General features: G+C 41.7%; 2 protein-coding genes across 2 annotated transcripts; both read left to right on the top strand.

Annotated features, from left to right (window-relative positions):
* The first annotated feature begins 10,970 nt into the window (after positions 1-10,970).
* Positions 10,971-29,946, top strand: LOC138945466 (monocarboxylate transporter 9-like). Its single transcript, XM_070316896.1, has 7 exons — positions 10,971-11,139; positions 13,022-13,165; positions 16,196-16,463; positions 17,052-17,979; positions 23,466-23,625; positions 26,493-26,543; positions 28,370-29,946. Exons 1-7 carry the CDS (start codon positions 11,016-11,018, stop codon positions 28,564-28,566), a joined length of 1,872 nt encoding a protein of 623 aa, XP_070172997.1. The 5' UTR covers positions 10,971-11,015; the 3' UTR covers positions 28,567-29,946.
* A 5,701-nt stretch (positions 29,947-35,647) lies between these two features.
* On the top strand, positions 35,648-45,099 carry LOC138945465 (monocarboxylate transporter 9-like). The gene is made up of 8 exons (XM_070316895.1): positions 35,648-35,902; positions 36,308-36,451; positions 36,644-36,911; positions 38,472-39,296; positions 40,498-40,624; positions 41,286-41,445; positions 43,364-43,414; positions 43,910-45,099. The coding sequence occupies exons 1-8, from the start codon at positions 35,707-35,709 to the stop codon at positions 44,062-44,064; spliced, it is 1,926 nt and encodes a 641-aa protein (XP_070172996.1). The 5' UTR covers positions 35,648-35,706; the 3' UTR covers positions 44,065-45,099.
* The last annotated feature ends 26,188 nt before the right edge of the window (positions 45,100-71,287 follow it).

Genomic DNA, 71,287 nt, shown 5'->3' with positions numbered 1-71,287 from the left:
GTCAAATCAAGTTTACTCTCAAAACCTATCAATTGTTACCTTTGTTACTTATTGGAATGGCAAACGGAACATCCATTGCCTATGGTTTTTGTAGTGTCATAGCTGTTCCTATATTTTCCCTGAAACTTTTGCAAATTATTTGTAGGCCAGTTGGTTAGGACACTCTTGCTTCATCATGTTCTAATCACGTACGTTCGAATCCACGCGGTGCTGTTCATTGTTATTTTATTTTACTGATACGTTTTTTATAATTTAATTCGTCATCCAGCGGGAACGTTTGCGATTGTTCCATTCCGTAAGTATGCATGTATGTATGTATGTCACAATATAGGAACTGCGATAAATCCTGAACCGCTAAGTATTTTTCAACCAAACTTTGTTGGTAGATGTAGACACACGATAGCCTATTGTGTGCAACAATTATATTGGATATGTCAAAGGTCAAGGTCATTACGGGGCCCGATGGTCAAAATACATAATCAGCCATATCTCCAAAGTTCTGGGAATATTTCAATGAAACGTTTTTCATTACATACTCGGAGGAAGGGTCTACAAAATAGCAGTACAAAATACCAAGTCACAGCGAGAAATGTTTCACAAATTCGAGTTAATTTTTTTAAGTTGAAGGGACTAATGTGCTGCGTCTTCATGTTCAATTTCATAAAACATGGTTGGCTGGTTTCAAAGTTATAAGGGTTTTAGTGTTTGATTCTCCAATGCATAAACATCCATATCTCCCAAAGTTCTGGGAATATTTCAATGAAACCTTTTTTTATTACATACTCCGAGGAAGGGTCTACAAAATAGCAGTTACAAATTACAAAATCACAGCGAAATGTTTTTCGCAGAAAATCGAGTTGATTTTTTTCTTCTTTTTTTCCCACTTAAGTTGAAGGGACTAATGGCCTGCGTCTTCATGTTTAATTTCATTAAAAAAAAATGGTTGGCTGGTTCCAAAGTTATAAGGGTTTTTACCATCATATGTGTGGTTATCATATGACTGATAGTTAATTAAGGCATCGCTGATCAGGGGAGCTAATCTACTCCAATCACCATCGCTTTGAAGCTATGAAACAATAATAAATCAGTCATGATTCAGACAAGATAAGTCGACCATTGCAACAATAATAGCAATTGATCATGGGATGGATTCGCATAGACACTTTAATATCCACACCATCAGTGATTAATGAAAATCATAAAACATTTGTTACATCCCGTGAGGAGCACGAGTATTGCTAGTGATAATAATAATAAACATTTAGAATCCGAATACTTCCTAATGCAAGGAGCCCTAGTCGTTTACATAAACCGAAGATGGGGAGGTAGAACTTTTCTCTCCCTTCTTCAATGCTAGCGTTCTTGGCCAGGGCACGGTAACTTGGATCCCAACACGAAAAGGAACGCTGAAAACATGGTCCTGTGGCGCCGCGAACCGGTGGTCAGCATCTGACCACTGCTCGGCGAAGCCACGGCGAAAGGGCTACGGCTGTAACCCGATAACGGCACCGGCTGATAACAAGTTCACGCTGATATCAATGGCCTTGCTGCATCGCCAACTATCCTTCTGAGGCTCGGGCACCCCGCTGCACCAGCCTCTCCTTTCACCTCTACTTCTGGTGGCCCAATCGGAGGGAGGTTCCTCTGCCAGCCACCGATGCTCTGGTTGCTTCGCCTTTTCGTGATATTTGACCTCCTTGACCTCTAATAACATCTAGCCTTGTGTAGAGCACTTGCAAATTGGCGATTTATCACAAAATCAGGACTATCATAATGTAGACAAGTAGTTAGTACTATACACATAACTTTTTTCACATTTTTTTGGTGCTGTTTAATTTTATTATTATCATAAAACTATTAATATTATAATTAAGTTCTCATGACCCACAATCTTGACAATAACTGAAGTAATGACATCAGTGACTATGCCTTGAAGCTCTTGGACAACATTCAAGTGTGTGATATTTATTCTGATATTACTGACAACCTTGAAAAATAACTGTGAAGTAAAACAGCACCCGAGACTATTAGCCCTGACGTATATTTGACAATGTTCAAAAAATGTTTCTGCTACTATGGGAATAACTGAGGTAATGGCGTGAAGTAATTAATATGTGTTGTTCATAAATGTGTAATATTGTGTTTCACTATGGCTCTCACTGATTGTACACGAGGGTCCATAACTCTACAGTCTCGTGCCCTGTTCCCCACTGACGCTGCTGCTCCATTTAGCGAAACAGTCGTGCCAAGTGAGTTAGATAACCTGCAGCACCCCCCCCACCCCCACCCCCACTCCTCCGAAAATAAACAAAGGGACCATAAGGATCATTAAACCGCCCGCTTATTACCCCACCCCTGGAATGAAGTAAAAGAAGACCCCAAAAATAAATACAAAATTAAAAAATAAAACACCTGCCAAATTAAAGAAGTTTGTAACATGAACTATAAAAGATGATTAACCAACAATCATAAAACAAGAGGAATGGGTTCAAAGGGATCCCTGCGTCACATTTCACACACACAAAAATAACATGAGATTTTAACCCACAGCAACCTTGGAGACCACAGGCGAACGACATACCACAACTACGCCATAACGGGTTACAATTATAGATTGCGCTCACAACTGTTTTTGTCTGCCTTTACGACCTCGCGGACTTTTACGGGCTATGTAAGGATCATTTTGTTTAACTTCAACTAAGAACTTGATTTACAGACACATTTTTAGCGGAAACACCCTGAATTGTTTGAACAGAGTTGAAGGGTCGTCTTCTGAGTATGTACTACAAACATTTTGATTAAAATATTCAAAGAAGTTTGGGAGATCTTTTGATGTTCACGTGTATGTGGGGTTATGGAGTCGTCGAGTCGAAGACTGTGCGGAAAACGGTACGCCGATTACACCATGTTTACATATACAAAACCTATATACTATGGCTGTGTAGCCTAATCACAATTAAATTGGACGTGCACTAACCATACATTTTAATATTTTGAACCGAGTGACACCAAATGGCTTTGATGTTCGAGTCTGTACTTTCAAGCAACACAGCATGATTCATACCATGTGTTTTACACCATAAGTGTAGCAGAAGTCCCTATACAATCTTCATGTATCATACCATTATATAATCTATGATATATATTTAATTCATATATGTATAGATAAGGCTATACACTTATCATTGCTTGCATTAAACCAGACAAATAGAGACAGACAGAGATAGGGACAGACGGAGAGACCGACGCGGAAACAGATAAATAAAGACTGACAGGAGGAGAAAGAGAGAGAGAGACAATGACAATGACAATGACAAATCTTTATTTTTCGAGGGTGACAAGAATAAGCATAGATATGCTTTTTTGCATCTGGCCCTCGCCCTAAAGAGGGACTAAGCTATTTTACTATAACTATGACTAGGGAGAAAAAAAAGGTTACATAAAAACATTAATGGTAGAACATATAAGTTTATGTACATGAAGCGCATTATGTAGAAGCATTGTAGATCATAAGGTAGTGTTCAAAATTGTGTGTAAAGCAATGAAGGTAAACGGAAAGTAACCCAACAATACATTAGCTCAGCAAAACAATGTATTACAGAGCCAAATCTTCGTGATTTTGTCACAATAAACCATAATTCCGATAATGAACAACTGTATACAAAGAAAACATACCAATCAAGTTTATTTGTTCATAGAGTTCATTAAATGGAAAGAATATTTGGTTCTAAAAGAATCTGTGTTGGTGGATTGCCGCAGGGCGTCCGGAAGAGCGTTCCAGAGGCTGCTTCCTGAATAAACAAGACTTGATTTAAATAGGTCTATCCTAGGAAGAGGAGTGTTTAGTTTTATAAAGTGGTGCGAATTCTTCAAAGAGAACTTTGAGCAAATGGTTTCGGGTGCATTTTCTGTCATAATTTTATGCATCATTATTCCTTTGTTGTAATTCATTCTTGACTTCAGAGGTAGGACCCCTATGTTGATGTAGTCTGAGTCGGTGAGATAGTAGTCTGTTTGAGTAATACTACTTTTAGCGCTCTTTTGTGTAATCTGCTGAGTAGCTTTAGGGAATTATCACTTGCAGAGTCCCATAGAGTGGATGCGTAATCAATAAGAGACTGAATATGAGCAGTGAAAAATAACTTCCTGGCTTGACAATTAAGGAAGTGTTTAATTCTAGATAAGAGGTACACTTTCTTTGACACTAATTTACTAAGTTGTTCAATGTGAGTTGACCAAGACAGGTTGTTATCGATGTGGACACCTAGAACTTTGTGATGGTCGACTTTTTCCACTATATTGCCGTCAATCATTAAATCGGGACCAGTTGAGGTAAAATTCTGTCGTTTTTGTCTAGTTGTAATTATCATATATTTGGTTTTCTTTGGGTTAAGAGACATGTGATTTAGGTCAGTCCATTCTGTCAGCTGGTTTAGACTTCCTTGGAGGGATTCTGATAAGCGAGTTAAATTTTTGTTACTGGAGTGAATTGTGGTATCATCTGCAAAAAGTTCACATAAATGTTGAATATAAAGGGGGAGGTCATTAACATATATTGAGAAGAGCAGAGGTCCTAATACCGATCCTTGTGGTACACCGTAATCTACAGCTTGCATGCTCGATGCTCTAGTGTTTGTAAGAACTGTCTGTTGTCTGTCAGAGAGGAATGAACTAACAAGATTGATAGTATCATATCCGACGCCATACAAACCGAATTTTCTAAGCAATAATGTGTGATCAATTACGTCAAAGGCTTTTGCAAAGTCTACGAAAATGGCACCACAGAATTCATTATCGTTTATTTTGTCCAACCACTGATCAACAAGAGAGATTAAGGCAGTGTGGCAGGAATGCTTAGCTCTAAATCCTGATTGTTTAGGATGGAATAAGTTGTTTTGGTTGAAATGTGTTAGGATGTGTTTGTTGATATGCTTTTCCAGTGGTTTTGATAACACAGACAAAATGGAAATTGGCCTATAATTTGAGGGGTCTCTTTTGTCACCTGATTTAAACAGAGGAATGACTTTAGCCTGTTTCAGGGCGACTGGAAAATATTTTTTGTCTAAACAGAGATTGTAAATGTAGGTAAGTGTTTCAGAAATTACGGGGGCTGACCAATTTAAGAATCCTACCATCAAGCCCATCGAGCCCCCGGGTGCCTGTTTGCTTGAGGTGTGTAAGTGCGTGAAAAACTTCAGGTACTGTAAGAAGGGGAATTTTTGCTGGACATGAAATTTGTTTGATTTGCAAAATTCTTCTAAAACTTTCAAAGAGAGAGAGAGGGAGAGATCTAAAGACAGAGACAGACAGCGGTAACAGCATCAAAATACATCATTTAACAACGATATCTAAAAGCATAATACTATTGGTGGTATATGAAGAAAAGTATTGAAAGGAGTGCCTGGCGGGATAATAGTAGGACAACGAATATAAGTTTTAGTTACAATCGTGTGAAGCCATCTTTGAAGGCATACGCACAGATTCAGCTCATTTGACTCTAAAACATCCGTTATCTGAGTACGGACAGTAAAACAGAAGGACTGCGTGACTGTATAGCATTCTGTATACATAATATTATGCTTATATTGTCATATACTGTTTAAAACGTTCGCCAGAGACGTTTCTGTTTAATTTTGGTAGCACTTATTTGAGCCTCGTGCTTTTGTGTTTCTTCATCTTGCCCTTTCTATTGTAATTCGGACTGTTGGATATGTATTTAAACCAAAAGAAGGCGTACTTCTCTTTTTAACTGTCAATAGACACTATACAGTGTTCGATGAAACAACGCATCAGTTCAGGCGCAGTCAAGTCCAGACTAGCCCCTGTCAGTCACTCCAGTACACGCGTTCGGAATGCAGGACATAGCGTGCTTGATACGGTTAATTAAACACTTCCCCTCTGCCTTTAGGTAACTTGACACTAGATAGCGCGGCGGGGAGGTAGCTCAGTTTGTAGCGCGCTGGCTTTGTAGCCCGTTGGTCGCTATCTGTTCAGCGTGGGTTCGGTCCCCACGTTCGGCGAGAGATTTATTTCTCGGAGTCAACTTTGTGCAGACTCTCTTCGGTGTCCGAACACCCCCGTGTGAACACTTGCGCACGAAACAATCCCACGTTCACAGCGAAAGACTCAGGGCTTGGAAAAACACGATTATCTCTCGTCTCCGATTATAATGATCGTATTTCGATACTTTGACGAGACAAAACCCAATGCTGGTGTGTCGAAGAAGACAGCCACAGCGGGCTTGTTCGAATCAAAGTATCACACCATAACTTCAACGTATTACCAATACCTGTCCCAATATAGACCAGTTGGTCTAAGAGGACGTTAAACCCTAAAAGTCAGTCACACTGATAGCCGAAGGCGCAGCTCCTTTGCCCAGTCCATAAAACAAGAGGCACATACAAAACACGCACAGGGGTAGAGGAGACGAAATAGGTGAATAAGAATAATCAGATATGTAATCATTTTACTGCATTATAACAAACATTTAGGTGTTAATGCTGCTATTTTAAATTAAAGCCATGCTTTTGTTGTTTAAACTGTGGCGTCATTTTCTGGTTTTGTTTTTGTATCCGGGGTTGTAAGAATTTACATGACAAATACAGGCATGTGATCATGCAACCGAGTTGCAATGAGAAAGGCAACACAGATTCAGGCAGTTCGAGTTCATCATTCTAGGCGTCCCGGACTTGGCTGCCATTCGACAAAGGTGTTTTTCAAACTGTTTGACGCACGGATCGCCCCTATGCTCTTGTATGGTTCAGAGCTATGGGGATATGGAAAGTATGACTCTGTGGAAAGGGTCCACCTGTTTGCGTGTAAAAAGTTTCTGAAAGTGACAATTCGAACTCCAAACAACATTGTGTATGGTGAATTGGAAAGACATCCGCTGTATATTAACTCTGCAGTCAGATGTGTGAAATACTGGTTTACACTGCTGAAGCAACCTGATTCAAGATATTCAAAGATTGCATATAAAGCTTTATGTAATTTGGCATCGAAGGGCCACACAAATTGGGTCTCACATGTGCAGAGTCTTTTATGTTGTAATGGTTTTGCTGCTGTGTGGATGTACGGAATGGTTGGGAATGAGAAGTGTTTCTTACAAGAGTTTAAAAGACGTTTACAAGATTGTTTTTGTCAAGAATGGTTCTCCTTTTTAGAATGCAGTGAACGTTTCGACATTTATAATTGTTACAAAACATGTTTGGAAAAAGAGAAATACATTGAATTAATCGAAGATATTAAGTACAGAGTTGCTCTTACTCGTTTCCGCGCAGGAGTATCCGAAATCAACGCTCACAAGTTTCGGTACGCACCAAACCAAACGACAAGAAACTGTCCTCTCTGTACAGCTGATAAAGAAGATGAACACCATGTTGTATTTTTATGTCCTTTTTATCAAGACCTTCGAGCAAAGTATTTAAAAATCTCGAACTCTAAGACGCTGCAACAACAACTTGTGTATTTCTGTGGCAGTAATGAGGATAATGTGATGAACAGCTTCAGCAGATTTGTGTTCTTCATGTTACAGAAGAGACGAACCCTTAGAAATCAGGTTCAGTGACATGTCATCAGGGTTTTAATGTATTTGTTGAATTTTATGCGTGACTATAATGTATAACTGTGCAGATACTATTGCTGTTATTTTAACCACTATTGTAAGGGGCTGTGGCCTTAGACAATTAAAGATTTGTTCTTGTTCTTGTTCTTGTTCTCTCTCTCTCTCTGTCTGTCTCACTCTCTCCGTCTCTCTCTCTCTCTCTCTCTCCTCCCTCCCTCTCTCTCTCTCCAACTCCCTCTCTCTCTCTCCCTCTGCCTCCCTCTCCCTCCCTCTCTCTCTCTCTCTCTCTCTCTCTCTCTCTCTCTCTGTCTCTCTCTCTCTGTCTCTCTCTCTCTCTCTCTCTCTCTCTCTCTCTCTCTCTCTCTCTCTCTCTCTCCTGTTTAGAATGCAGTGAACGTTTCGACATTTATAATTGTTACAAAACATGTTTGGAAAAAGAGAAATACATTGAATTAATCGAAGATATTAAGTACAGAGTTGCTCTTACTCGTTTCCGCGCAGGAGTATCCGAAATCAACGCTCACAAGTTTCGGTACGCACCAAACCAAACGACAAGAAACTGTCCTCTCTGTACAGCTGATAAAGAAGATGAACACCATGTTGTATTTTTATGTCCCTTTTATCAAGACCTTCGAGCAAAGTATTTGACAATCTCGAACTCTAAGACGCTGCAACAACAACTTGTGTATTTCTGTGGCAGTAATGAGGATAATTTGATGAACAGCTTCAGCAGATTTGTGTTCTTCATGTTACAGAAGAGACGAACCCTTAGAAATCAGGTTCAGTGACATGTCATCAGGGTCTTAATGTATTTGTTGAATTTTATGCGTGACTATAATGTATAACTGTGCAGATACTATTGCTGTTATTTTAACCACTATTGTAAGGGGCTGTGGCCTTAGACAATTAAAGATTTGTTCTTGTTCTTGTTCTTGTTCTCTCTCTCTCGCTTCCTCTCTCTCTCTCTCTCTCTCTCTCTCTCTCTCTCTCCCTCTCTATCTCTATCTCTCTCTCTCTCTCTCTCTCTCTCTCATAATTTATTGATAGTGATACTAATAGTATTCCTTCTCCCCTCACGCTCTCTGTATCTCTCTTTCTCCCCCCCCCCCCCTCCTACCTCTCTCTCTTATCTTATAATACATTTCTCTCCTCTATCAATAAATTTAGAATACGATATTATCTCTCTGTGCCTCTCTCTCTCTTACTGTCGTTGCGCGCGCACGCTTATTATGAGATAAGGGAGGTAGAGGTAGGGGGGGGGGGGGGGAGAGGGAACGTGAGCTAGAGACGGAAAAAGTGAGGAGAGAATACTATAAATATATATTATGTAATAGAGAGAGAGAGAGAGAGCGAGAGAGATATAAAAGAAAGAGAGAGAGGGAGAGATAGAGAGAAAAAAAGAGAGAGAGAGAGAGAGAGAGAGAGAGAGAGAGAGAGAGAGAGAGAGAGAGAGAGAGAGAGAGAGAATATGTAAAGCGCTTAGAGAACGTCAAGCGCTATATAAATCTCCCATATAAATATATAAAGGAGTGAGAGAATACTATAAATATATTATGGAAAAAAGAGAGAGAGATAGATAGAGAGAGAGAGAGAGAGAGAGAGAGAGAGAGAGAGAGAGAGAGAGAGAGAGAGAGAGACTGACACAGTTTAATTGAATATGGGCCTACAGCCCCTTTTTAGGGTACACATAAATCACAGGAAAAAAGTAGAAAACATGATATTTAAACGTATGCAAAATACACAGTGGTTTGTTCCAAGCTTTCCTCTATCAATAATCTTGTACATCAATGCTGCCTAATATATACATACAACCGAGAGAGAGAGAGAGAGAGAGAGAGGAGAGAGAGAGAGAGAGAGAGAGAGAGAGAGAGAGAGAGAGAGAGAGAGAGAGAGAGAGAGATGTCTAATAAAGTTTGTTTTTAGGCCTGTATAATGTTTACTATTCACTTCACTATTGGTCATTCTTTGTAAAAGATTGTTTCTACTCAGTTATTTACTGTCAATGATGCTTGAGACACAAGAGAACGATTGCTGTTATTTTTAAATCTGCAGTGAGAATTTTCAGGTTGTGTGTAAAAAGTTGGTTCTGTACGTATATTCCATACGTTAAGTACCTTTGAATCTCAAACCGCTACTACTTGACAAAATGATGAGCCTTATTTACAAAAATAAAGGATCGTAGTTCAAACTGTCTGTCTATGGATGTCTGAATTGAATGTGCTGTCCCGATATATACAGGTCGAAATAATATGGCTACCAACATCTCTAATTCTGTGTAATAAAACCTTGGAACCGCAGGCGACGTTAAGTACCGCTATGTCCGTACGGAAAGCACTAAGTACCGCTATGTCCGTACAGAAAGCACTAAGTACCGTTGGTCAAAACACCCGACTACTCCCAATTAGGGCTATGTTTCTACTCAGTTATTTGCTGTCAATGATGCTTGAGATACAAGAGAACGATTGCTGTTATTTTTAAATCTGCAGTGAGAACTTTTAGGTTGTGTGTAAAAAGTTGGTTCTGTACGTATATTTCATACGTTAAGTACCTTTGAAATTCAAACCGCTACTACTTGACAAAATGATGAGCCTTATTTACGAAAATAAAGGATCGTAGTTCAAACTAACATGCCTACATATAAACAGCATAAACAACACACAAAAGTATTATGTACATGGGTTTTAACATCGCAGGTACTTAGCGCGGTACCTAGTGCAGCCAAGGTCTATGCACGGTACCTAAGGCCCTCTCATACGGACATGCCGGTACTTAGCGTCAGCCTCGCACACACACACACACACACACACACACACACACACACACACACACACACACACACACACACCACGACCCTCGTCTCGATTCCCCCTCTATGTTAAAACATTTAGTCAAAACTTGACTAAATGTAAAAAGTAAAATTAAAAAAAAGTAACGACGAATTGTGTTTGTCTGTGAGTAATTCAACGAGCTATCGTGTTATTTTTATCAGTTCATTGAGAGAAAAACAGCTGCCAGACACAAACTCTTAATAAGGTCTGCAGTTTTACCCCCAATTTTAGGTACCCTCCCTGTTCAGACATGAACCTAGAAATTCATTATATTAAGGTAAGTCACACTGGAACTAGCCTTGCAATGTAAAGCAGAGGCTGACTGCATATTCTGATGAAAAAAACCCTACCAAACATTTTACCCGAACGTTTTAGAAAGGGGCAGAAATGGTTATGCCAAACTGGTGTTATTTTTGAAACATGAATTTATAATCAATGCCACTTAATTTTTTTGTAGAAAGTGCACGACTTTCTGAATATCAACTGTTCCCCTCGTTCTTCTTTTTATTTTCAGGTGAGCGAGATTTATTGAGTGCGTAGGAGGGGATGTGATGTCACATCAACGTGACAAAGATGGCGGCTGGGCGTGGGTGGTGCTATGCGCATGCTCCGTGTGCGTGCTGATGACGTCAGGACTTGCTATGCTGGCCGGAATGTACCAGAAAGTGTTCTTAGATGAATTCGGTGGGGATGTCGTCATGACGTCATGGATTACCTCCCTCTTTGCCTCACTTATGCAGCTTGCTGGTAAGTCTGGTCATACAGTGGAACCCCCTGTATAAGACCTCAACATATCTTAGATAATCAGGTCTTAAAAAAGGGGGAGTCTTAAAATGGGGGGGGGGGGGGTACATTTACTAAGGCTATGAAGAGAAAGTCTGAGAAAAGAGGCTCTTAAAAAAGGGGTAGTCTTAAAATGGGGGGGGGGGGGGGTACATTTACTAAGGCTTTGAACAGAAAGTCTGAGAAAAGAGGCTCTTAAAAAAGGGGTAGTCTTAAAATGGGGGGGGGGGTACATTTACTAAGGCTTTGAACAGAAAGTCTGAGAAAAGAGGCTCTTAAAAAAGGGGGAGTCTTAAAATGGGGGGGGGGGGGGTACATTTACTAAGGCTTTGAACAGAAAGTCTGAGAAAAGAGGCTCTTAAAAAAGGGGGAGTCTTAAAATGGGGGGGGGGGGGGGTACATTTACTAAGGCTTTGAACAGAAAGTCTGAGAAAAGAGGCTCTTAAAAAAGGGGGAATCTTAAAATGGGGGGGGGGGGGGGTACATTTACTAAGGCTTTGAACAGAAAGTCTGAGAAAAGAGGCTCTTAAAGAAGGGGTAGTCTTAAATTAATTGGGGGGGGGGGGGGGTCTTAAAAGGAAGGGTCCACAGTATAGACATTCTAGTCATCTCAGCTGCTGTTGTCAACCATTAGGCCTAAAAAAACAAGAGGCGAAGCCTTCAAGGCTCACGTAAGAAATCGACAAACAGTAACACAAACTCAATCACTCCGTCACACATACACACACACACACACACACACACAGTAAGCATAGGTGAAACTGTGCAAGAAAGCGAGACCCTGGATCTGCCAAGTAGTCTCGGCCCGCTCACAATAACAATGACCGAGACTTTCAGTAATTCCTTTGCGTGACGTCTAACCCTCTTACGTCATAATGTGACGTCTTCAAATAGTTTCTATCACACACGTCGAACACTTTTGACCGAGACTGACGTAATCCATAGACTCGGAAATGTTAAAGTTTCTATCACACACACACGCACGCACAGACAGACAAAGTTTATCATCGCATAGGCTACACTTACGTGAGCCAAAAATAGGTGTGGTTACGGTAACCCGACCTACCCTATTTTTAGGGGCCGACCCTATAACTTTTTATTACATTTGTCAAAACAAAACAAAAAACGAGTGCAGAAAACGCAATGAAAGCAAAAGCGCTCGAGTCGCACACTTATTTCCCTGTCAAGTAGGTTTAATTTGTACACATTAGAAAAAAAAAGTTTAAAAAAAAAGTGATTGTCTAACTTCCTACCCTATTTTTTGGGGGCTATGTTACCGTAACCACACCTATTTTTTTTTTTTTTGGCCTTAGCAGATGTTTTAGGGATGAACGCCGGACGAATCAACCTTATTAATTGCACGGTTAATTATGCGCAGCACGTAACAGTGGAACCCGGACTGTCTGTTTCAATACTTCACCGATGAAAGTCGTGTTTTGCTAATAGAACATGAAGGTTACGGCCCCACCGATTGGTCACATAGGATTTAATCCATGTCTCACCAAACCACGATTGACAACGTTCATCGTATGACTACTGAAAAAGACTCCAACCACGATCTCTATTATGCATGTATTTGTCTCGAGGGAAGACAGTTTTGCACTCTAGAATTTCAGTGACAAAGACACACCTCGTCAAAAACCGGAATACACACACACACACAAATATTTTATTGAAAACATTGTTTCAAGAAACAGTTTTTCATAACAATTGTTTGAAGAACGTCGTCCTGTCTGGCTAACTCGGTGTGTGTGTGTGTATGTGTGTGTGTATGTGTGTGTGTGTGTGTGTGTGTGTGTGTGTGTGTGTGTGTGTGTGTGTGTGTGTGTGTGTGTGTGTGTGACAGGCCCAGTTACAGGCGTGGTGTGCAGTGTGTTCAGCTGCAGGCTGTCCGTGATGGTGGGGGCAGTGCTGCTGACCGTTGGTCTCGTCGTGTCGTCCTTCTGTGAAAACACCACCACGCTCCTCCTCTCCTTCGGCATCAGCAGCGGTCAGTATTTCTGGCATGTTCTTTTATAGGTCCAATTCATTCTTCTTACTCGGCGTGACGTTATCAAATGGATCGGCTAGCTTTAGCCCTAAGGGGCACAACTCCGCTCATACTCTCTTCGCGCCGCCATATTGGATGCCGTCTTTGTTAGTTTTCTTCATTGCACTCTTGTTCTTTTTGCGTATTTCACTGTGTATGCAGACAAAATGAAGAAAACTGTGCATGCATGAGTCCAAAGGGGATCTGCCTTTTTAACACAACAGCACAACATAAAAAGTAAAGCAAGAATACATTATTATATTCATTTATTTATTCTTTATCTCAAATTACCATGCAGACAGTGCACCAAAATTCACAAGATAAAGCTCTCAAGACAGGCAAATGAGGTACAATGCAGCTCAGGTAACTACTGCAAAGTATAATTTTCAAAGCATCCTATCACAGTGTTCACTCTGAAGGCACAACCGATGGACAATTGTTGATTAGCGCACTGCACACAGCAAAAAATAACCAGTTATAATCGTCTTCTCCGCTCAGTAACTTCCTTCCAGTTGTCACCCTGATGGTAAACAACTTTAGGGATCCTAAAGTGTGCCTGCTGACTGCAGTTTTTGGCCACACAACGTGTCATTTTCATTTTTGTCGAGTCGCCACCCAACGCTCAAGCACTGTCAGAGATCGTGCAAGGCATCCAACATGGCGGCGGATGACCAATTCCAGAGAGTTACGACCCGTGATTCTCATACCGCGCGCGCCGAGTAGAAATGCTGTTGTTAACTTGAGTTTCTGCAATGGGCCTATAGGATGTGTCCAAGTCCACAGTGTTGTTCTCAGGCCTCGGTCTTTCACGCATGCTCTTTTTGATCTGACGCATTAAAAACAAGAAAGGTATGTTATTGGAACTTATCTGACAAATTGTCCAGAAACTCGCTCAGAAGACACAAGCGAGACAATTAAACGGTCCAATAACATACCTTTCTTGATTTTTCATTCAGAATTTTGGAACGTTGGCAGCAGTCTAATTGTTTTTGATCTGACGCCTTGTGTTGACCCCAGGCCGGTCGAATGTCGGATAGCTTCGACGGGTAGGATGCCTTCTGACACAACATTTTTATATTTAGTCAAGTTTTGACTAAATATTTTAACATCGAGGGGGAATCGAAACGAGGGTCGTGGTGTATGTGCGTGTGTGCGTGTGTGTGTGCGTGTGTGTGTGTGTCTGTGTGTGTGTGTGTGTAGAGCGATTCAGACTAAACTACTGGACCGATCTTTATGAAATTTGACATGAGAGTTCCTGGGTATGAAATCCCCGAACGTTTTTTTCATTTTTTTGATAAATGTCTTTGATGACGTCATATCCGGCTTTTCGTGAAAGTTGAGGCGGCACTGTCACGCCCTCATTTTTCAACCAAATTGGTTGAAATTTTGGTCAAGTACTCTTCGACGAAGCCCGGGGTTCGGTATTGCATTTCAGCTTGGTGGCTTAAAAATTAATTAATGACTTTGGTCATTAAAAATCGGAAAATTGTAAAAAAAAATAAAAATTTATAAAACGATCCAAATTTACGTTTACCGTATTCTCCACCATTTGCTGATTCCAAAAACATATAAATATGTTATATTCGGATTAAAAACAAGCTCTGAAAATTAAATATATAAAAATTATTATCAAAATTTTTTTTTCGAAATCAATTTAAAAACACTTTCATCTTATTCCTTGTCGGTTCCTGATTCCAAAAACATATAGATATGATATGTTTGGATTAAAAACACGCTCAGAAAGTTAAAACAAAGAGAGGTACAGAAAAGCGTGCTATCCTTCTTAGCGCAACTACTACCCCGCTCTTCTTGTCAATTTCACTGCCTTTGCCATGAGCGGTGGACTGACGATGCTACGAGTATACGGTCTTGCTGAAAAATGGCAGCTACTTGACTAAATATTGTATTTTCGCCTTACGCGACTTGTTTTCTTTTCCAGCCAGGACATTTTGACCGATATATATTTTGAATCCAAGTCCAACTGACCTATTCAGGCCTGAAAGTGGCGAATATGTTACTCGCCATGGCGAGTGGAAACATGTAACTGGAGAGTAGAAATGTTCATTTACTCCCCAAATGCGAGTAAAGTTGCTGAACCAAATTGTTGGTTTGGCTAGTAAAGTTTGCTCTCTGGCTAGTGAATTTTCAGAATCACTAGCCAAAGGCGAGTACACCATTTTGTTGGACTTTCAGGGCTGCTATTGTCGTCTGTGTCTTGGAACATTGACTGCAAGTAGTCTTCTTCTTATTATTATTCTCGTTCGTTTCATGGTCTCTGAGTCTCTATGGTGAAGTAGGCAGTGCGCTGGAGGTCCTGCAGACCGTAGACCCTCCGGGCCTCAGGGGTGGGGTACAGGACTGCAGCAGATGTTTTGTTGTCTGGTTGCCCGGGCCGCAGAAGCACTGCTCCATACGGGCGATGTGGAGTTTAGGTACAGGTGAAGTTTGTTGAGGTTGTATCCTGTCCTGAGCCTGAATATCAAGACCGACTCTCCTCCCGTCGTGTCAGCGGGTTAGGGTTGTGTCGTGTTGTAGTGTGGATGTATCCAAGTAGTCTAAAAATAGAGTCATCCTTGCCGTCCTTTAGTGCTTTACTATTTTCGTCGTCGTAGTTGACTTCTTACTCCTCATCACCATCATCGTCATCGTAAATGGCCTTTCCAACATCATAATTGAAGGTCATAACCAACTGCAAGCAATATTGATTAGATTTAAAAAAAACAAAGGGGCGTAAGCGCTCTAAATATAGACAAGAGTGAGAGTTATGCAGAACCAGTCTCCCGGCACTTGAAAGAATATCAAGATAGGAAATGAACCATTGACTTTCAGTAAATGAGCACAATGGAGTTTTAATACAAACGGCTTCACAGCGAAGTTCTACACACAAACGCACCTGTCAGTAGTTTCCTTGGAGATGTAGTTTTCTTGTTCTTCTCTCTTTGCTTGCCATGGCTTTGGCTGTACTAAAGATTTGTTGTATCGTATGCACAGGACTGGGCCTTGGACTGATCTACTCAGCGGCAATCGTGATGGTCAACCTGTCGTTCGTACACTACAGGCCAGTAGCCACAGGCAGTGTTCTAGCTGCGGGGGGAGTGGGCATCATGGTGCTGCCTGCACTCTGTCAATACCTTCTGGACGCCTACAGCTTCTGGGAGAATCTCTGTATCTTCTCAGCAATGTCAGCACAACTGGTGGTTGCTGGAGCACTTCTCTTCCCAACGTCAGAATCTTCAAGTTCTGATGGTGGTTTCTGTAGGTAATTATCATGACACATTTTCAAAAAAAATCAGACATCAATTGCAAGTTCTTTTGAATTTCTGATCATTTACACTCGCAGTCTTCAAACTGTCCTGTTCAAGATGCACGATAGTCTGCTTGTCTGTTTTAATTATTTTGAGGCTATTAACCCTGTCATAAAAAGAGTGAGTGAAGGAATTGATTGACTCAAGACTGCTCAGCATAATTATAAAGTCACGGATTAAATAGTAAGTAATCAAGCGTTATCTGTGTGGAACACAATTTTCTCATTTGTGTAGAAAATCCAAAAAACAAAGAGACTGCAAACGTTCCAAAATTCAGAATACAAAAACAAGAAATGTAGGTTGTTGGAACGAACGTTTGTTATTGTAACGTATTCTTTTGTCATTCGTGTAGACTTGAATCTGCAGGTGTGTTTTTTCTTCTTTTGATTAACTATCAAATCAAAGATAACAGCGAGTTTTCAGTGAAATAGAAGTTGCAGGTGAATACTATGAATAACAATAATCTCTCATCTGATTTTGTAAGGACTTTGGAGATTTAAGAAGTTAAAGAAAATAAACATTTTAAGTTTACTTTTTTGTAGGAGTCGCTTCGGTCGCTGCTTCAAGTCTCAGCATCCAGACACAAAAGATCTCCAAGACAAGGACATGGCCTCCAGGAAATCACTTTCTCTGGCTGAATCGTGTTATCTGAAAGACATTGACAACAGTGGCTGCCAGGACAACCATTTCAGACGAAAACGTTCAGATCAAGAACAAGATATTCAAACTGAACGCAATCCATACCCACCTGATGAATGTGGTCTAGATAGTTCTAAAAATGACGGGAAAACAGAGTACCAGACATCAAAAGACCTCAATCTTAGAGAGAGTGTAGTGCAAGAGGAGACAGAGGCAGATGCTTTATTGAAAGATGGTGATGCCGAAGTTGGTTACAAAAGAACCAAAGAGTTTGAACAGAAAGCAGAGTGCAAGAAAGACAACAAAGTTAAATCTGCACAACAAGAAAATGTGGCTTTATTGGCAAGCTCTGTTAACAGCTTAAACGGTACACCTGTCAAAAATATACACGGGTCACCAGAGATTACCATGCTGTCGAATTCTATCAGAAGTATAGACTTGGCCTTTTTAGTCAGCTCTGCAGAAAGCATACAGAGAAAAGAGGACTCTGTCACAAAACTGTCCAGCACAAGCACCCGCCAGAAGCTGTGCACGGTCTTCAGAAGACCCTCCCTTCTCCTCTTGTGTCTTCAGATGTTTCTCACCAACGCTGCCATTGGCATCGTGCTCGTGCACTTCCCCGAGTTCTGCCTACAAAGTGGGTCACACTTCGAGACGGTGTCGCTGAGTTTCTCTATGAACGGACTGACGCTGACCATGTCCAGGTTCCTCATGGGATTCCTGGCTCAGGACAGGAACATTGACCCGCTGGCCGTGTACGTCGGTCTCCTAGTGATGACGTCATTTTTCATGGTGGTTACCGCTCTTGTGGCCGTGACGCCTAATACTCAGGTAAGTAGAATTGGTACCGTTGAACCCAGCTTTTAAATTTGAGAAACTTGGGTCTTGACAGGGAGGGAACCTTAAATTTGGGTAAATGCACAGACCGTATAAAGAGAAAAACTGAAAAACTGGGGTGTTAAAATTGGGGATGTTTTATGGGGGGGGGGGGGGCACTGAAGGGAGGATTCTGGGTTTTTTTCTACAGCGAGAGGTTGCGAGTTCGACCCTGGGTCAGGGCGTTAGCAATTTTCTCCCCTCTTTCCTAACCTAGGTGGTGGGTTCAAGTGCTAGTCTTTCGGATGAGACGAAAACCCGAGGTCCCTTCGTGTACACTACATTGGGGTGTGCACGTTAAAGATCCCACGATTGACAAAAGGGTCTGTCCTGGCAAAATTGTATAGGCATAGATAAAAATGTCCACCAAAATACCCGTGTGACTTGGAATAATAGGCCGTGAAAAGTAGGATATGCGCCGAAATGGCTGCGATCTCAGTGCTGGCCGATGTGAATGCGTGATGAATTGTGTAAAAAAAATTCCATCTCACACGGCATAACTAAATCCCTGCGCCTTGAATATGTGCGCGATATAAATTGCATAAAAAAATTAAAAAAATTAAAAATTAAAAAAAATAAATCCCTGCGCTTAGAACTGTACCCACGGAATACGCGCGATATAAGCCTCATATTGATTGATAATTTTCAACATGAAAACCACACCTGCAGAAAACATCATTTGTCAAATGTCGTTTAAACATATCTGCATTTAAATCACTTATCTCTAATCTTAATTTACAGTGAATGATTTCTGCTTTTCGAACTTTAGAGTAGACATGCGGGGGAATTAGAGGGTCATCTCTGGACAATTTTTTTTTTAAACAACCAATTGAATTTGTTTTATATGATCAGGTAATTCATTCCATAAAGATGTTGCAGAAGGAAAAAAGGAATGCTTATATAATTCAGTTCTACATCGAAACATTTGCCTATCATATGGTTTGCGTCGGTGGTACGGATTTACTGCTGAAATGAGAGATGGTAAGTAATCAAGTAAATACACTGGCGCTAGACCATTAACTAACTTAAAATTAAACGATCAAATTATGTCTTCTGCGCCGTTCTTGCAGTGTTGTAAAACTCATTGTAAAGTTTTTGATGGCTTGTGCCACGAACAGCTCCAATACTAGTTCTAATAGCATCTAGGTGCATTTTTTCAAGTTCAACTGCCAACATTGCATTGCAATTATCCCATATTACATCTGCATAGTCAAAATGAGGAAGAATAAAAGCCTTCTACATCCTTTCTAGTGCCTTGCGACTGAGTCGATATTTATAGGAACGCAAACATGCAACTAAAATACGAGTTTTAACAACTATAGAGTGTACATGATGATTCCATTTACAGTCATTTTGCAGAGACACGGCCAAAATGTTTATGAACAGTGGTTTCAATTAATATCTCTTCGCCAAATTGTAGCGGCAATGTTTCCGGTTGTCTTCTAGTAGAGACAGTCAATAATTCAGTTTTGGACTGATTAAAATTAACTTTCCAATTTTTTTGCCCATTGCATTATCTGTTGTGCATCAGAATTCAAAATTTCAGTGCGTTCAAGTGTATTATCGAGGGACACATACATACTCGTGTCGTCGGCAAATAATGTTATTATTGATTTAATATCAACAACAATGTCATTAATATAAACAAGAAACACGAAACAGAAGTGGCCCCAAGACTGACCCTTGAGGGACACCAGAATGAACACAGCGGTAATTTGACATGCAACCTTTTATAACTACAGCTTGAGTTCTATCAGACAAATAATCTTTAATCCATTCTAATAAAATATCTCTTATACCTATTGTGTATAATTTATAAATCAGACCACGATGCCATACTCTATCGAACGCTTTGGAAATATAAAAAAAATATTGCTTGTGATGTATATTGCTTGTCCAAAGATTGACACAAATCGTCATATATACCAAGAAGTTGAAAAACAGTTGAGTCACCTGGAATAAAGCCTGACTGAGATACTGTCAATAAATTATGATCTGTCAAATACGTAAACATATGAGTTTGAATACATTTTTCCATTACTTTACCGATACATTTTGTTTGTTTGTTTGTTTGCTTAACGCCCAGCCGACCACGAAGGGCCATATCAGGGCAGTACTTTACCGATACAGCTTGATAAGGATATTGGGCGATAATTTGTGCATAATGACTTCTCGCCTTTCTTGTAAACTGGGGTAACATGTGCCACTTTCCAAGCCTTTGGAAATCTACCTTCGGCTAATGATCTACTAAACAGTTTTGAAAGTGGATCAGAGACAACGTCTACGGCTGCTTTAAGAATCTTGTTATGAACAAGATCGGGACCAACTGCCTTGTTTTGGTCAAGGGATTTAATAATTCCAGAAACCATGTCAGTAGTAATGATAAGTGGAGGAGCGGATCCTGGGTGCTCTGACAGGGTTGGAAAAGGATCATCTTCATCATCAACACAGGATTGGTAAACATAAAATGTATTAAATACTTCTGCTTTCTCCTCATCAGAATAACAAATAATTCCGTTGTCAATTGGTGGAATTTCTGACTGTGATAGGCCTTTCTTGGTCATGAAATTATTTACTAACTTCCACCAATCTTTGTTACCAAAATGTATTTGCAAAATTATTCTATCGTCCAATTCAATATTATATTCTTCTTTTCTTTTACGAATTTTGTCTACTAAAATGTTTCGAATGCGTCTAAATAACGCCCAACACACACAACCGGCACGGTTGGCCTAGTGGTAAGGCGTCCGCCCCGTGATCGGGAGGTCGTGGGTTCGAACCCCGGCCGGGTCATACCTAAGACTTTAAAATTGGCAATCTAGTGGCTGCTCCGCCTGGCGTCTGGGATTATGGGGTTAGTGCTAGGACTGGTTGGTCCGGTGTCAGAATAATGTGACTGGGTGAGACATGAAGCCTGTGCTGCGACTTCTGTCTTGTGTGTGGCGCACGTTATATGTCAAAGCAGCACCGCCCTGATATGGCCCTTCGTGGTCGGCTGGGCGTTAAGCAAACAAACAAATAACGCCCAACACCACTTAGAATCTAAACGTTTAGCCAGACTGTGTATTATTTGTTTTTTCCTTATCAACTCTTTAATTCCCTCGGTTATCCATGGGGCATCTCGTTCATATATTACAGGCATACAGTGCTTGGCAGCATTCAATGGTATATCCGTAAATGATTCGACTGCTGCATCCAGTGGTTATAAGTTGAAAACCTCAGGCCACTCTAGATTTTGCAAATCATCTACAAATTTCCCAATATTGAGTTTTCAATAATTATAAATGGTGCGCTTGAACTGTTTTCTTTATTTTAACATACGGACAAGAATGGTCACTGCAAACTGGAGGGAAAATATCAACTGCATCTATCATGTCTGGACATGGGGTTAATATCAAGTCAATAAGAGTGGATGAATGTTCTGTAATTCGGGTTGGTTCTCTCACGATTTGAAACAAACTATCAATATTTAATCATCGTTTAAGGTGAGGCGGAGGGTTGTTCATACAATCAGCATTAAAATCGCCACCGGCACGGTTGGCCCAGTGGTAAGACGTCCGCCCCGTGATCGGGAGGTCGTGGGTTCGAACCCCGGCCGGGTCATACCTAAGACTTTAAAATTGGCAATCTAGTGGCTGCTCCGCCTGGGTCTGGCATTATGGGGTTAGTGCTAGGACTGGTTGGTCCGGTGTCAGAATAATGTGACTGGGTGAGACATGAAGCCTGTGCTGCGACTTCTGTCTTGTGTGTGGCGCACGTTATATGTCAAAGCAGCACCGCCCTGATATGGCCCTTCGTGGTCGGCTGGGCGTTAAGCAAACAAACAAACAAACAAAAAATTAAAATCGCCAAGTATTATCAAATTCTGTGGTGTCCTTGATGCTGACTGAATTGATTCATCAATCAAGTCCCAATAATTTACATTAGCATCTGGTGGTCTATAAAAAGTACCATCAAGAAGGGTCTCGATTTTGGTTTCCACCCATACCGCCTCTAGAGAAGGTATGCTCAAATCGTATCTGGGTTTGCATATCAAATCACTCTTCACATACACCGCCACACCCCCATGAGCATCACCAGGCCTGACCGGCACGGTTGGCCTAGTGGTAAGGCGTCCGCCCCATGATCGGGAGGTCGTGGGTTCGAACCCCGGCCGGGTCATACCTAAGACTTTAAAATTGGCTATCTAGTGGCTGCTCCGCCTGGCGTCTGGCATTATGGGGTTAGTGCTAGGACTGGTTGTTGGTCCGGTGTCAGAATAATGTGACTGGGTGAGACAGGAAGCCTGTGCTGCGACTTCTGTCTTGTGTGTGGCGCACGTTATATGTCAAAGCAGCACCGCCCTGATATGGCCCTTCGTGGTCGGCTGGGCGTTAAGCAAACAAACAAACAAACAAATCACCAGGCCTATCGCATCTTACTGGTGGATGAAAACCATTCAGATTAATATCTTCATTATCAACATCTGTGGACAACCACGTTTCTGATACAGTAATAATATCGAAACATCCTAATTCGGCCTGCGAATGAAATATTTTGTTCGTAAGGCTTAATTCGCACATTAATATGAACAATAGATATGTTTTGTTCTATATTAAGAACTGGTCCAGGGTTTGGTTCCACATCCCCACAAAGCAGCAACAAACACAAACATATGAAACAGAAAAGCATGTTCACAAACATCAATGTACAGACGAGGACATTAGAAAAGTTCGTCTTATTTTTCAAACCGTTATTACAACATCGACTTCGACGACTCAAATGGTGTGAAAAACTGGCATCGTTTAATATCAAGAACAATAAGAGGGCTAGCGACAAGCCTCTTGGCCCGTACAACAAAAGGACTACACATGAATTAACATTTCTGATATTCATAAAATAAAGTTTATGCGTCGATAGTTTGACTGCGACACCGGAGTAGCCCCCAATCCTGGCCCTGAACTGTTGAAGACTACATCCACTCATTACGTCACAGCTCTTTGCAAGATTTCAAACCAGTCAGAGGCCAGGAGGTCAGTGCCGCGCTCAGAATGATACAACCGGGAAAAACTAATTCATATTCAATGCTACAATAGTGGATGACTGAGAAAGGAAAAGAGAATAACAACATCATCTGACAATGTCTCAAGATGAGAGTGAAATAAGAATAAAATAACAAGACAATCACCACAAACAACACCAACAAAGAGAACAAGAAAATGATTGATCTGGAAAATGTAAACAAGTACGAAACTTCTTCTTCTTTTTCTTCTTCTTCTTCTTCTTCTTCTGATGATGATGATGATGATGATGATGATGATGATGATGATGATGACGACGACGACGATGATGATGGTGATGATGATGATGATGGCGACGACGATGATGATGATGATGATGATGATGATGTTGATGGTGGTGGTTCTGCTGCTACTGCTGTAGCTTACACTTTTATCGTGCAGATTGCGTTGCTGAGTTTCATTGGATTATACTTTGGAGGATCCTACTCTCTGCTGACAGAGATCACTATCCACTGTACAGGCGTGGACACGCTCAGTCTGGCGTTTGGCATGGAGATGATATCAGCTGGGCTGGGATTTCTCATCGCTCCGCCAATAGCTGGTATGAAGGAAGATTAAAGATAGTACACCTAAGGATCTTTTGGGATGAGTTTCTGGAGAATTCGACTAATTTGAAGAAAAAGCACCACAAGTATGCTAATTAATTAAATAAAAGTGAGTAAATTAGCATCTCGACGCGGCCTCTCTCGAGTGTGTGAAGTTTAAAATTGGCCGTGTCAGTCCTGAGATTGCTCCGAGACGTCAATTGCGCATGCGGGCATGACAACTAACCCCAATGCCAATGGCGGATGTCACAGAACAAGCGTCTGAAACTATTGTCATCCCACATGTTTGCATTCAGGGGCAGGGACGTAGCACCCGGTAGGGCATGTAGGGCGACCGCCCGACCACTTTTTCCGTAAAAAAAAAAAGAGAGAGAGAGAGAGAGAGAGAGAGAGAGAGAGAGAGAGAGAGAGAGAGAGAGAGAGAGAGAGAGAGAGAGAGAGAGAGAGAGAGAGAGAGAGATCTACCAACAGAACACCCCACGTAGTATTCACGCGATGGCATAAGGTCGGTTTTTTTGTGTGTGTGTGTGTGTGTTAGTCTTGGTCAACTGCTGGAATAGGATGACGTCTTATTTTGACGAGAACGTCACACGTGACGAGTTCCGTCAGGCCATAAAAGTATTGGCGCCAATTTAGTGAAAATTGCTTCTTCGTCCGTCTGCTCCCATGAGAAACAATGGAGGTAAGAAATGTTTTGTATATTCTGTGTGTGAAGCTGGGGTCAGACTGAGGGGTGAGTGATTGTGTGTCAACCGTAAGTACGCCATAACAATTGAGTAACACAGTAACTTGTGGGGTTAACAGTGTCACATGAAACAACATGTAGAGAGAGAATTGAACAATGGACACAAGTGTGCATCCTGGTTGTGATGGATCGAAAACGCGCTAAAAATATTCTGACAAATCCCTCTATTTTTCAGTCATCACTCAGGCTGCCAATGTTGATGGCTGGACGGATCAATAAATTGCTTGTTTAGAAGTAAACCAGTTTGTCAATCCTTGCTTTTTAACACACTAGACAATAATGAAGACGAAAGTCATTTGAAGTAAGTGCTCATCACATTCAACGTATCGGAATTTAGATATAAATGTAAGTCGATTGATAATCACTGATACATTCACCAGCCCGTTGTTTGGTGGAGGATGGAAAGATGATTAGATGGAACTGAGCTCAGAAGGCACGAAATCGCATCATGTTTTCTTTCTTTTTTAGACCATTACAAGGGGACGGGAAGGGGGGGGGGGGCGGTAGTGTAAGCCCCATATTTCCTTAGCTGTCTCAGCATTTTGTCTTCCATTTTTTTCCGCCCTACCACTTTTATTAGGTGTGCTACGTCCCTGAGGGGTACGATGTCGATTTGAACTGAAAATATGTTATCAGGGTGTCAACAAGGACTGCCTATTACTCTTTGTGTCAGTACTGTTAGTGCAGCTTTTGTTATGTCCTTGTTGTGGCAGTTGCCATTGATCAATAGTCTCGGTTAACCATGACGATCTCTTTTGACGAAAGCAGTAAACAGCAGACATCGACATACAATTGCCTACATGAAGATAATACCTGTTTAAAGGCACAGTAAGCCTCCCGTAAACCATCACAGAGCTCCCCGAGCGTCTAAATACAGTACAAGCATACTTCCATTTGAACGCTCACCGAACGGGAACATCCTGGCTGCTTTCTGTCGAGCGTGAGACATTTTCAAAGAATTTATTTTCGTAGACTTGTTCCGTTAACAACAACGGCGCCTCGTTTTTGCGCTAGACCTAACTTTTAAAATCTAAATAATAAATTGACAGCTTGTTACACAAACATTCTTTAATCATAAAAGAATTCGTTTTTCATCAAGACAAGATCAGAACAATTCGAAGTTGTGAAAGTTTAAAAAAAGAAAAGCCCGGAAGCAGGGTCACGCAAGGGTCGTAGCAGACGACGGCCGGTTTATCAGTGCAAATCGCCGTTCCTCTCAACAGTCAAAAGCCATCGCTAGAGTTCTTGTGAACCACAGCCGTTGTTTCGTGCATAAAAAAAAACGTGCTATTGTAGATAAGCTCACGTCGAGTCGCATTCAAATGACTAACTATGACGACTGCATTGTGAAAAGGGAAAACTGGATCACACGGGTTCACGATGGCTCAGGGGTAAGATAAACCACGCAAAAATAAATTCTTTGAAAATTGTTCGCTCTTTACGGAGGGCACCTAGGATGTTCTCAATTGGTGAGTGTTTAAATGAAATGGTGTTTGTACTGTGTGTAAAAGCCTGACCGTATCTGTGATGGTTTACGGGAGGCTTACTCTGCCTTTAATGACAGACTAGACAAATAGTTAGCGCACGTGACAAAGCTCACTACGAAAAGAATGGTGATGATTATTATTATTTTAGTTTCACAGCCTAACACATAAACTAGTTTCGAACACTCAATATTCACTACTGCTGCACAAAACTTTTTTCTGCCTGCTGATATGTAAACTGTGCAGTCTTGTTATTCAATTTTTGCCTGATGTTTTTTCTTCTAATGTCTCTAGTACATTCTTCTCTCTCTATCTCTCTCCCCCCCTCTCTCTCTCTCTCTCTCTCTCTCTCTCTATCTCTCTCTCTCTGTCACTGTCTCTATATCTCTCTCTCTCCCTCTATCGATCTCTCTCTCTCTCTCTTTCTCTCTCTCTCTCTCACACTGTCTCTATCTCTCTCTTTCTCTCTCTCTCTCCCTCTATCGATCTGTCTTTCTCTCTCTCTCTCTCTCTCACACACACACACACACACACACACACACACACACACACACACACACACACACACACACACACACACATTTATGAATCTTTGGCCACTTACAGATATTTATTTGTTTTGTTTTCTGTGCAGGGTGGCTGGTGGTTTTGACAGACTCATACAGCGACGCCATATTACTTGCCGGTGAATATCTTATCTTGGTTAATAGGAATGTTTTTTGTGCTTCATATGTTTTCCTTTTCTGAGGATGAACTATTCACTTTGATTTCATCCTCAGTGATTTCACTCAGTAAGTGCGTGCCAAAGCATTTTTGTCATCCTGTTAAGAAATATACAAGGCCAAACAAAACTGTATGTTGGTTTAGCGTAACCCGACCGACCCTATTTTTTCCCGCCGACCCTAACACTTGTGTTTCATTTCTCAACAAAAATCTAAAAAAAAATTCAACCTCTGGCACATTTTACGAACCATACAGAGACTAAAAATAAAAAATAATAACTAAAAAAAAAACCGACCTACCGACCCTATCGTTTTTGGTCATGTTACCCTAAACCAACATATATTTTTGTTTGAATTGGCCCAAGCAACCTTCTTTTATGTAATCTGACCATGTCTTTAATTCAAAAACAAATAGACCGCCAACGTTCCAAAATTCAGATTAAACAAGAGGCGAAGCCATCAAGGCTCACGTAAGAAATCTACAAACAGTAACACAAACTCAATCACTCCGTCACACATACACACACACACACACACAAGTATACACACACACACACACACACACACACACACACACACACACACACACACACACACAGAAAGAGCATAGGTGAAACTGTGCAAGAAAGCGAGACACTAGATCTGTCTGTCTGCATGTAGCCTACTTACAGGACACGACTGCCAACTAGTCTCGTCGCGCTCAAAATAATAATGACCGAGACTTTCAGTACTTCCTTCGCGTGACGTCTAACCCTCTTACGTCATAATGTGACGTCAATGTAATGTGACGTCTTCAAATGTTAGAGTTTCTACCACAGACATACACACGCACGCACATACGCACATACGCACGCACGCACGCACAGACAGACAAAGTTACGATCGCATAGGCTACACTTACGTGAGCCAAAAAACAAGAAAGGTTTGTTATAGGAACGTTTCATTGTGACAAAACAAAACGTTACGGTCTCTAATCTTCCACCCACATTTATAATACAGAAATTGAACTTATCCGACAAATTATCCAAAGCTAGTTTCGAAGACACAATTAAGCGAGACAATTATTCAATCATTGAATCAATGATTCATTGTTTCGCTTGTGTCTTCCGAACGAGCTTTGGACATTTCGTCAGGTAAGTTTACTTTCTGTATTATATTAAGTGTTCGTCTGCATGTCCACTTTACAGAGCGCTGGGTCAAAGATCTGAGACCGTACCGTTTTGTTTTGTCACAATTAAACGTTCATACGACATACCTTTCTTGTTTTTTTTATTTAGATCTTTAATTAATTTATATCATGTAGAAAGACCGAGTTAAAATATCAGTTGTTGTTTTCTAAAACGTGTATCGCTTTGCGATAACGTTCAGCTACACACTTACTAGTTAGCACGTAGTGAAAACATTTGCTGAAGACTTTTTTTTAATGTGTCTTGAGGGACGTCATTACGTTGTGAAAACAATGCTTTCGCTGTCTCCTTTTGACCACAGAGCTTCAGGCTTATTCGAAGACTGTCGTAACACTGGTTGTTCATTGTCACATTGAGGTTTCCTGATTTATTCGCCTTTGTTTTGCTTTGTTTTGTATGCCTGTGTTCTGTTTATTTTGTCTTATTTTGGCTTCTTTCCGTTTAGTCATATTGTGTTTTGCTATGTGTCCATTCGGCGAACGTTGTTGTTGTTGTTGTTGTTGTTGTTGTGGCGAACGTTGTTGTTGTTGTTGTGATATGCTTAACCTGATTTGGACATTGTCGACGATGTTAAATCTGCTTTTTTTTTCTTCCTCATCTAGGCTTTCTGAACTTTTTCGCAGTTTTTGTTGCCATGGCAATATCAATGACGAGGCCTGTGTGGAAACCTACAAAAACTTCTGACGTCACTGATAGTGATGTCATTCCTAGCCCAGGCGACGATAGGCCTACCACGAATAGCTCTTCCAACAATCCCACAGAACACTTAACACAGCAACAGCATGTAGTGAGACAATGAACAACAACACCTGATAAACTTTACGGCAAAAACGCGCATTTCTTCATTTGTGACATTGAAATAAAATTGTAATTCAATCAAGTTGGCGTTTTAATGAAACAGATCCTGTGATTGGTCAGAATGCCCCAACTCATTAAAAATTACCGGTCGATAACCACTCGCTAAAAAAAGCCATTAAAACCACCTGCTGGCGAGGCGCATTGATACAACCTCAACTAGTCTCGGTTAGCTTTGAGGGTCATTTTACAAGTAGGAAATATGAATTTCAAACAGAATGAGGCAGAGCGATGTAAAGATATCAAATAACCAAAGGGAAGTAATCGCTCTTAATGCATACATGTGTAATAGAGTAAGCGAGAGTTGTACGGAACCTTTTTTCCTGGCACCTGAGAGAATAACAAGCATTGAAATGAACAAGCGACTTTCATCCTTCGCTTCGCTCCGTCGGGCTTCAATTACCTTTGGTCGGGCGTCAACCCACGATGACGACCTCGAAGTTTCAAATGGAAGCATGTTAATGTGTAATTGAATTACTGACCCGAATGCGATTCTGACTGAATTGTTTATGTGAGTGCGCTGCAGTTTTTTTCGAGACGCGCATGTCAGATTATGTTTTAAGTATATCGTGGCTTTGCCTACGTGTGTGTGTGTGTGTGTGTGTGTGTGTGTGTGTGTGTGTGTCTGTGTGTGTGTGTCTGTGTCTGTCTGTCTGTCTGTCTGTCTGTCTGTCAGTCTGTCTGTCAGTGTCTGTTTGTCTGTCTGACTGACTGTAAAATTATCAATGTGCGCGCACTCTTGCGCACAGTTTATGATGGCGCAACTTTATATGCTAAACTCAACATTAACTTACCACTTTTTCACATCAAATAAGCAATGCAACAAAGTGTGTGTGTGTGTGTGTGTGTGTGTGTGTGTGTGTGTGTGTGTGTATGTGCGTGCGTGCGTGCGTGCGTGCGTGTGTGTATGTTTGTGTGTTAGTTTTCTTGGTATTATAGTATACAAGAGCAGTGCTGTTCACTGTTGTTGTTGTTGATGCTGCAGCTGTGGAAGCTGTGCGTGTCAGAGTGACAGAAAGGTGGGCGGACAGACAGAAGAAGAGACGGGGATTATTATTATTGTTGTTGTTGTTGTTGTTGTTGTTGTTGTAGAAGCTTTGTGTGTCAGAGTGACAGGAAGGTGTGCGGACAGATAGAAGAAGAAACGGGGGTTGAAAGGTGTTGGCATGGGAAAAGAAATTGCTCGTGAACTACTTAATCCGCACTCACAGAAACGTCTACTTACAGTAGGGTTAATATGACAAATACACTTGTTTTCAGTCATTTCTTTTAGATATTCCCCTTCTCCAACCAAAACTCACCCACACCCCAAGAACAAATACTTATAAAGGGCAATAAATTAAATCACCAAAAGAATAGATGCTTTCACCAAAAGAATTGCTTAGTTAGCAAAAGATATTCCAACAAAAAATCGGATGTTTCCACCCACAAAATAGATGCTTCTAGCAAAAAAACCGATTGATTCTACCAAAAAAAGAAATGAGACTTGCAAAAGAATTCTCAACAAAAAACCGAATTATTTCAACAACAAAATAGCTACTGTCAGCAACAAATATAAAGTTTAGTGTACTTTCAGAGACAAAATAGTGTCACTCCATATCATAATCATAATTGTACGTCCAAAGAAAGTTAAATGAAAATGATAAAATCAGTGTACAGAGCAGTCAAGATCAGTGTGTTCACTGCCTGATAAGCGCTGGTCTCGACAGCTTTGGGCGACCGCGCTTTCGCTTCTGGCCGATTGGGATGGTCTTGACCTGGGCAGGGGGGTTGGTCACCTCCAGACGAATCTCCATGCCCATGGAATGATGACACACGTAGCACTTGAGGAACTCCGGACAGTTGCAGAAAAACTGATTGTTTTCGTCGATCGTAATCTTCCACACCGACCTCCGACATGTGGCATACTCCTCGAAGTCAGCCCAGGACGGTGCGATCATTCAACCTTTTCTTCGGTCTCTCGGATGGCAGTCTTGAGCGACTTTTCCAGGGTTGAAGATCCCACGAAGATCGTGTTTCCAGTCTTCAGCGACTCAGCTGGTGACGTTGCCCATTGAAACGCTGTTGTCCACATTTTCAGTGTGCGATGTGATGCTTCGGCAATCTCGGTGTGCTCTGCGGTTACATTTGGTGCTCGTTCCATAGACCAGTTCTTTACAATGTCATTCTCAACAACTCCGAGAAATCTTGACATTTCCAGCCTCTCTCTCAAAGTGTTTCACTGTGTTGGAGAATGACTATCCATTTCTTTTGTTGAAACTATATTTTCTTTTGCCTGAAGTAGTCAATCTTTTGCCTGATTATATTTTCTTTTGCCTGAGTATATTTGCTTTTGCCAGTTTATTTTATTTTTTGTTCAGACAGCAATTCTTTTGGCGCATCAAATTTTTTTTTTGTACTTTAATTCTTTGTCACTCAAGCCATCTTTTCTTTTGGTGAAACTTAAGCATCTCTTCTTTTGGTTCATTAAATGGGTGCCCATATAAAGTGTCACACAAAAATCCGTCCTAAAAAGGAGAGGTCTTTATTTGGGAGGTTGGGAGGTATAATTTTTTTCACAGGCGGAGGCAACTGTTGGGCAGTTCAGTCTTTCTGTAATAATAGTACCCCCTCCCCTATGTTCTCTTCTGTCTCTGTGTGTGCCGTGATATCAGCAATGATTGCATAATCCAGGCTGCTGCACGGATGAAGGGACCTTCTTTCCCGTCGGTATTAAAGCATGTAACACACACATCTTTGTGCTTGTTTGTCCATTGTTGTTTGTATGTTTTTTGTGTGTCTGTTCGGAGTTTGCTGTTGTTGTTGTTTTGTGTGGTGTGTGTGTTGTGTGTTTGTTTGATTTATTGTTGTGTGTTGATGTTTTTGTTGTTGTTGTTGTTGTTGCTTTTGTTGTTTTGGTTTTTAAGTGGTTTTTGTTGTTGTTGGTTTTTTTTTTTTTTGTTTTTTTTTTTGGGGGGGGGGGGTTGCGAGAGGTATCATTCATCCCATCAACAATGTTCGTACCTAAGACAGTCACAGACAAATATCTATCAAGCAATGCCATATTCATTTCAACCGCCTGTCCCCGTATCACATCTACTATGGAAAGCCGTTTGGCTCATAACCATTACACGTGTAATAAATCATAAATACACGTGTAATAAATGATTAATATACGTGTATTTATTTCTTATTACACGTGTAATTTATCTTTTTTTCTTATGCTATGGAATAGCATAATGATTAAATACACGTGTAATAAATATTTCATACACGTGTAAGAAATGTTTATTACGCGTGTATTGAATCATTTCGTACACGTGTATGACATTTTTATTACACGTGTATTAATCATTAAATACACGTGTATTAATTATTTATTACACGTGTACTAATCATTTTTTACACGTGTAATGGTTATGAGCCAAACGGCTTTCACCAAAAGAGAATAAAAAAAAAATAAAAAACAAGTCGCGTAAGGCGAAAATACAAAAAACAAAAAAAAGAAATGATTCAATACACGTGTAATAAATATTTCATGCACGTGTAAGAAATGTTTATTACGCGTGTATTGAATCATTTCGTACACGTGTATGACATTTTTATTACACGTGTATTAATCATTAAATACACGTGTATTAATTATTTATTACACGTGTACTAATCATTTTTAATGGTTATGAGCCAAACGGCTTTCCATAATCTACTACGCGCTTCAGTCGTGTTGTTGAACGGAGCAGCAACTCTCTTCTTACCACACGCCAATTAACGTACGCGGCTCGAGTTAGGTACATCAGAGACATAGATAGAATGTATGTCTCTGGGTACATACAGACACTCAGGTGTTCTTTCTATGTCTGTGGGTGCAAGCAAACACGTGGTTAGGAAACCCCAGCTGCGCTTGTCGAACCACTCGCATGCAGAGAAGGCATGGACCCGTAATGTGTAAATGGGCCCAGTTAGTACGAGTTGTCAGTGCAGGTTGAATATCTAGCTTGTTGTCCCTGGCCTATTTTCATTCTTGTTACTTACCCAGGGACCTCTAATATAGGTCTATGCCCCAGTGAATGAGTGTGATACTTGTGTAGCCTATTCTAGTGCCTGCAGAGAACATGGATCTCCACTGGACTGCTGTGTTTCTGTCAATTACTGTACATTTAACTTGTTGTGCTTATTAGACTAACCCAAACTCAGCCTAGAGCTCTGCTGGTAAACCCGGCTTTCCTGACCAAAATAGTGTTGTCTGGACCTTTGTCCACTTGTGGTGTCAGTTGGCGACTGTGGCCCGTTTCCTGTAAAGGTCAGTATTCGTGTTCATGTTAATTTCCTAGGATTTTGAGATTAGCAAAAGCTTGAAAGATTGATAGACAAATACTAGAAACACTTAAAGAAGCTCGGAGAACGGGAAATGATTTTGAAGCACTATAAACATTACACAATAACACACACACACACGCGCGCATACATACTTCTCAGTATTGCGTGCTACCTCTGCCTTTCCCAAGATAGGCCAATAGGAAGGTTTCCGCCAGTTATCTCTCTGAGTTTTTGGGTGCGTGCCCCTTGCGGGGGCAAAAAACATCGCGGTCACAAGCAGGGTCAAGGGGAAGGTCGGCTGGGCGGACAGGAGTATGACGGCTTACTAGTATAGTGCCAAAACCTGGTGTTACCCATTATCACGTGATAATTACTAATTAACGCTGTCAGTTACTGTTTTCATCTGTTAGTTACTAATTTTCACGGGAAAATTTCTAATTTTTATTTTCCGCACTAGCAATCCATCAGGTGTGAGCCAAAACTAAAAATTAGTAATTAACAGGTGAAAGTTAGTAATTTTTCCGGAAAAATTAGTAATTTAGTAATTAACACCTGAAAATGGTAATTATCAAGGGAAAATTACTAATTTTCCCTTGATAATTACAATTATGAGGTTTTGGCACTAGTAAGCCATCATACAGGAGACTACAATAGGAAGGTTTCCGCCAGTTATCTCTCTTTGAGGTTTTGGGTGCTTAGAGAGTACCGTACCCCTTGTGGGGGCAAACAACATCGAGGTCACAAGCAGGGTCAAGGGGAAGGTCGCTGGGCGGACAGGAGACTATTGGTTCTAAGAGGGCGTACAAATCATTTAGTCAGACGGACAAACGCGTGTGCCTCTCTCTCTCACTCTCTCTCTCTCTCTCTCTCTCTCTCTCTCTCTCTCTCTCTCTCTCTCTCTCTCTCTCTCTCTCTCTCTCTCTCTCCTCACTGACTGACCATGTAATCCCAATCGATATCCAGTTCTGATGGGAAACACACGTGACATTTGCTTTCATGATTCAAACCTGTGTCTTTCCATTCAAACTGTATATGTCAATGGATGCACTTTGACTGGCTATCTGGCACACTTTTCGGATCAAAGATTTCTTTTACAGAGGCCACCTGACCGCCGCTTAAAAGAGAACCCCAAAAATCGACCTAATAAAAATGTAAGGTACCAATTAAAAAATCTACGAAAATTCAGAATATGCTTAAATTTCGCGACTTTGACGTACGAGAAGAAAGACAAATCAATTATTTATCTAGAATAGGTTGTTTTGTTCAGCTACATTGCGTATTTCTTGTGTTGTGATATCACTACTGATACAGGTTTGTGACCCACTTACAGACCAAGAGGGGTAGTTTTGTCTCATGCATGCCCAGTTTGCTTTGCCAGTTTTCAACAATATTTCATTTTATAAACAGATCACACGCAATCAAATGCAAACATCTAATCAATTTAAAGAACATGCAGCGGTTTCATACACTATTTTGCCCCAGAAAACTGAACTTCATACAGTTTTTAACGTTGGAACACGGGTGTAAAACTTAATTCGTCTGCTAGTCACATTCGAGGAAAGAACATTTCCTGAGCGATACCAAAACATGAACAGAACACACACTATCTGCCTTTACCGCCACAGCAGAATAACAACATAACTGTGTACTTGATTATTCAGGAGCAGTTGCCTTGGTTGTTTTGGCAAAGTACACCATTCTGTCACACACCACAAAAATAGTCAACCTGGCTAAAAAAACAAAACAGAAAAGAGCACTAGAAAACATAATCATAATATAAAAAGAGTTTTAATTTGATGAATTCAGATTAAAGCATTCACAGTGGCAGCTGTGACCAATTCGGGATATGTCCTGTTAATACACAACCAACAGGGTTTTGTTTTTACATTTAGTCAAGTTTTGACTAAATGTTTTAACATAGAGGGGGAAACGAGATGAGGGTCGTGGTGTAAGTATGTGTGTGAGTGTCGTGTGTGTGTGTGTGTGTGTGTGTGTACAGCGATTCAGAGAAAATTCCCTGACTGATCTTCATCAAACTTTACAGGAGAGTTCCTGAGTATGATATCCCCACACGGTTTTTTTCATTTTTTGATAAATGTCTTTTTGTGAAAGTTGAGGCAGCACTGTCACGCTCTCATTTTTCAACCAAATTGTTGGTGAAGTAATCTTCGACAAAGCCCGGACTTTGGTATTGCATTTCAGCATGGAGGCTTACAAATTAATTGATGAGTTTGCTCATTAATTAAAGTAGTCATTAAAATCGATTTTTCGAAAACAGATTTAGAATTGATTGCATCGTATTCTTCATCAAATTCTGAATTTATAAATATATACATATGTCCTGTTTACTCTTAAAATGTTATCACAGTAATCGAAAATAGATAAATAAGTACTACGATTAAAATTTAAGAAATCGATCTAAAAATGATTTCATCTTATTTTTTTACCATTTCCTGATTCCAAAAGCATATAGATATGACATGTTGTATTCAAAACAAGCTCAGAAAGTTAAAAAGAATATAGAAAAGCACGCTTTCCTGCTTACTGCAATATGCTGCCGTGCTATTCTGGCTTGTCAATTAATTCACCTCGTTTTGCACGTGAAAAGTGAGCGAATTCCTTCTTGCGGGGATTGACGAAGCTGTATTGTCTTGATGAAAAAAATGCAGTGCGTTCAGTTTCATTCCGTGAGTTCGACAGCTTGACTACATGTAGTAAATTTGCCTTAGGCGACTTGTTTATTCTCCAGGAAAGCCGACTTTCTCAAAGTCGCTCGAGAACGGATGTGATGTCACGGACACGTGACAAAGATGGCGGCTGGGCATGGGTGATCCTTTTTGCCTGCGCAACGTGCGTGATGCTGACATCAGGACTTGCTGTTCTGGCAGGAATGTTCCAGAAAGTATTCCTGGAAGAGTTTGGTGGGGATGTCGTCATGACGTCATGGATTACCTCCCTGTATGCCTCTCTGATGCAGCTTGCTGGTGAGTCGTGGAGGCCTACTACGTCATTTAAAGTGCATTACTTGTTACGTATGCGATAAGGCCAAGGAACAAAGTCAATGTTTCTGTTTCCTCGCTGACCCTATTTTTTTTTCTCTCGACAGGCTTATTTCTTTTTGACCCTTCAAAGAAATGAATTAAAAATGACAAATATGTGTGTGTGTGTGTGTGTGTGTGTGTGTGTGTGTGTGTGTGTGTGTGTGTGTGTGTGTGTGTGTGTGTGTGCATTCATTTGCACGCATGCGGGCGTGTGTCTATGCGTGAGTGCTGGCGTACATACGTGCGTGCGTGTGTGTGCGTGTGTGTGTGTGTGAGTGCGTGCGTGCTTGTGTGCGCGTGTGTGTGTGTGTGTGTGTGTGTGTGTGTGTGTGTGTGTGTGTGTGACAGGCCCTGTTACAGGCGTGGTGTGCAGTGTGTTCAGCTGCAGGCTGTCCGTGATGGTGGGGGCAGTGCTGCTGACCGTTGGTCTCGTCGTGTCGTCCTTCTGTGAAAACACCACCACGCTCCTCCTCTCCTTCGGCATCAGCAGCGGTCAGTGTTTTCTTTGGATTAGAATGGGCATTAACGCAATCATCGTCATTAAGCCATTTTATTTATTTTTTGTGAGGAATATAAAATGTTGAGGAGTCATTATCATCATCATCAGGCAGTGTGACAGTCTTGTTTTTCCATTCTTGAAAGTAATGTTTTAAACGTGCTTTGTTCCTGGCTATGTCTATGTAGGGCTTGGCCTTGGACTGATCTACTCAGCAGCAATCGTGATGGTCAACCTGTCTTTCGTGCACTACAGGCCAGTGGCCACGGGCAGTGTTCTAGGTGCGGGGGGAGTGGGCATCATGGTGCTGCCTGCACTATGTCAATACCTGCTGGACGCCTACAGTGTCTGGGAGACTCTCTGTATTCTGTCGGCTGTGTCCGCACAGTTAGTTATTGCTGGGGCGCTTCTCTTCCCTGCTGTGGACTCTTCTCGTTCAAACAACACGTTCTGTAGGTGAGTGTGGGGTTTCGAGGGATGACAGGGGCAATGGCTTGGTGGTAAGACGTCGGCCTCCAAAGCGGAAGGTCGTGGGTTCAAATCCCGGCCGCGCCTGGTGGGTTAAAGCCATATGTACTCGATGACTATACACGCTAATTGCTTTACCAACAGCTGGAGACATGCTAAATTAAGTTCCCTGCAAGATATTGTGGTCTAGGACCCCTTAAATGTTGAGATATTTGAATTTTTATTTTGATCTAGATCGTCCTATTTATAGATTTGCCAACAGAGGGAACGTTGACGCAAGGGAAATAACTCCGCGTCTTTGTTGACATCCTCACTTTTTCAGCGGCTAGAACAAGCTGTAATGCATGTATATGGTCCGCGCATGGCGACATATCGTCATTACATGGTCTTATGGTGCGTTTGACATCGATTATGGGCAAACTACACTTTGTAAACACGGGAGCGCGTACATATGCCTTTAAGGTGGAAATTTCTCCGATCTCCCAGGTCATCTTATGTGCAGACCTGCAAGTGCCTTATCCCCCTTCTTGTGTACACGTAAGCACAAGACCAAGTGCGCACGAAAAAGATCCTGTAATTCATGTCAGATTTGGTGGGTTATAGAAACACAAAAATATCCAGCATGCTTCCCCCGAAAGCGGCGTATGGCTGCCTAAATGGCGGGGTAAAAACGGTCATACACGTAAAAATCGTTTCCGCCCACGAACGCAGAAGAAGAAGAAGAAGAAAAAGGTTTCGAGGGATTAAATAGTCCAAGTCTACATGTTATGTAATCTCTGTATTCTGTGGGCTGTGTCAGCACAGTTAGTTATTGCTGGGGCGTTTCTCTTTCCTGCTGGGGACTCTTTTTGTTCACACAACTGTTTCTGTAGGTGAGGGTGGGGTTTAGGTTTCATGGGATCGAATGATCGAAGTCTACATTTTATGCAATCGCTTACATGTATGCAAAAAATTCATTTTATATTGCTATCGTGATAGGCACGTGCGGGGATTCGGGCGTTATGTGATTGGATAGTCTCACACAACCCTATTTCAGCAATAAATCCCTATTGCTACGCTGAAAACACAATAGCTGTTAATAATCTACAAACGTTGAAGTTTGACTGACGGATTGTCATTTTCTAGCTTTTCTGTGCAGTCACATGCAAACTGACATTTACTATTCAGCCTTATTTGTAGCTCTGACTTGTAGGTTATTTACAAAACACGTAAGAAACCTAATACATATATAGGCTCTACCAAAACAGGTCATCATAGTTTAGTCTTAATTATCAATAGTATGAGCAAGTTGATAGTGGGTGAGTGAGTTAGTTAGTCAGTTAATTAATTAATCAGTTACTTGCCCAGCAGTGTGCTGAAATACACTTTCTTTCTGTATTATTTTCAGGAATGACTAAGCTTGGCACAGGACTGCATGCAGCAAATATACATGTACGCACAGTTTCTCATGTGCATTGCTCTTCTGGTCTATATATCTCCAGTTATTATCCCGTGCAATCACATCTGCCTTTGTGTGTATTTATGAACACGCATGTTTTTGTTTTGCAGAACTCACCTCACTTGTTGCTTTAAAAGTTCGAGAGAAGAAGTTAAAGATCTCCCTAACAAGGAAATATCTAGAAAAGTTAGTTCACCTTCTTTGCAACACTCGGGCAAAAGTACATGCGAGACCAACCTCCGTACGCAAGACTCAACAGAAAATCAAGATGGTATTGAATCTGACCCTGATACACACCTTCATGGCCAGTATGATCCAATGGATTCTGCAAATCATGAAAAACCAAAGGACAAGTCATCCACAAATACAGTTCCTGCTGACATCCTAGTGAGAGATGATACAGAAACATGTGAGGTGGACCATTTACTGTACGATGCTGGGACAACGCTACGTGATAAAACCACGGAAGATTTTCACGAGAAAAACTCTCGCTGTCAAGAAAAAGAAAATGACAATAAAAACAGAGAAACAGAAAGTGTTACTTTGCTGCCAGATTCTTTAAAACGCAGACACAGCCCATTGAAAACAGGGAGGTTGTCAGACTCGGTGAAAAGCATACACAGTCTGTCAGAAAAACCTATGCTATCAAACTCATTGAAAAACTTAGAACTAGCCTTCTTAGCCAGCTCGTCCAGAAGCATCCACAGCAAACTGGCCTCCGCAGAAGAACTGCCCAACACAAGAACTTGTCAGAAACTTCGCACAGTGCTGGGCAGCCCGCCTCTCGTTGTCATCTGCCTGCAGCTGTTCTTAGCCAACGCTGCCGTTGGCATTGTGCTCGTGCACTTCCCCGAGTTCTGCCTGCAAAGTGGCTCACACTTCCAGACGGTGTCGCTGAGTTTCTCCATGAACGGACTGACGCTGACCCTGTCCAGGTGCCTCATTTTTACATTTAGTCAAGTTTTGACTAAATGTTTTAACATAGAGGGGGGAATCGAGACGAGGGTCGTGGTGTATGTGTGTCTGTGTGTCTGTCTGTCTGTCTGTCTGTCTGTCTGTCTGTCTGTCTGTCTGTCTGTCTGTCTGTCTGTGTGTGTGTGTAGAGCGATTCAGACTAAACTACTGGACCGATCTTTATGAAATTTGACATGAGAGTTCCTGGGTATGATATCCTCAGACTTTTTTTCATTTTTTTGATAAATGTCTTTGATGACGTCATATCCGGCTTTTCGTGAAAGTTGAGGCGGCACTGTCACGCTCTCATTTTTCAACCAAATTGGTTGAAATTTTGGTCAAGTAATCTCCGACAAAGCCCGGACTTCGGTATTGCATTTCAGCTTGGTGGCTTAAAAATTAATTAATGACTTTGGTCATTAAAAATCTGAAAATTGTAAAAAAAATTATTTTTTTTATAAAACGATCCAAATTTACGTTCATCTTATTCTCCATCATTTTCTGATTCCAAAAACATATAAATATGTTATATTTGGATTAAAAACAAGCTCTGAAAATTAAAAATATAACAATTATTATCAAAATAAAATTTTCGAAATCAATTTAAAAACACTTTCATCTTATTCCTTGTCGGTTCCTGATTCCAAAAGCATATAGATATGATATGTTTGGATTGAAAACACGCTCAGAAAGTTAAAACGAAGAGAGGTACAGAAAAGCGTGCTATCCTTCTCAGCGCAACTACTACCCCGCTCTTCTTGTCAATTTCACTGCCTTTGCCATGAGCGGTGGACAGACGATGCTACGAGTGTACGGTCTTGCTGCGTTCCATTGCGTTCAGTTTCATTCTGTGAGTTCGACAGCTGCTTGACTAAACGTTGTATTTTCGCCTTACGCGACTTGTTTAGATTTGTTTTTGTACAATCTAACCATAATCTCCTGTTTTGGGTGACAATTACCCTTCTATATTATCGCTCTATATGTTTTGCATATCTAACTCTGAATTAAACATGCACATAATTTCTATTGGTTTACCGTATTTGAAAATAGCAACACACACTTTTGCTACAATAATAAGTAAATTAATATAATTTACTAAATCGTCTGACATACCAGGTGTTTTCGTATATCCTAACAGTGCTGTTTGAACATCAATTTTTATATTTACATTATACTGTCCAGGTTCCTCATGGGCTTCCTGGCTCAGGACGGGAACGTTGACCCGCTGGCTGTGTACGTGGGCCTGGCCCTGATCACGTCGTTGTTCATCATGATTACCCCGCTGGTCGCACTCACGAGTACTGTACAGGTAAGCTGGGTTGGGATGTATGTGTGGTGTGTAAACATCTAATGGGAAAAAAACTATAGGACACTGTTTGCTCTCACGATACTTTGTTGACTGTATAAAAACCAAGCCGCTATAAAGGATGACCTCAGAAAGAACATTCTGGAAATTAAAAGATTTTACATCAGATTGCCCAGCTCTGTTCCTGATCGTGTCTGCTCGAACATACTACTATTAGGTGCTAGGCCCTATAGCTCTATGACGCGACTCGTGTTGTCAGGTTCCCTATTATGGGAGGTGATCGAGCGGCCATGATCAGGGACCTGCGTGAACATTTTGACACAGTGTGTTGTACAGACATAGTACGTATAGATAAAACAAGGAACCCAAATATGCTACGTCGGTCGGCTAAGGGCAGTTGATATGATGCTGAGGTTTTTGTGGCTGGTGGTCCTGTCATGGTGGAGGGGGCAGGAGTGCGGGGACTGTTGTCGGGGGTCAGGTTGCCTGCTACTGTGAAGGCAATGACGACAACGACGCTGATGATGATGATGACGACGACGACGCTGATGATGATGATGATGATGATGATGATGATGATGATGATGATGATGATGATGATGATGATGATGATGATGATGATGATGATGATGATGACGATGATGATGAGGATTTTTTCAAACAGATTTCAATGCTGGCTTGTCTGGGTATTTACTGTGGAGGATCCTACTCTCTGCTGACAGAGATCACTATCCACTGTACAGGCGTGGACACGCTCAGTCTGGCGTTTGGCATGGAGATGATATCAGCTGGGCTGGGATTTCTCGTCGCTCCGCCAATAGCTGGTGAGTTAAGTCTCTTATAATTAAATACGATGAAGAAGGGGAAAAAAGAGCATCCTTCGATTTGGAAACATACCAAGAACTAATAGTCTGGTTGTTTTCTACACAAAAGTTATAATCTTTGGATGAATACATTTCATTAGTTACTCGTATGCCAATTTGCTAAATTGATTTGTTTTAAATCCACCCAAAAAATGTTGGTATGAGTCCAAGGGGAGGCATGTTTTCATTCCCAGGTTTGTTTGTTTGTTTGTTTGCTTAACGCCCAGCCGACCACGAAGGGCCATATCAGGGCGGTGCTGCTTTGACATATAACGTGCGCCACACACAAGACAGAAGTCGCAGCACAGGCTTCATGTCTCACCCAGTCACATTATTCTGACACCGGACCAACCAGTCCTAGCACTAACCCCATAATGCCAGACCCCAGGCGGAGCAGCCACTAGATTGCCAATTTTAAAGTCTTAGGTATGACCCGGCCGGGGTTCGAACCCACGACCTCCCGATCACGGGGCGGACGCCTTACTACTAGGCCAACCGTGCCGGTCGTTAATGAAGATACAAACAAACAAACAAAATTGAGGTATTTGTATTGGGATAAGGTTTTCAATGTTGATATGTAGGTCTTAAAGGTACAGGGTTTTTTTCTCTCGTGCAAGCCATCATATGCACCACCATATAGCTGTTCCGGCTTTTACATAGGATACGAGCATCCTTCGATTTGGAAACATACCAAGAACTAATAGTCTGGTTGTTTTCTACACACAAGTTATAATCTTTGGATGAATACATTTCATTAGTTACTCGTATGCCAATTTGCTAAATTGTTGGTATGAGTCCAAGGGGAGGCATGTTTTCATTCCCAGGTAAAAGGTCACACAGGTCACACAGGTCTGAGATAGTGAGCTTAACTGTTGTGACAGGGGAGGCTACCGCTCCTTTCACAGCAGACTCTGCACCCGAGTTGTTGGCCTTTAAGTCAACACCGGTGGATTGTGGAATTCTGTTTGTGATGGGGTCTGGTGGTTTCCGATTGTCTGTATGTTCACGGAAACCTTCGGGTTTGCATAACAGTTTTTATAGGGCTAAGAAATTAGCGCTAACATTTTCAATCTTGTTTGATTGCACTTCGCCTCCCGAGGTGATGGTAGTGTTACGACACTCGGTTACATGTTTTTACGGGAAGGGCTGTGAAGATCGCACCCCGGAAATAACTCTGTCGGATGTGTATGGGTTGTGAAAGAGTGAATACTCTTGCTTTTAGTGAGGCAAGCTTTCTACTGACACTCCTTGTCCACGTGTCTCAGACACATCCCTCGCAACTGACTGGCCTATAATGTCATGTGGGAAAGTTTGACTCACTAAAAGCAAGGGTATTCACTCTTTCACACCCTATACAAATCCGACAGTTATTTCCGAACATCGTCTATTCCCTGAACAGGAATGATATGAGTTATTCTCCAGAACGATGTACCAGGGGAAGCCATGTTTTTTTTCTTCAACTGATACATTATAACCATACAAATTGATTTCTATAATAGATAATAATTTAATAATTGATTTCATTAATAAATGTTGATTCTAAATACATATAGTTGGCCTGCAGAGAACGGATTAGAAATACTGACCTGCACATTGTGTGTGTCTGCGTACAATAAATTACAAGGGTTTCAAAGCACATGTACATTGCCTTCGTAACATGGAAATCAAAGGTTGTGATATGGATTTGAATGCTTACATTTTTTTTTTAAAGGCAAGAATATATACTATGTTTTTTGTTGCATGTCCGTATCATTATTTAACTAGAGTATTACTGCAAAAAGTAACTAAAATGCATTCTAGTTTCCCTTTAATATACGTTTTAATCATTTAAAGGACTAGACAGAGATGATATACTTAACTTTGCTATGTTTGTCAACAGGATGGCTAGTGGTATTGACAAACTCATACAGCAACGCCATTTTCCTCGCCGGTAAATATCCATTTTCATTCAATTAGAGTATGTTCTTGTGTGCTTTTGCAAAATGGAGGCTTCTTGCTCGGAAACGTTTCATTATGACCATTATTTTGTTGTATGATTTGACAATGTTTCTTGGAGCTGTGTGTCAAGGTAAACATCAGAAACAAATGAGGCAGTTGTGACATTTTAAGGCAAAACTCTGAAACTAAATGAGGATGGAAGTATACCTTGTTCATTTCAATGCTTGTTATTCTCTCGTATGCGAATGCACTTAAAACACTTACTTCACTTTGTTTATGTGTGTCAATGTGTTTCTTAAATGTGTGTGTGTGTGTGTGTGTGTGTGCGTGTGTGTGTGCGCGTGCGTATGTGTGTGTGTGTGTGTGTGTGTGTGTGTGTGTGTGTGTGTGTGTGTGTGTGTGTGTGTGTGTGTGTGTGTGAGAGAGCACGTGTATGTCTGTGTGTTTACCCACGTCTACTGTTGTTTTGTGTTTTTTTGTGCTCCAGGTTTTCTCAGTTTTGTGGCAGCCTGTGTTGCCATGGGGATCTCAGTGACCAGGCCTGTGTGGAAACCTGTGGAATACCCTGACGTCATTGACAGTTACGTCACTACCAGCGCAGACGACAAAACTACTAATAGCTCTGGCGATAAGATTGTGTAAAAGCTTCGTTGTTTAGTGGTGACAGGGTATCCACGATGAAATATGAACAAGTGGGAAAAATTCCCATGAAACCACTATGTCATAAAACTGATGTCATACTTTTTTGAGTCACTTGAGAAAAAGTGACTCTATGTAATCGGTCAGTGTTAGTCTGTCCGGCCGGCCGGCCGTCCGGCCGGCCGTCCGTAGACACCACCTTAACGTTGGACTTTTCTCGGAAACTATCAAAGCGATCGGGCTCATATTTTGTTTAGTCGTGACCTCCAATGACCTCTACACTTTAACGATGGTTTCGTTGACCTTTGACCTTTTTCAAGGTCACAGGTCAGCGTCAAAGGAAAAATTAGACATTTTATATCTTTGACAAAGTTCATCGGATGTGATTGAAACTTTGTAGGATTATTCTTTACATCAAAGTATTTACATCTGTAGCCTTTTACGAACGTTATCAGAAAAACAAGGGAGATAACTAGCCTTTTCTGTTCGGCAACACACAACTTAACGTTGGGCTTTTCTCGGAAACTATAAAAGTGACCGGGCTCAAATTTTATGTGAACGTGACTCATTGTGTTGTGAATAGCAATTTCTTCCTGTCCATCTGATGCCTCATATAATATTCAGAACTGCGAAAGTGACTCGATCGAGCGTTTGCTCTTCTTGTTTTATAAAAGCCAGTTTATTGTTGTTGTTATTGTTGGAGAAGGGGTTTACCAAAATAGACAGAGGTGACGAACAACACCGGTGTAAACTTTTAGTTCGTAACCACACTAATCACTTACATGACAATGTTTTGCCATGAAAACCTCACATAGCGTCCGTCCCTTCTCCCCTCCAAGGAACATCCAAACCCCCTAAATCCCGTGATTTGGCATTGTTATCGTATCTACATATCGTACGTGTGTGCGTTCATACCTCACACTTTGGCATTGGTCTTTATACCGTGAACGTGTTATGTAGTGCCGGTTTGTGTGCGTGTGTGTGTACGTGTGTGTGTGTGTGTGTGTGTGTGTGTGTGTCCTTGTGTGTGCGTGCGTGTGTGTGTGTGCGTGTGTTTGTGTGCGTGCGTGTCAGTGTGTGTGTGTGTGTATGTACGTTTGTGTGTACGTGTGTACGTGTGTGTGTGTGTGTGTGTGTGTGTGTTGGTAAGAGAGAGTGAGAGAGAGGGATGGGGGAGAATCTGAATTTACAGACGCTCGGCAGCTGTACCTCATTCTGGTTGAGCAATATATCATTATGTATACAAACACAATGTTTCTGTCGTTCCTTTTCTTTTGTGTATCGACTCTGTGTGTGTGTGTGTGTGTGTGTGTGTGTGTGTGTGTGTGTGTGTGTGTGTGTGTGTATATTTTTAATTTTCAGAGCTTGTTTTTAATCCAAATATAACATATTTATATGTTTTTGGAATCAGAAAATGATGAAGAATAAGATAAACGTAAATTTGGATCGTTTTAAAAACAATTTTTTTTTTACAATTTTCAGATTTTTAATGACCAAAGTCATTAATTAATTTTTAAGCCACCAAGCTGAAATGCAATACCGAAGTCCGGTCTTTGTCGAAGATTGCTTGGCCAAAATTTCAATCAATTTGATTGAAAAATGAGGGTGTGACAGTGCCGCCTCAACTTTTACAAAAAACCGGATATGACGTCATCAAAAGTATTTATCGAAAAAAAGAAAAAAACGTCCGGGGATATCATTCCCAGGAACTTTCATGTCAAATGTCATAAAGATCGGTCCAGTAGTTTGGTCTGAATCGCTCTACACACACGCACAGACAGACAGACACACACACACACACACACACACACACACACACACACACACACACATACACCACGACCCTCGTCTCGATTCCCCCTGTATGTTAAAACATTTAGTCAAAACTTGACTAAATGTAAAAAGCATGTGCACATTGCGTGTTCCATGTATTCTGTCACCCTAAAAAAAAAACACATTTCAATTCAATTTTAATTCTTCCTACTCTCCGCCTTCACCTCTTATATACTCCCCCTTTACCTTTCCCCCTATCTTCCCACTCCCTCCCCCTACCCCAGTCCCCCCCCCCCCACACCCCACCCACCCACAGAGAGAGAGACAGACACACACACACACACACACACACAGAGACAGAGAGACTGACACACACAGACGGACGGACGGACGGACGGACGGACGGACGGACGGACGGACGACGGACGGACGGACGGACGGACGGACAGACAGAAAGACAGACAGACAGCGAGCGCATGAGAACATAAGAGCGACCGAGTTCTTGATAACCCGACGAATTGTGTGATGTGTGAATTTGTGCGTAATTTATCTTGATCAACAAAATACCTCATCAGCTATAATTGCGGGCCACGTTCTGCAATCATTGCCATCTGATTAGGAATTACTAACATTAATCAGCTTCAACTCAACATCTCTGTCTCTCGTGACCCCCCCTACCTGTGTTTCTAAGCATTCTGTTGTTAGAAGTTTTGGTCGAATTCCTGCAAACCCATTAATTCATTTGGACAAATCGTGTCAGGAGCGGTTTCAGCGTATAAATTGCACATTAGTTTTGGGTTGTTTTTCAAAGAAGAATTGCCAGCCATTACTGCGTCGGGGACAGATTTTGAATGCAAAAGAACGTAAGGTTTGCGTGACAAATTAAACACCATTCAACATTTCCCAGCGTTTAGATTCTCTCGGCTGATTAGTGTTCTATGTTGTGTGACTTTCTGAAACTTGATTATTAAAGGGACTATAATGTATATCCCGAAAACATTTTTTTTAACATAAGATCGCCTCCACAGCAACACAGTGTTCCACTATCCCGTGGAAAATCAAGCTGTCTGTTGCTTACCATTCAGAAAAGAACGGTCTTTTTAACACAACACTTGACTGAGTTTCTGTTGATGTTGAATAAAAAGTAACGTATCTGGTTGTTACACGACACTTGAGATTGACGAAGTTCTCAAATGTCGTATAGTTGTGTTCTTTTATTCTACGTGGCCCGTCTTCACAGCAGCAGACAAAAACTCGTCAACTTGAGTTCGAGGATTTATTTAGCATTCCATACATGCAACTGCACATCGTAGCAGAACTCAAAGTAGAAGCTTTTAACATACAAATCGCGCTGGCCTGTATAGCAAATACTCAATCTCGAGAATATTCCAGACCGAACATGATACAACTAAAATTATATGAACCGTCCATGGACTAGAATAGTGACATTCTCTGTGACGTACATCAAAAGTGCCGACGCACTTAATCCGAGCGAACGCCACGAACCCACGACTCAAAACAACGTGGTAAACAACTTGTTTTGACAGGACTAGAAAGTTCACCTGCATTCTCGTCCAAACATAAATATATTGTGTTTACAAAATATAGCATCGGTACTTTACCACAAAGTACAAATAAGTCAACTACATGCAACACACAAAACTGAACCAAAGCTCAGCAACGGCAGCGTTTCCTAACACTGGTCCATCATACAATGAATATCTGGTCTGCTCTGGGACGGTCTTTGGGGCAAAACCGCATTTCTTTTGACAAATAAAATAAAGCATTTTGAAACAAAATAAATAAATCGTCTAGGGCGCAAAAACGAATGTGTCTAGTTTCTTTTGGCGAGTACTATACAATATTTTATTTTACAAAATAAACAACTGTTTTCGGCCATCACAGAATAAACCAGTGGTCCTGGTCATCGCAGAATAAATAACTGGTCCAGGCCATCACAGAAAATATTGATCTAGGTCATCACAAAATAAATTACTGGTCTGGGCCATCACAAAATAAATTGGTCTAGATCATCGCAAAATGAATAACTGGTCAAGGCAATCGAAAAATACATAAGTAGTCTGTGCAATCATATAATAAATAACTGGTCTAGGCCATCACAGAATAAACTGGACTAGGTCATCACAAAAAAAATAACAGGTGCAGGTCATCACAAAATAAATAACTGGTCTAGGCCAACACAAAATAAATAACTGGTCTAGGCCATCACAAAATAAATAACTGGTCTAGGTCATCGCTCTATGAATGGTGTGTCTATGCAATCATGTTATGAATAACTGGTCTAGAATAGCTTTGACGCAAAATTACAAATGCGAAGTTTCTTTTGAAGAACAGTACATACCTGAAGCAACATATGTCTTCAGCGGTAGGTATCTTTTTGCGATCTTACAGCGAAGAGGATCAACGTAAACAGTACCTCTATTATTTTGAGAAACCCAATTGAAGAAAACAAACTTTCCTACTTTCTTTTCAACAGACGAAAAGATCTGATTAGTTGTGTTTTTCCCTATATTCCCTATATTCTGTGGTTTGCTTGTGTTTTTGTGTGTGGTCTTTTTATTTCATTTTCTATAAATGCTATACAAAACCTGATCACACATACACAAGCACACAAAACACCGCAGAATATATAGAGAAAAAAAGCTAATGAGATATTTTCGTCTGATGAAAAGAAAGTCTGTTTTCTTCAGTCGGGTTTCTCAAAATCATTCTGGCGCTTTGCTTGTGCATCCTCTTCGTTATAAGATGACAAAAAGATACCTACTCCATTTCCAATCCTCTTCAGAAAACAGATTCCCGGTGTAACACGAAATTTTTACTCCACGAAAAATTTACTCCGAGTAAATTTTTCGTACGAGAAAAGAACTCCCCAAGGCACGAAAAAGTTACTCCCTCCACGAAATTTTTACTCCCCATATTTTTGACTTCCAGTAAAAATCTCGTACGCGAAAATGGGATGCGGGGGAAGGGATAATGCCAATATGTGATCTCGCGCAAACGAATGTCGCGCTACCCTCCCTCCACCCCTTCCACCACCAAGACTAACAGGGGACAAGGGAGTATAAATTTCGTACACCTGACATGGGAAGTTAATTGCTCGTGTTAGGGTGAAGTAATTTATTCGTTTTTTATTCGTCTGGGGAGTAACATTTGTGTACGAAATGTTTACTCGGAACTCACCTGTCTTGGGGAGTAATTTTCTCGTGTAATGGGGGAGTGCTTTTTTCGTAAAGGGAGTAACATTTTCGTACGAAATTTTTACTCCGGAGTAAAAATCTCGTGGGAGTAATTTTCTCGTGTTACACCGGCTTTGCAGGATTCCGTGACCTGCAGACAATAAGTTTTGTGAAGAACTTCCCTTTGTAAACTGTTTTTATTTGTACTTTAAATGCACAGCATCATGCGCATTTCCTGCGACAAAAGGAGACTGAAAGAAGAAAACACATTTTTTTGTCAACAATGAAATAAGATCTTAAGGCACAAAACGCAATGCAGCAGAATATACATCAACGTTTTTCAGAACACCACAACATCTTTTTATTTATGTTTTACATTCAGTCGTAATCCGTAACAAAAGAATACTAACGTTTGGTTTAAACATAAGTTTATTTTAACAAAGGTTACAATCATGACATGTATACAAAGTTCACAGAAACAGCAACAAGCTAGAAGCTTATAGAGGTGTTCCTGCATGACAGTACAACATAAGGCGGTAACGGCTGAAAATTTGTCTCAATAAACCAAATCTATTAATAACGTAATGAACGCTGCCTAATGATGATAAAGCAAGACAGTAAAGGAAGGAAGGAGGGAAAGAAGATGAATAAAAGAAGAGGGATGGGTAGGAGATGTGCAGAAGTTAAAGTTGTTGTCCGGCTTGTAGAGCATTTATTCAAAAAACAACACCAATGATCCAAAGACAAGAAATGATGAATTATTAATCATCCTCATGTATGTCTTCACTTTAATTAAAGACCAATAGTTTTATGTGCTTTTGAATGTTTAAGTGTTTGAATGGAATAAACGTTCCATTAATTAACCTTTTCTGGCTTTTGATGTTTTAATTCGGTATCCCTCGACATGGGCTTCAGTATTTGTAATTATTCGATTCTGTTTGTTTGTTTGTTTGCTTGTTTGTTTGTTTATTTGTTTTGCATGACATATGACCATGTTACCTGTGGCAGTAAAAGCGTGTCTCTCATGTCAGAGTATGAAGCATACTGTGGGGAACTTCAGACTTTGTTGCAACAGCCACATCAGTGTCCCACTTAATTGTCTGTCTGATACAGTGACAGGATCTATGGCATTCCGTTTGTCAAATAATTATTTGGATACTTTTTCATGGTTTTTTCACCAGTTTTAGCTAAATAATCATTATTTAGAAGCTCATGTGCTAAATAAGTAATTGTTTATAAACAATGTAAAAAAATTCTAAATAATTTTTTGTTTACGTAAACCATTCATTGTTTACCTAAACAATTCATTGTTTACGTAAATAATTCATTGTTTACGTAAATAATTCATTGTTTACGTAAATAATGTATTGTTTACACAAATAATCACTTATTTCACAAAATAATATTTTTTGGGTGGATAAAGTGAGCAGTTGCTAAATAAATCATTGTTTACCTATATACTGTTCAAAAAAAGAAACGCATAGCTTGTAATATTTGGTTAATTTAGTTATATGGCTACAAGGATATCCACCAAACTGCAGAAAATGTTTATCTGGTCGTCGACCTTTCGTCCATTGCCACAAGTGAGCTCTGCACGTGACGCATGCGTTATCAGTGGCTACAATGTCAAAATTGCTCATTTGGCATGACCACTCGTCATGCTTCAGTGTAATCTCGTGAAACTCGGGGAATATTGAGCTCTCACCATGTCTTCCAAAACCCATAAAAGCGGATTGTTCGCCACAAAGAAATCAGACGACAATTCAGCGACGAAAGATGGCCCGATTGAGCAGAGAAGACCGCCAAATTGCATTGGGTCGTTTACAAGCAGGCCAAAGTCAAAGTGCAATCGCCAGGCACTTCCACGTGTCCCAGAGCACCATCAGTAGACTGTGGGTCAGGTTTCAAGCCACTGGCTCCGTTGCTGACTTGCCACGAGCGGGAAGACCAAGGGCGACAACTGCTGCTCACGACCGCTTCATACGGCTCCGCCACCTCCGGAATCGTTTCCTGTCGGCCTCATCTTCTGTCCAGGCTCTCCCCGGGCCACACCGATTATCGGACCAGACCGTGCGGAACCGCCTGCATGAAGCTGGTTTGAGAGCTCGCAGACCTCACAGAGGAGCTGTCCTCACCCGCCGCCATCGCCAGAACCGAGTGCAGTGGGGCAACCAGCACCTTCGCTGGACCGTCCGGAATCACTGGAGACACGTGTGGTTCAGCGACGAGTCCTACTTCCTGCTCCAGCGACATGATGGTCGGAGGAGGGTCTACCGGAGAGTAAACGAACGTTACGCGCCCAACTGTGTGGATGAGGCACCCGTTCATGGTGGTGGAGGCGTCATGGTGTGGGGGGCGATCAATACCGCTGGAAGGAGCACCCTGGTGCACGTCCAAGGGCGCATAACTGCCCAGCGATACGTGGAGGAAATTCTGCGCCCACACGCCCTTCCTCTTCTGGCTGACCAGAATGCCATATTCCAGCAGGACAACGCTCGCCCGCACACAGCACGACTCACCACCCAGTTCCTCACCGACCACCATGTCCAGGTGCTTCCCTGGCCATCCATGTCGCCAGACATGAACCCGATAGAACACCTCTGGGATGAATTGGACAGACGTGTGCGCAGGCGAGAAGAAGCGCCGGCAAATCACCGCGATCTATTGCAGGCACTTCAGGAGGAGTGGGACACCATCCCACAGCAAGATATCCGGCATCTGATCCAGTCCATGCCCAGAAGGTGCCGGGCAGTTGTTGCTGCTCAAGGCAGTCACACCCCCTACTGACTTGACAGCCTCGGCACCCAATCGTATTGATTGACTGATTGATTTGAAGATGCAAATGAACTGTGTGTGCATTCAACTGTGTCCATACCAAATTTCAAACAAATAATCTAAATATTGGATTTTCTGTTAATTTTTTCGAAAAATAAAACAAATTTGGCAAGTAGCAACTATGCGTTTCTTTTTTTGAACAGTATATATAGTGCATTATTTAGCAGATTCGCTAAATAATGAAAACTGCTTTCCCTAAACAATTCAAAGGATCAAGCCACAAGTATTGCGATATTTCTATTGCTACATGCTTTATGTTGTGCTCGCGCTCCGTTCAGGCATTCGCAACAAAGAGATTTAATTGTAACACCGAAATAAAACCATCTCTACTTCAAAAAAGAATCACGCATGTTGTATTACATGCAGCATCTCTTCAACTACAGAAAATCAGGACTCTGTGAAGAGCACTATGGTCCTGAAAACTAGACACCCTTTCCCATTGCATTACCCTATTTATTGTCACTTTTGTTAGTGTCCATAAACTAAAAGTTACAACCCTGTAAAATATGGTCCATGATTTTACCTGCTTTGTCAAACTGTCCATGGGCACTATAAACATTCACACAGAAGAGTACTCTTGTAATCAAACTGAAGCAAACGCGAAGGCGTCATTTTCAGAACATTTTGTCAGACGGACATATTTCGCTTAAAGGCACAGTCAGCCTCCCGTAAACCATCACAGACACTGTCAGGCTTTTACACACAGTACAAACACCCTTTCATTTAAACACTCACCGCTTGAGAACATCCTAGGTGCCCTCCGTAAAGAGCGAGCAATTTTCAAAGAATTTATTTTTGCGTGGTTTATCTTACCCCTGAGCCATCGTGAACCCGTGTGATCCAGTTTCCTTTTTTTCACAATTTAGCCGTCAGTTTGGGATTTCAATGCGACTCGCTGTAAGCTTATCTGCAATAGCACGTTATTGTGAACCACTGAATCTAAAACGCAACAAACTGCTACAAGTCACACGAACTAGAGCGGTGGCGGTTGGCCGTTCAGAGGAACTGGCGCTATGCAGAACCGTCGTCTGCTACGAGAAAGACGTTTTGCGTGACACGTTTCCGCGGCTTTTCTTTTTTCAAAATTTCAAAATTTCGAATTGTACTGATCTTGTCTTGATGAAAAAAGAATTCTTTTATGATTTAAGAATGTTTGTGTAACAAGCTGTCAATTTATTATTTAGATTTTAAAAGTTAGGCCTAGCATCGAAACGAGGCGTCTGATAGTCGGTTCTGATAGTCCACGAAAATAAATTGTTTGAAAATTTCTCACACTCGACAGAAAGCAGCCAGGATGTTCCCGTTCGGTGAGCGTTCAAATGGAAGTATGCTTGCACTGTATGTAGAGGCTCGGAGATCTCAGTGATGGTTTACGGGAGGCTTACTGTGCCTTTAATGCTTCTGCTATTAAAAGAAATCAATGCTGACGCCAGAGGGAACGGTCAGGAAGTGATTAACGACAGTAAAGTGGAGAGAAGTTACAGCTCCCTTGTGTGTTCATCAGTGACGTCTGCCGATTATAAAAACTAAATAGGCGGGTCAGCTCTTCTATAACAGGTGCTTTAAGTTAAGATGTGTGGGTTGTGGGGGCGGGGGGGGGGGGGGAGGGGTCGTCTGTTTGTGTTTCTGTCTGTGGTGGGGGGGGGGGGGTCTGTCTCTGAGGCTGTCTGTGGGAAGGGGCGGGGGTCTGTATGCACGTGTGTGTGTGTGTGTGTGTGCGTGTGTGCGAGTGTGTGTGTGTGTGTGTGTGTGTGTGTGTGTGTGTGTGTGTGCGAGTGTGTGTGTGTGTGTGTAAGTGTGTGTGTTTGTGTGTGTGTGTATGTGTGTGTGTGTGTGTGTAAGTGTGTGTGTGTAAGTATGTGTGTGTGTGTGTGTGTGTGTGTGTGTGTGTGTCTGTCTGTGTCTGTGTGTCTGTCTGGTTGTTTGCTGATGTGCCTACCGATGCGTGTGTCGAAAAGAGAAGATAAATGTTGTTGTGGGGTGTAACAAATAGCTAATTTCGTGAATTCAAGATAATAATATGCATAGGTTCAATTTAAGTTTTAAAGTCCTAACAACTGCGTCTAACACATTTAGAACTAATTATGCAATAAATGAATGATCGAAATTCTGTTCTACACACACACACACACCCACACACACACACACACACACACACACACACACACACACACACACACACACACACACACACACACACACACACACACACCCACACACCCACATGTGTCGTCATCCATCACTGCTGATGTACGGATCTCATTTTCTCGCATGCATTTAGCCCCACTCCAATCACTCTGCATTTTTTTTATTCAGAGCTCCTGTGGTGTCTATCAAATATACAGAAAGTATAAAAGGGACAGTATTCAACAAGCACTCTCATTTCTGCATCGCGAGAGATTTGTCCAGAGATGATTCGGACCTCTAGAGATCGCGTGTTCCGAAGTCATTAGTTTATGACGGCGAGAGCTGCTGATGTTGTGAGCGAAATGATGCGCTTACTGTGCGTATTGTGGTGTCTGTTTTCTCTGCAGAAGGTATATCACTCTTTAGATTTAATTTATTTTTTTCTTCTTCTTTTGAATTGTGAAATCCAAAATGGAAAAACAGCTATCATTCCAAAAATCAAGAATTTAAAAAAAAGGAATGATGGGACGGTAAGGAAACGTTGAACTGACACAAAAACAACAACATAAGGTTACTATTTCTTGGTGGGTTGTTTTTTTCAAAAATAAGTTTAATTGTTCAACCGTTTCTTTGATTTTTTAAAAATATTTTGACGATACGTAAACAGTGGTTTTGGACCTATTCTTATTCAATATTGTCTAATATTCTGAGCCCTTCTGACGAATTAATTCAGCCATATATTGTTGTAGTTAGTATGATAGCCGTCTGGCAAGTTGACCAAATTTACATTAATAATCAAAATATTGGGTGGGCAGACTGGTTGGATAAAAGGTACGACTACGAATGTGTTGAGTATTAGTCTCCTCCTTAATTTGTTTTTTTCTCATGAAAGTATCCTGTTTTAAAACAGTTTTAGTGGTTATGATGTTGTTGCTGCTCGGAAATGTATGTTCTTTCATTGTATCCACATCTGCAGTCAATTTTCTTGGCTATTTCTTCTTAGTCGTCATCTTCTTCCTTTTCTTCTACTTGTTCTTGTTCTTCTTGTTCCTCTTGTTCCTCTTGTTCTTCTTGTTCCTCTTGTTCCTCTTGTTCCTCTTGTTCTTCTTGTTCCTCTTGTTCCTCTTGTTCCTCTTGTTCCTCTTGTTCTTCTTGTTCCTCTTGTTCTTCTCCTTGTCCATTTCATGGCTACAGTCATGGTTGACTACTCTGCCAGACTATGTTATCCAACAGATCAAGTTTCACGTGGAGGTAATGATGGCACCATGAACCAGACACAATCTGCCGTGAATCAGACAGTGTCTGCCATGAGCCAGATGAACCAGACAGAAACTGCCTTACATCAGCGAGAAACTAACCCAAGGACGACAGAAACAGAAGCAGATAGATCAGCAAACCAGACAGAAAATATCACGACACAGGAAAACACCGACGACACGAGTCCCACCAATAGCTACACAAACCAGACAGAAGTTTACTCGGACCAAACCCAACATGCAATGAACCACACAACAGAAGTTGCAAATGTGACAGAAGATATCCCAAAACTGCCAGAAACCGTGACGCACCACACGACCCATGTCGCAGATGTGACGGACGATATAACAAAATGGCCAAAAACTGTGACGCACCACACGACCCATGTCGCACTTGTGACTGCTGGTGTCAAGACAGTGCCAGAAACGGCGTTGAACCAGACGACAAGTGTCATGAATGTGACAAAAATAGCGGTGAACGAAACACACGCCAGTCAGAACCAGACTGACAGTGACAGTGACAGTGGCAGTTACAGTGCCACGAATGCGACGGAAAGCACTGTGAACATAACACGTGTGGCTGTCAATTTTGGAGGGATCGGGGTGAGTCAGTGCCGTACCTGGTCCTGTGAGAACCGATGCTTCAAAAACACGGCAACAGTAAGCTTCTCCGTGGCAACTACAACATCGTCGCAGACAGAAATAACAACATCCATTTCACCTTTCGTACGAAATGCGACAAAGACAGCCGTGAAGAACTGTGCGTGTGACAATAGCTGTCTGACTCTGGGCGACTGCTGCATGGATTTCTTCTCCCTCTGTCTCAACGTTACCAACGAGACGGAAGTCGTCGCTATTCTCGAGCATGCGCTGTTCGACTCTGGAAACGGAAGTGAGGATGGAGAGAACGTTGAACTGAAGGCGTCCCGCGTGTTAAGATCTTACGGGGCTTGCGTCAAGACTCCGGAAGGAGACAGGTTTTCCATGGTGACATCTTGCCCCGAGTTATTTGAAGACGCAGACGTTGCGAAGACGTGCGAAGACGCTAAGAACTACCCTGGCCTGCAGCCTTACAGCGATGCATTATACATGACCTTGACATTCAGAAACGTGCACTGCGCGCGTTGCCATGGTTACGTAGAGGGCAGGCTGGTACCGTGGCTTCAGGGCGTGAAGTGCCAGGAAACTAACGTATCAGGTGACTCCGTTTCGCATGACCACTCGACAAGAAACGACTCTTCTGGGGATGAATTGTCAGAGCTTCTCGCTGCTGTAAAGTCAGGGGAGTGTACGTATATTTTCCGCCCACCCAGCGATTCTCTGACCCAGCCAAGATCGTGCATTCCTCCTCCTTCAGAAGACATTGACGCCCTTCCTGGTATTGTACCAAACCCTAATGCCACCTCGGGGGACAAGAGGTGTACCTTCGAGGATATGTTGCTGTGTAGAAGCTACTCGTATCAGACGTTCACTGCCGACGACAGAGAGGTGAAGAACCCGCACTGCCTGAAATGCCAGACCGGTGTCACCCCGGTGTCAGTGGAACTACCATGCGCACGTGCAGCCGAACAGAATAAGGATCCCGAGGACACTAGTGGGGGAAAAGGAGGAATCCTGGCTCTGTTTTCACCGGGCTCCACAGGATCAAACTCCATCTTTGTAGATGGACGCGAGGTATCGTGGCCGGGGTTTCTTTGCGAGGACGACCAAGTGTTTGACTATGTGTTTCTCGTCTGTCGCTCTGTGTTCTGCCCTCCAGGCTACCGACCTGTCCGCGGCAAGTGTTCCCCTGTGGATCGTTACTTCGTGCCTGGAAGCTGGCAGATTATCCCTCAAGGAACGGCACGCTTGGTTGTTAACATTGAGACAGTAAGCAAAGACTTTTGCGAAACCAACCAGCCTCTTTTGAGGAGAATCGTGCAGGGCAGTTTTGACGAGTTTTTCGAGACGCAAGCAGACGAAAGCTCATCTGCTGTTCCGCCATCGCTTGAGCTCTCGTGTGTTGGATCTGGTAACGAGCGGGTCGTCTCTTCCCACAGCCAGTTGCACTCTCTTCATATGACAGTGTATCCGGTTACAAACTTGTCCCTAATTCTGAATGTCGTGACAGAAGCCATTCAAAATGCTTTCGAGGCAAACCTAATCCCCGAAGCCGTGAGAATCACAAACTACGAAACGGAGCCGAAAGCAGAATGTGCGCTGGGAAACCCTGAAATCGTGCATGACGCTAACGTCACCGCTTTCAACGGAGAAATGTACGTAGAAAAAGCACAACGCGCCGTGGCATTTTTCTACCCTCTGTCGAACGTTGTATTCAAAATTCAAGTCACAAAATCGAATTCAACGAACACCACCACGTCGGATGATGTCTTCGCAGACTCTCAGAGAATAATGCTAGTTTACATTGCCATGCTGTGCGTTCAGCCACAAGTCCAGTCCAACCTCAACTGCTCTTCCGTTCCATTCGAAATCAATCGCACCCGTGTGGAGAACGGGACTCTCTTCATCACAGGCTCTGACCTGGTTTACCCCGAGTCGCAGTACGAGTTGCACGAGCTCTTCGCTCTAGTATGCTCTGACTTCAAGAATCTCAACGACTTGTGGGGCACGCTGACGTTTTTCCAGTTCAGTTCCGCGCAGTACTACTTGTCCTTGGCGTGTTCGCTGACGTCAGTGCTGTTTCTGATGACGTCATTGGTGACGTTTTGTGTGCTGCCTCTCATGCAGAATGTGGCTGGCTACATGACGGCTTCCCTGGCTGCCAGTCTTGCTTCAGGTACGTCTCTGTGTGTGTGTGTGTGTGTGTGTGTGTGTGTGTGTGTGTGTGTGTGTGAGCAGGGGCGGATTACGGGGGGGGGGGGGGTTACAGGGGTTCCGGAACCCCCCCCCCGGCTGTCAAAAATAAAAATTAATATTAACTTTAACAGAAATAATGAGTGGTTGCTGACACCAGTTGATCATGTTTAAAATCAAGGATAAGCCATAAATTGTTCATAAAATAGCTAAAACTCTTCAGCTTCTGGGACCCCCCAACGGGGCCTTGCCCATGTACCCCATAAGGGGTTTACCCCTGGACCCCAGGTTGTAATCCCCCCCCCCCCTCTGGCTTAACTGCTCTGCCCCTGGTATGTGTGTGTGTGTGTGTGTGTGTGTGTGTGAGAGAGATAAAGAGAGAGAGAGACAGAGAGAGACAGAGACAGAGACAGAGAGAGAGAGAGAGGGATAAAGAGAGAGAGGGATAAAGAGAGAGAGAGAGAGAGAGAGAGAGAGAGAGAGAGAGAGAGAGTGGACATGCAAGCAGACAGACAGACAGAGACAGAAATGTTGTATCATAGTTCCGAAGTCGCTTATTAGTCTAACCGTAAGACCCTTTTAAGACCCTATATTTTCAAATTGTCTGTTCATAGCGTCTGTAAGTTTACCTTCATTTTAAGACTGTCTCCCTTTTAGACCTAAGACCCAATTTTTTTAAGATTTTGTAAGGTCTTAAAAGGGAGATTCGCGTTTATGATGTGACAGGGGAGGCTACCGCTCCTTTCACAGCAGACTCTGCACCCGAGTTGTTGGCCTTTAAGTCAACACCGGTGGATTGTGGAATTCTGTTTGTGATGGGGTCTGGTGGTTTCCGGATTGTCTGTATGTTCATGGAAACCTTCGGGTTTGCATAACAGTTTTATAGGGCTAAGAAATTAGCCCTAACATTTTGAATTTGTTTGCACAGGTCAGCTGCTGATACTGGTTGACTTCATTCACAACCCTGTGGTCTGCACGTGCCTTGCTGCTGTCGCCCACATGTGCTGGCTGGCTGCGTTCAGTTGGATGACCGCCCTCGCCGTGCACATGACCCGCACCTTCCACGGGACACTGTCAGCCAACGCGGGCAGGCACGACAGGAAACACGCCCAGAAGGAGTACAGGAAGTACGCTCTGGCGTGCTGGGGTCTGCCGGTGCTGCTTGTCGTCGCGTGCCTTGTCCTCGATACTGCCCAGGGAACGCCACTGAAGGTACAGTGGAACCCCCCTTTTAAGACCTCAAAAAATCTGATAAAATCAGGTCTTAAATGGGAGGGAGTCTTAAAATGGGGGTTGTTTTACAGAGGTTATGAACAGAAAGTCTGAAAAAAACAAGGTCTTAAAAAGGAGGGAGTCTTAAAATTGGGGGGGTCTTAAAAGGGGGGTTCCACTGTTCCCAACAGTTTTGCATCTGGTCGGAGTTACGCAATCATCTGGCCAGTAGGTTTGTTCGCGCAGGAAGGCAAGGACTCGATAGGCACGCTTGTAGAACGTGCTGCGGAGTCTCTTCATCCTCGCCACAGTCACACAGAAGTGTAGATGCAACGCCTATCCTTTTGATACACGAATTCCGGAAAATAAATACGTCAGGTTTTTATGGGTTGAAGAAGAGTTGCTTTTCCTTGCGGAAACATGTAGGCAAGCTACACGTGACATTGCAGTCCAATCACTAGCGAGCGGCCTGTCTCACGTGGTCGCCCGATCTGTGCGCTGGGGGAATTCGAAGCGATCTGGCACAACGGCAATGCCGCTAGTCAGCTCTGGTTTCCGTACTTTCGAACAAAAAAAGCATTATATCGACCGGACAATGCAGAAAGCATAGACCGTAGCTTATATTCTCACCAGGATAACTTCTTCTTCTTCTTCTTCTTCTTCTTCTTCTGCGTTCGTGGGCTGAAACTCCCACGTACACGGCTCGTGTTCAGTTTTGCACGAGTGGGATTTTACGTGTATGACCGTTTTAGGCAGCCATACGCCGCTTTCGGAGGAAGCATGCTGGGTATTTTCGTGTTTCTATAACCCACTGAACTATGACATGGATTACAGGATCTTTTCCGTGCGTACTTGGTCTTGTGCTTGCGTGTACACACGAAGGGGGATAAGCCACTAGCAGGTCTGCACATAAGTTGATCTGGGAGATCGGAAAAATCTCCACACTTAACCCACCAGGCGGCCGCGGCCGGGATTCGAACCCTCGATCTTCCGACTGAGAAGCCGACGTCTTACCACCCCGCCACAGCGCCCGTCACCAGGATAACTGCCGTTCGCCATCCTGACCTCAGCCTTGGTTTTCCTTGCGAGTCTGGCGAGGAAATCGATTATTTACATATTTAGATCTTTTCGTAATGTGTTATGGATATAAGCAGATTCGCGATCGTCGATAATGATTTTTCATGGTGTTGTGTAATTTTTAAATTACAAAGGATTATTGATAAGTAAGACAGTTTCAAGCGAGCTATTTTTCGCGGCTGTATTTACTGTGCTAACAACAAAATATGGCAAAAGTGTCACGTGATAATCAACCGTTTGGTTTCAGACGGCTCGCTGGAGCAGACGATTTGTTGACAGTGATACAACCATATATTACGGTCTCCTTCCGGCAGCAGTCCCACAATTTCGACTTGTTTTGACCTTAGAACGATGTCTTTATCATAACTGTGAAGAACAGAACGGAGATCACTGTCGAAGTCGGCCCATCTGCAATCATTTTCGTCTCGCGAACACTGCTCGAGAACAACATATGGGAGATATCTCTGTATTCTTGGTTTGATAGATTCGCGTAGGACTTTGGCGTCCGGTCAGAGAGATAACTGGCGATAGCCGTTGAGCGATGACTGATCAGAATGTGCCGTTCGCATGATTCCACTGGCACAGATCACAGACCATGTGCGGAGACACCACGCTCGCTAGTAATTGGCCTACAATGTCACGTGTTTCTTGCTTCAGTGTTGCCAAGGAAAAGCAAAGAAAAGCAACTCTATCCACAATCCATAAAATCTTGACAGAGTTATTTCTGAACATCGTCTGTGAGACCTATTCGCTCGTTGCTTCTCCCCATTAGGTCGACACCAAGTGGTTCAGTTCATTGTGAAGTTTGCCAATACCTGCAGTGCCAGTGGACCCTTTCGGTCTGTTCATGTCTGGCAGTCAAACGATTCTTGTTTCATATAGCTGCAGGCACTCTATCTTTTATGGAGATACGACTTAAATGTGAATAGGTTTTAAAGAGTAGGCTGATATAAAAAAAAAACACCAGAGAATAAGATCAAATCCAAAAACAAAGAGACTGCCAACGTTCCAAAATTCAGAAAAAAAAGAAAGGTAAGTTGTTGGAACTGCTGCTGTAGAAGAACGTTTTATTACTATGATTATTAATTATTATTATTATAATATTTTTTATTCTTATTATTACTTACAGGTCGGTTATGGCACGCCGTTGTGTGGCTGGATGCAGCAAAGCTACGTTTTCCTGGGGCCTGTGGCTGTGGCACTAACGGCCAATGTCGTCTGCTTCCTGGTCACGCTCGTCAGCATTGAGAGGACCATGCGAGCCTCTCGGTCCGCTCTTTGTGAGTGACATCCATTTTATACGTTTGCAACAGCTTCCTTGAATTTGCATACATTTTATAAGTTTGCAACTGTTCCTTGAATTTCCATACATTTCATAAGTTTGCAACTGTTCCTTGAGTTTCCATACATTTGATAAGTTTGCAACAGTTCCTTGAATGTTCATACATTTTATAAGTTTGCAACAGTTCCTTGAATTTGCATAAATGTTATAAGTTTGCAACAGTTCCTTGAATGTTCATACATTTTATAAGTTTGCAACAGTTCCTTGAATTTGCATAAATGTTATAAGTTTGCAACAGTTCCTTGAATTTGCATAAATGTTGCAACAGTTCCTTGAATTGGCATACATTTTAGAAGTTTGCAACAACTTCCGGAGTGTTCATACAATGTATACGTTTGCAACAGCTTCCTTGAATTTGGGACACCAGGGGCGGACGAGGGGGGGGTTTCTGGGGTTTCCGGAAACCCCCCCCCAGCCAAAAAATAAAAATATTTTTGTGTGTTTTTTTGGGTTGAGTTTCAATTTTGTGGGTATTAATCAGTGACAAAATCTGCTGCCTGGAACTGGTAATGATCATCCTCAGAATGCACCAGCTTGCACCATTTTGCATCCTTTTTTTCAAAATTTTCCGGGGGGCGGGCATGCCCCTGGACCCCCCTAGCAAGCTAGGCGCTTCGCGCCGTCGGCTCGGCGCTTCGCGCCTTCACACCCATATCTTCACAATATACTTTTGGAAACCCCCCCCATAAAATGAACTGATCCGCCCCTGGACACTGTTGACGAATTGTATTTACCCCGTTCTTGTTTTTTGATCCATGATCGACTGCTTCCTGTGAAAGGGGTTGCTGAGCTTTCTTTTTTTTATTTTTTTTTATTTTCGTTAATTTTGGCCCCCCATAGCCGGCCAGCAGAACTCGAACAGGCCGTGCTTCATCGTGTGCATAAAGATGGTCATGATTGGCAGGATCGCTCTTGTTTCTTTGTTTTGCTCTTGATCGCAAAGTGTGTTTTTAAAGTAAGAATTTTTTTTTTAAACCCAGAAAGATGAGATAATCTATGGCCCGTTCAAGAAACAAAAATTGTCTTGGTATTTTTGAAAGTTTTGGTCTCTCATAGCCGGCAGTAGAACTCACAAAAACAGCGCCTCTTCGTGTGTAAAACGTTGGATAATGACAATTTAAAAAGAATTAAAAAAACGTTTGAGCGTGTTTTTCAAAATGTTGTTCCTTTTAGTTCCCTATAGCCGGCCAACCCAACTCAGACAAGCAGCGCATGTTTGTATATAAAACGTTTGATAATGACATTGTGTGTGTGTTTTTAAACATTGTGTTCTTTTTGGCCCCCCATAGCCAGCCAGCCCAACTCGGACAAGCAGCGCCTCCTGGTGTACACCAAGATGGTGTGCGTCATGGGCTTCACGTGGGCCGCGGGCTTTCTGGCGGCGTTCACGGAACAGCCCGCCTTCTGGTGGATCTACATCCTGCTCAACGGGCTCCAGGGAACCTTCATCGCTTTCTCCTTCTTCCTCAACACGCGTCTGCTCCGCTTCCTCAAAGCCAAGGCGACCAAGGGCAAGAAAACAAAAGAAATGATTTTAAGTAGAACCGTCCCTAGCGCGGTGGCCCAAGGGTTAAGTCATCCGTCGCCTGCGGCTCAGCAGCGGCGGATTTGTGTGCAGAAAAAAGATGAGGTGGTCAGTGATGGTGGAGATGTTGTTCTCACCAGTGTTTGCTCCAGACAGAACAGGTCTTCAGACTCAACTGCAACTATTAACACAAGCGTATAGATATCAAATAACCAAAGGGAAGTAATCGCTCTCAATGCACGACATGTGCAACAGAGCAAGCGAGAGCTGTACGGAACCCTCTCCCCTGGCAGCCGAGAGAATAACAAGCATTGAAATGAACAAGCGACTTTCATCCCAAAAAGGATGATCACCGCAAGCTCATATGCTCATCATTCTCCAAGGCACCCCAACTAACACCTACGTACACAGTCATATACAAGAACCAGCTTTTATTCTAGACCGGACTTAGTCCTTAGATCAAGACTGGTTTAAACAGAACAAACACACACATTGTTACAGGGTCGCCTCGAAAGTATTAGTTAGAATTTCAAACAGAATGAGGCAGAGCGATGTTAAGATATCAAATAACCAAAGGGAAGTAATCGCTCTCAATGCACACGACAAGCGTATAGAGTCAAACAAGCGCGGCAAGAATAAGTGTTTGTTTGTACAGAAATAACAGCCTCTCAGTGTTGCAAATCTTTGCACTGACAAGATTCGCGGGCACGAAGACATGGACAGAAACAACTTAATTATCTGGGATAAGAATTCATTCATGTCTCTTATCACACCAATAGACAACGTAAAAACCTTAAAACCGATACAATTATGTACACCACGAGAATAGTGTCACTTAACATGATTACATGGCTCATTAAGTCTTATTAGTACAGAAGGGGTCTAAGTCGACCACAAGCGGGTGCATTCCATGTAGGCGTTTTCCCGGATTTCCACACGTTCAATCTCAATACTGAATCTTACCTTCTCTTGGTGAGGGCGTGGCATGTTCATGTTGCTCCTGCCAATGCCTCATATTTTGTTCATGCCCTAACACACACACACACACACACACACACACACACACACACACACACACACACATTCATTTATCATAGAATTTATTTTTGACACACTAGCAACTCTCGTCTTTCTGACGCCAACACCACAAAGCATGTACTTCAAAAATCCAAGGTGGTATGAATCATTTTACCAACCAACACACACACACGTTCGCACACACACACATGCATACACGCACACACACACAGAAAGAAAGGAAGACAGAGGATATTTCAAGTGAAAGCTTTTATATCCCAAAACTATCAATTCATACACACGCCTATCATATATCAACAGTTACTTCACTTGGAAGTGCAAGTGCCAAAAATGAATAAATACAAGTTCATGCAGAAGTGAACTGTCTCACACAATGCAATAACCCATAACAAACATATTACCCCTGGCGTAGCATCATCCCCAGACGTGATTCATTGATGATTTAAGTTTAAACGGTTTCTGGTAGCACAGATGTGATAAAACAAAAAGATGGACACACACAAAACATTATACAGCACATAAAGGGGGGGGTTCCCGGATTCCGGAAGCTCCCCCCCCCCCCCCCCTCACCCAGCATATCTCTTCATAATCCAATCAAGTGTTTCAATGGTACAAAAATAAATAACTATGCTGCAAAGCTGCTAGATCATAGGATCTAAGCATCAACACTTGGATTGAACAATCATGTGACGAGCCCCATGAATCGAAATAACGATCAAAAAACAAAGCAGCAGAAAAACAAAACAAAAAACCAGCATGGTAATGCAGAATGACCAGTATTGGTTTTGCAGTATCACTATACTGCAAGTACATGTTATAAAATGACCACATTTAATGAAACAAACAGCATATATAAACCACCTACAACAGCACATTACAAAAGTGTTCATGCACAAACAGATGTATGCTCATGCTTGCATATGACTAGCGCTCGGACAGTCTGGAAGCAGAATAGGAGTCAGCACTCATTTTCTGTCCAGATGAACATGGTATGCTGTGACTACATGTACCGGTCTACATTTGTGAAAAAAGTCAGACAAATTGAGAACTGCTGGTGAACTGTTACGTAAAGAGGCTTTATCATAATTATGCTGAATACAAATAAAGAAAACAAAAATAGGAAATAGGCAAGTTTGTGTGTGCATTATCATTTAATTTAAGTACATGTATTTGCTTGTGTGTCTGGTCTTTGTTGTGAAGTTTCGTTAGTATTTGTCTTGTTTGATAAACACCCCTGCAAAAACTGACTAAAATCACAGCTCGTTCGAACATGCAGAATCCTCAGTACTACATTCGGATTCCACGCAATTGCATGCACACATTCACGTCTGTATAAAATAGATGTTTCTTAACCAGTCTAATTAAAAATTTGCCCTTTCTCAGTGGGATAGTGCTTTAATCAACTATAAGTCCCAGCCCGGCACTTTGATACATTTAGCTCCTGTGCATTACACAGTGAGTGGAACCCTGCTTTAAACTTCAAAGACTCCCTAATTTAGGACCCCCCCCAACACACCTTGTTTTCAGGATTTCCTGTTCAAAACCTCTGTATATTTACAATGGGAACACCCCTCTTAACACTTTCTACTCCACCTATGTTGACCAAGTTTGTTTTAGCCATGACCAGCTGTGCTGCAGCAGGTCACACAGAATTGTAGAAACTGTGTATCAACACGCTGGAAATCAGGCGTTAGATGGACGTTACAGGAAGCGACTGAAGCTAACAGTCTGAGCGGATATATCCGTACCCGGTCAGATAGAGCCATATGAGTGGGTACGGATATATCCGTTCCTGGGAGACAATGAGTTAAGACCCCCACCCCAACCCCCAAGATAATACTTCTTCCTCCCTTTTTTAGATTTTCTTTTCTTCTTCTTCGTTTGTGGGCTGAAACTCCCACGTACACTCGTATTTTTTGCACGAGTGGAATTTTACGTGTATGACCGTTTTTTACCCCGCCATTTAGGCAGCCATACGCCGTTTTCGGAGGAAGCATGCTGGGTATTTTCGTGTTTCTATAACCCACCGAACTCTGACATGGATTACAGGATCTTTTTCGTGCGCACTTGGTCTTGTGCTTGCGTGTACACACGGGGGTGTTCGGACACCGAGGAGAGTCTGCACACAAAGTTGACTCTGAGAAATAAATCTCTCACCGAACGTGGGGACGAACTCACGCTGACAGCGGCCAACTGGACACAAATCCAGCGCACTACCGACTGAGCTACATCCCCGCCCAGATTTTCTTTTCATAACTCCTGTTAATTTACCCAAGACTCCCTACTATTTCAGACCTAATTTTCTCAGATTTTGGAGGTCTTAAAAGGGGGGTTGGGATTTCCTGTAACACATTCCACTGAGCCAGGTACTTTGATGTAAGGGCCTGTGCTATATAACTGATACTCAGCACAAACAAGACATAAAACAAATGTCCACAACAATCCATATGCAAGTATAAAACAAAAGTACACATCACTTACTTTTAACAAAAGTCAACTATGAGAACATACTGTATGTAAACACTGTAGAAGTTTACGAACTGTCTTTTCGTCTGTGGTTGTTTCTTCCCTGAAAATCAATTAAAACTCTCCACATAATGGTAATTGGTTATAGATGAATAAACAGATAAATACAGACCTGTAATACTTAGTCATGGATAACCAAACTTTCTTTATTTGGTGTTTTACGTCGTTTTCAACCACGAAGGTTATATCGCGACGGGGGAAGGGGGGAGATGGGATAGAGCCACTTGTCAATTGTTTCTTGTTCACAAAAGCACTAATTAAAAATTTGCTCCAGGGGCTTGCAACGTAGTACAATATATGACCTTACTGGGAGAATGCAAGTTTCCAGTACAAAGGACTTAACATTTCTTACATACTGCTTGACTAAAATTTTTACAAAAATTGACTATATTCTATACAAGAAACACTTAACAAGGGTAAAAGGAGAAACAGAATCCGTTAGTCGCCTCTTACGTCATGCTGGGGAGCATCGGGTAAATTCTTCCCCCTAACCCGCTGGGGGAGAATAAACAAACAAGCAGATTTTCTCTCCTAAATAGAGGGCACATGACACACAGTTCTCGATCTCTTTTTTCTCTTCATTCCATCACGAGACTTTACTCTTACCAAAACTAAACCAACCAAACAAACAAAAGCAGTAGCAGCAGAGTTCACTGTTGTGTTTCACAGTCATTAATAACAACAACAAAAACAATTAAAAAATAAAACCCAGGTAAGTTACTGGAACATTTTACCATAGACAAAATAAAACATTCAATACAATTAGTACATCCACCTATATGTCTAAGAAGGGGATGGACAAATAACAACATGACAATGAACAGAACCTGAAGTACATATCTCACCATTTTGAGATTGAAAAAACAACACCTTAGCTGAGCTGAGTGCATTTTCTGTTCATTATCCCATAATTATTTCTTTGTCTGTCCACTTCGAAAACTACTAGGTTGACATACTAGTGAAAGCTTCATTTTGTCTGTATTTAAAAGTTTTGATAATTTTCATATAAAATCTGGCGACGAGCTGACAGATAGCGTCTGTCGGATGTTGTGAGAGTGTGGGTGCGTGCGCAACCACATCTGACGCAACATCCGGTGGAGCGAGCCAGGCTGACGAAAGCAATTGTCTGCTACACACGATGCCACACCCTCTGTGCTGCGCCGATTTAAAAACAGCTTTTATAAAAGCTGAGTCATAATTTTCCTAAATTTCTTGGGTTTTTCTTCTTGATTTTGGAACATAATCAGCCTATCTGTTTCAAATTTGACACAAACATGTTCAACCATTTAAAACTTGCAACTTTCTTTTCAAATCCACCAAGAACAAAATCTACATTCTCTTGACGACCAGTACATTTTTAATTACTTCATTGTTAATTTGCGCACAACAGAGATCAGAGAGACAGTTCAGCAGATTAACATATACAGCATTTCCTTATCACAATCCAGTGGCTATATGAAACTGGGACTTCAGATTTTGTGATTTTTTTGCAGTGGAACCCACCCCCCACCCCCTTTTTTTTGTTATTACTGTTCCCCCACATTTAAGAATCCCCCCTTTTTTTTGTTATTACTGTTCCCCCACATTTAATAACACCCCCCCCCCCCCTTTTTTTGTTTGTGATTACTGTTCCCCCACATTTAAGACCCCCCCCCCCTTTTTTTTGTTATTACTGTTCCCCCACATTTAAGAACCCCCCTTTTTATATTTAGTCAAGTTTTGACTAAATATTTTAACATCGAGGGGGAATCGAAACGAGGGTCGTGGTGTATGTGCGTATGTGTGTGCGTGCGTGCGTGTGTGCGTGTGTGTGTGTGTGTGTGTAGAGCGATTCAGACTAAACTACTGGACCGATCTTTATGAAATTTGACATGAGAGTTCCTGGGTATGAAATCCCCGAACGTTTTTTTCATTTTTTTGATAAATGTCTTTGATGACGTCATATCCGGCTTTTCGTGAAAGTTGAGGCGGCACTGTCACGCCCTCATTTTTCAACCAAATTGGTTGAAATTTTGGTCAAGTACTCTTCAACGAAGCCCGGGGTTCGGTATTGCATTTCAGCTTGGTGGCTTAAAAATTAATTAATGACTTTGGTCATTAAACATCTGAAAATTGTAAAAAAAAATAAAAATTTATAAAACGATCCAAATTTACGTTTATCTTATTCTCCATCATTTGCTGATTCCAAAAACATATAAATATGTTATATTCGGATTAAAAACAAGCTCTGAAAATTAAATATATAAAAATTATTATCAATTTTTTTTTTCGAAATCAATTTAAAAACACTTTCATCTTATTCCTTGTCGGTTCCTGATTCCAAAAATATATAGATATGATATGTTTGGATTAAAAACACGCTCAGAAAGTTAAAACAAAGAGAGGTACAGAAAAGCGTGCTATCCTTCTCAGCGCAACGAATACCCCGCTCTTCTTGTCAATTTCCACGTGTTCTGTGAGTTCGACAGCTACTTGACTAAATATTGTATTTTCGCCTTACGCGACTTGTTTTGTTATTACTGTTCCCCCACATTTAAGAACCCCCCCTTTTTTTTGTTATTACTGTTCCCCCACATTTAAGAACTCCCCCCTTTTTATATTTAGTCAAGTTTTGACTAAATATTTTAACATCGAGGGGGAATCGAAACGAGGGTCGTGGTGTATGTGCGTGTGTGCGTGTGTGTGTCTGTGTGTGTGTGTGTGTGTGTAGAGCGATTCAGACTAAACTACTGGACCGATCTTTATGAAATTTGACATGAGAGTTCCTGGGTTCGAAATCCCCGAACGTTTTTTTCATTTTTTTGATAAATGTCTTTGATGACGTCATATCCGGCTTTTCGTGAAAGTTGAGGCGGCACTGTCACGCCCTCATTTTTCAACCAAATTGGTTGAAATTTTGGTCAAGTACTCTTCGACGAAGCCCGGGGTTCGGTATTGCATTTCAGCTTGGTGGCTTAAAAATTAATTAATGACTTTGGTCATTAAAAATCGGAAAATTGTAAAAAAAAATAAAAATTTATAAAACGATCCAAATTTACGTTTATCTTATTCTCCATCATTTGCTGATTCCAAAAACATATAAATATGTTATATTCGGATTAAAAACAAGCTCTGAAAATTAAATATATAAAAATTATTATCAAAATTTGTTTTTCGAAATCAATTTAAAAACACTTTCATCTTATTCCTTGTCGGTTCCTGATTCCAAAAATATATAGATATGATATGTTTGGATTAAAAACACGCTCAGAAAGCTAAAACGAAGAGAGGTACAGAAAAGCGTGCTATCCTTCTCAGCGCAACGAATACCCCGCTCTTCTTGTCAATTCCACGTGCACTGCCTTTGCCACGGGCGGTGGAGTGACGATGCTACGAGTATACGGTCTTGCTGCGTTGCGTTGCGTTCAGTTTCATTCTGTGAGTTCGACAGCTACTTGACTAAATATTGTATTTTCGCCTTACGCGACTTGTTATATTTAGTCAAGTTTTGACTAAATATTTTAACATCGAGGGGGAATCGAAACGAGGGTCGTGGTGTATGTGCGTGTGTGCGTGCGTGTGTGTGTGTGTGTGTGTAGAGCGATTCAGACTAAACTACTGGACCGATCTTTATGAAATTTGACATGAGAGTTCCTGGGTATGAAATCCCCGAACGTTTTTTTCATTTTTTTGATAAATGTCTTTGATGACGTCATATCCGGCTTTTCGTGAAAGTTGAGGCGGCACTGTCACGCCCTCATTTTTCAACCAAATTGGTTGAAATTTTGGTCAAGTAATCTTCGACGAAGCCCGGACTTCGGTATTGCATTTCAGCTTGGTGGCTTAAAAATTAATTAATGACTTTGGTCATTAAAAATCTGAAAATTGTAAAAAAAAAATAAAAATTTATAAAACGATCCAAATTTACGTTTATCTTATTCTCCATCATTTGCTGATTCCAAAAACATATAAATATGTCATATTCGGATTAAAAACAAGCTCTGAAAATTAAATATATAAAAATTATTATCAAATTTTTTTTTTCTAAATCAATTTAAAAACACTTTCTCGGTTCCTGATTCCAAAAATATATAGATATGATATGTTTGGATTAAAAACACGCTCAGAAAGTTAAAACGAAGAGAGGTACAGAAAAGCGTGCTATCCTTCTCAGCGCAACGAATACCCCGCTCTTCTTGTCAATTTCACGGGCACTGCCGCTTTGCCACGGGCGGTGGAGTGACGATGCTACGAGTATACGGTCTTGCTGCGTTGCGTTGCGTTCAGTTTCATTCTGTGAGTTCGACAGCTACTTGACTAAATATTGTATTTTCGCCTTACGCGACTTGTTTTTTGTTATTACTGTTCCCCCACATTTAAGAATCCCCCCCCCCCCCCCTTTTTTTTTTTTTTACTGTTCCCCCACATTTAAGAACCCCCCCCCCCTTTTTTTTGTTATTACTGTTCCCCCACATTTAAGAACCCCCCTCCCTTTTTTTTTTGTTATTACTGTTCCCCCACATTTAAGAAACCCCCCCCCCTTTTT

The sequence above is a fragment of the Littorina saxatilis genome, linkage group LG13, assembly GCF_037325665.1.
Source record: "Littorina saxatilis isolate snail1 linkage group LG13, US_GU_Lsax_2.0, whole genome shotgun sequence".
In the NCBI taxonomy this organism is placed as follows: Eukaryota; Metazoa; Mollusca; class Gastropoda; order Littorinimorpha; family Littorinidae; genus Littorina; species Littorina saxatilis.
This window is presented reverse-complemented; position numbering and strand designations above follow the sequence as displayed.

Excerpts from the sequence above, each read along its gene's own strand:
- LOC138945466 (XM_070316896.1), top strand. The coding sequence starts at position 11,016 with ATGACGTCAGGACTTGCTATGCTGGCCGGAATGTACCAGAAAGTGTTC. Across the intron at positions 11,140-13,021 it reads CTCACTTATGCAGCTTGCTG|GCCCAGTTACAGGCGTGGTG; the intron begins GTAAGTCTGGTC and ends TGTGTGTGACAG. Across the intron at positions 17,980-23,465 it reads CCGTGACGCCTAATACTCAG|ATTGCGTTGCTGAGTTTCAT; the intron begins GTAAGTAGAATT and ends TTTATCGTGCAG.
- LOC138945465 (XM_070316895.1), top strand. The coding sequence starts at position 35,707 with ATGTCACGGACACGTGACAAAGATGGCGGCTGGGCATGGGTGATCCTT. Across the intron at positions 36,452-36,643 it reads CTCCTTCGGCATCAGCAGCG|GGCTTGGCCTTGGACTGATC; the intron begins GTCAGTGTTTTC and ends ATGTCTATGTAG. Across the intron at positions 41,446-43,363 it reads CGTCGCTCCGCCAATAGCTG|GATGGCTAGTGGTATTGACA; the intron begins GTGAGTTAAGTC and ends GTTTGTCAACAG.